Here is a 72089-nt window from a genome sequence, read left to right as displayed (position 1 = left end):
GAAGAAATAATTATCTTACTGATAATTGTAGCTGTCCTTTGTGATATTCTTTCTTGTAGAGAGGGCAAACCCGTCTCCAGTCTAAGAGTTTCAAGCCTGGTCCACATGGGGTCTCCCAGTGCAGCTCTCATAGCATTGTTTTGGGCAACTTCAAGCTTTTTCCGCTGTTGGTGTGATAGATTTGTGATTGCAGGTGCGGCATAATCGATCATTGATCTGACTGCCTGTACATAGTATGTGCGAAGGACTTGCAGATTGGCTCCTCCAGAAAGGGGGGTTAGCGACCTGAGGATTGCCGTCTGGGCCGCAGTTCGCTCTCTCAAGTAAGTGACCTCAGCATTAGTGTGATTCCTAGATGATTCCAGGATGATTCCTAGATACTGATAGGTGTCGACCCATTCTATTGGTTGACCCTGTACTGTCAGTTGGATGTTGGGCTTCGCTATTTTTATGGGCATGGCCTTTGACTTTGAGGGGTTGAGTTTGATCCCAAACTCTTTCGGTTGTTTTGCCTTTTTACTGATGCAGTCTAAGCATTTGGGTGCAAGGCGCGCCGCATCCCTTCCTTTTATGATGATGACAAAGTCGTCCGCGTAGTTTAGCAGCCTGCAGTAATGTGGGAGTTTCAACCTCATTATTCTTTCCATTAAACAGTTGAAGAGAAGAGGGCTGAGAATACCTCCTTGCGGTGTACCATTTTCATGTATTTTGTACTCAGAGACTGTGCCATGAAGTTTTACTCTTGCTTCTCTGTTTATGAGACAGTTTTTGGTCCAGGAGAGCAGGTTGCCTCTGACCTCTTTGTCAATGAGGCAGCAGAGAATAGCTGGGGCGCTAGCCAGTTCAAAGGCTTTTTCGAGGTCCAGGAATATCAGCATTCCTGGTCTGTCATTCAAGTGGGCTAACAGAGTTGTAATACATTCCACTGTGCCAACCCCTCTTCTATAGGCATACATATCATGGTGCAGTTTAGGCATTTTGTCTGCTCTATTCCAAGCACAAGGTCTAGTTTGAGAAGTCCAGGCTAAATTAATTAACCTTTGGTATGCAGCGTCTCCCTCTGGGCCAAGGTTTCTAATAATTTTATAGGTTATTTTGTCGGCTCCAGGGGATGTATCCTTGGAGTTTTTCTTAGCCCGATTGAGCTCATCCAGTGTGAAGGGGGCATTAGTGTCAGAGACTTCTTCACATGCTGTAAGGATTCTGTGCCACCTTTCTTCCTCTAGTCCGGTCTGTACTGCTAATACATCTGGTGGAAGTTGATTGCTGGCTGCTCTCTCTGCAAACCTGGTTGCCAGTACTTCGGCTTCCTGTTGAGGATCCTTGGGGTGTGGAGCTTTAGGTGTTTTATTCCCTTTGGCCCGGTGAATTTGCTGCCACATCTCTCCGAGAGAGGTGTGTTCATTCAGGTGTGAACACCATTCCAGCCACTTTTGTTCTTTTATTTGTCTGGTCTCTCAAGTAACATGTACATCTCTCGATGTACATGTTACTTGACCTCACAAAGTAAGATCCTGTTGCGGTCACTTGGCTGCTTTTTGTATAGCTTTCTTGTTCTATTGAGTCTATGGTTGAGTACTTTGACACGTTCGCAATAGTACCAATGATCTTTATGGTGTCCGGTGGACTGTTTTTTTCAGTGGGATTGAGTGGTTGGCTGCACTTTGAATCGCTTTGACAAATTCTTGTTCTGCCTGATTAATGTCTTCGGGTAGATCATAGTTTCTTTGCCACTCTGAAATGAGGTTTTGAAATCGGTCCCAGTTTGCTAAAGCAAAGTTCCAGGCTTCAGATGGAGGCGGAGGTGAGGTGGGTAGGTCTAACTGAAGATCAATTTGGACCCCATAGTGGTCGCTTGTCAGTGTGGGCTCAACTGACCATGTTGCTGCATCTCTTAGGGAGGCTGAAACGAAGGTTAGGTCTAATCTGCCTCCTTGGATGTGGGTAGGTTCATTCTTGTTTAGGATTTGTATTTCTGGAAGCTGGTCCAGTAGATGTGTAATGTGTATGCCGGCTTCATTTGTTTTGTTCGAGCCCAGTGCCAATCGATGATGGGCATTAAAATCTCCACAAATGATTGTGTTTGTTGTTGTCGCGTGTCCAAATAACACAGAGAGATCCATTTCGGCTTGTGGAGACCTGTACACATTGAACACTTCAAGTTTGTTGTATCTTAGCTCAATGGTGACTCCCATTACCTCTGTCCCTGCTCCACAATTGGGTGGGCTGGTCATGGATTTGGAGATCAGGTCACATTTTACATAGATTGCACATCCCCTGGATTGCCCATTGATCCATGGAAGGAAGAAGCCTCGATAGCCTGAGATTTTAGGTTCTAGTCCGGCTCGAAGCAAGCTCTCCTGTATTATCAGGATGTCTATGCCCTTGGTTGCTGCTATGCATTGCAAGTGTTGCAATTTAGTGCGCAGTCCTTGCGCATTCCATTGCAGGATCTTTAGAATTCTAGGTTCTTGGAATTTGCTGATAATTCCGTGGTATTCATGGAGTCTGATGAACACGCCATGGAAGTTGCAATTGGTGTATAGGTTCTTAGTGGACCTGAAATTGACTCATCAATGTCGCTTTCCGACGAGCTGGACTCGTCGGAAAGCTGGACTCATCTGCTTTTTATGGGGGTGTCTCCTGCCCTGCTTTCTTGACGGTGTGGATATTACATCTTCGAATTTTTTGAGCTTGTGCTCAATTGTCTTCCGAGTCTCTGTGGTTTGCTTGATTCCATGTGAAGACAGCAGACTTTCGATCAACTCAGTGACCAAAGTTTTGAGCATTGGCCAGAGAGCGTCCAGTTCAGTGGGAGCACTATTTAATGTTGTGCAGGTTAGGGGCCTAGTGGCTTTTAGACACTTCTCGGTGGTAACTTTGGCACTGGAATTGCTACTCCTATTGGCCCCAGTGTGCTTGCTGGATGAAATGGGAGGCCGACTGCTTTGAACATGATTCTTGTGTCCTCCATCTTTCTTTTTGTCCTGTACTGTCTTCTCACCCTTCACCATGGCCGATGGTGAAGGGCCATGTGCCCCCTCTTCCTGAATGGGTAGACCCCACGCGGATTTAGTGGGCATGGGAGCTGGTATTCGTTTTGGTGGGGGTTTCGGCTCCGCTGTAGGCGTGGTGGGGTTCGTTTGAAGCCTTTTGAGCATTTCAAGTTCCAGGCATGATGTGCCTTGGAACAATTTGGGCATTTTGCCTGAACAGGGTGGTTTGCCTTGAATTTATCAATACATGTTTTTGTATCATGGGGCTGGCTGCAGACTCCGCACCTCACTGGGTGTTGGCAGCCATCTTTGTGATGCTCAAATCTCTGACATCTAAAGCATCTTAGGGGTTCTGGGGTGTAAGGCCTGTGTTGGAACACACCCCAGATTCCAAGGTCAAGTTTCTCCGGGATCCGTCCTTTTACTGTGAGAAGGACTTGTTCGAGTTTCCTGTTTTGTGGTTCGTACTTGGCATCTCTCGGCTGACACCACATAGTTCAGCTTTTCGAGATGGCCAAGGGCCATATGCAAGGGATAGTGGAGGACAATGATTTTACTTATTTTATCCTCTGGTTTCAGTTCCTCACATTTTGCGTAATTTTTTAGAATCGTAGCGGCCGACTCGTCTTTAGGCCTCAGAATGTATTCTCCTTTGAGATTAGGTTTTGCTCTGACCTGGAGCTGGGGGTACTCTTTTTCCAGGTCCACTACAGTAGCGTAGGAAGACTTACCTTCTGTGTGCTGCACTTTGAAGACTGGAAGCATAGATCTAGTCTGAGGCGCTGGGAGAGCTGGAGAAGCTGGAGAGATTAATGGGCGATGGGTCATCAGATTAATGGGCGATGGAGTGGCTTGTCCTGTTAGCCTTATTCACGTGATGCCACTCGCCGTCACTTTCGGAACTAGTATCTATTATCGATGATCTTTTCCTACACTGAGCAGCATTGCTGGATCGATTATAAGTCAATTGGAATTCCATGATGGAATTCAAATGATCACTTGTGGAGTGATCTGGTGAGTGTCGCCCGGGTCATGGGCGGTTCAGGAGTCGGTGTTGAAGTTGACCACCTGGTCGTCCTGGTGGTAGTCTCCGGAGAGGAGGCAGTGAGATTTAGCTCCAGTGGCTATGATGGGGGCCAGGCCATTGTCTATGTATAATGCGTTTAGTTCACTGACAAAGCGCTGGTTGTCTGGTCCTGCAAGCCTTTCCGCTTGTTTAAGAAGACCAAGAATAATGCCTGCATTATCCTTGCAGGGGGCTGTGAAGGAGTCTGTGGGACCTTGGGTCCACAATGAGAAGGTAATTGGTAAGACCGGAAAGTCTTCTGGTCGACTAGTGAGAGCTAAGGTGGTGGGTTGAAGGCTTGGGGCTCTGGTCGAGGAAGTAGACGAGTTGTTTCTTTTGGCTTCAACCTGGGCCTTGATGATTTCCTGTCTGCGGGGGCAGCGGTAGGAAATTGCGGGGTGATTGCCATCACAGAGCAAGCAGTGATGTCCTATTTGCCTTATTACGGCATTGTATTGCAACATTCATGCATTGATCCTTTTGTTTTAAATTGTAGCGAGTAGATTATCCCAATAATATACTCGCTCCAAATGCATTGTTAATATTCCTGTCAACCTTTGGAGATGAATGAGGTGAGGCGTTGCCCGAGCAATATAAGCAGCAAGAATAGCAAACATTAACTAGTCTACTTTCAAGTGTGGTCTAGAGCAGACACTTGCGAGATACTGTACCGACGCTCAGTGCGCTCAACTCACACCAAAGTATCACCGGTGTACTTCTGTATATTCGACCAAATATATATATAGTATCTTAGTGTCTGTGTTTATTTGTCACCATACTTTACGTAACAATAGAACCGTTACAAAATTCTTACTTATCATAACTCCCAGACTTCGCAATTCGACTTCGCAATCTCAACACCATCTAGCTCGTATCTTGTAACGCATTACCAAGCCTCAAAACTTTACATTTATCAGCATTAAACTGCATCTGCCAATCCTTTGACCATTTCAAAATTTAGATCAACTTGAAGTGATAGTGAGTCTTCTTCCGTGTTAATTTCCCTGCCGATTTTTGTATCATCGGCAAATTTGCAAATGTTGCAACTCAAAGGTGAATATAAATCATTGATATATATTATAAACAACAGAGGTCCTAGAGGGGGCTTAGAGCCCTAAGGCTCTAAGCCATCTCATTATTCCAAGTTCTGTTAAGCCAGTATGATGACGAGACCACACACTAGAAAATGAAGTGATCACAGAATCATTCCCTTGGGTAACAAGTTCTTTACAGTACAGTAAAGACTTGTTGGAGATTGATATGGTATAAAATTGAGGTACACCCAATTCAAAGTTGTAGTGAAAATGCAGTAATAAAAACACATTGATCTATAACTTTTATTTTAGGTAATATGTTTATTGACACATAAGATGATCCCAAAACATTCAATGAACATCCACTCCATTACACTTGTTGCTTCTAGAAAACTCATCAGATTCATTCTCAAACTTCACTAACATATTTTGTGGAACTGATGCCTCTTCTGCTTCGTGTTGCTCGCTGGGGCACCGATTAACTCTATCATCAGAGTGCACCTCTTCCTGCCTCTTCATATTTGTAAGTTGACTTTTCTCACACTTGTGAGACGTATCACCTGTATTCACTTTTACACGTTTCTTCATATTTCCACAAAAACTGTAACTTTTGCCACAATCAGGACACTTATGAGGTTCATCGTTCATATGTAGTAACATGTGCCGTTTCATATTGTGATGGTTTTTGAATTGTCTTGCACACTCAGGACACTGGTGAAGCTTATCAGAATGTACCAACAGGTGTCGTTTCAACGTTCCAGAGGACTTGAACCTTTTCTCACACTCCGGACACTCGTGAGGCCTATCTTCTGAATGTACTAACAGGTGATTTTTCAAAATTCTAGGGTCCTTGAACCTTTTCCCACACTCAGGACACTCGTGAGGGCTATCTTCTGAATGTACTAACATGTGATGTCTCAAAGTTCCATCGTTTTTAAATTTTCTTTCACACTTAGGACACTCGTGAGGCCTATCATCCGAATGTATTAACAGATGGTGTCTCAAACCTATAGGTTTCTTGAATTTCTTCTCGCACTTGGGACACTTGTTTGGATTATTTTTAGAATGTACAAACATGTGCCATGTCAAAGTGCTAAGATCCTTGAATTTTGCTGGGCACCTGGGACACTTGTGGGGCTTATCACCAGTACGAATCATTATTTTAGTTGTCATCTCCAAGTTCATATGAAAGCAGTGTTCCCGTAAGTCCAGGAATTATTTAATCTTGACCAAACTAGAAGATGAGATGGCGAAGTTTCGATCCGTCCAGAACCGTTTTCAAGTCAATTGTCATAAGTGCGTAGAGGGGCAAGCATATATAAGGCAAGAGTGAGATGAGGAGCTGGTAAGAGGGGGTGAAAGTTGTTGTTGTTATAGATTTAGCTACTCAGAACGGAGTGTCAATGTAGCTCAGTACAGGAGGTAAAAGGTAAGAGCAACAAGAAATAAGGAGGTGTGGGTTGGATGAGTGTAAGAAAGATGAGAAAGACAAAAAATGAGAGAGGAAAGATTAGAAGAACATAAGAATGAAAGTAACTGCAGAAAGACTATTGGCCCATACGAGGCAGCTTTTTTTTTTTTTTTTTTTTTTTTTTTTTTTTTTTTTTTTTTTTGAGATATATACAAGAGTTGTTACATTCTTGTACAGCCACTAGTACGCGTAGCGTTTCGGGCAAGTCCCTGGAATACGATCCCCTGCCGCGAAGAATCATAAGAACATAAGAACAAAGGTAACTGCAGAAGGCCTATTGGCCCATACGAGGCAGCTCCTATTCTATAACCACCCAATCCCACTCATATACTTGTCCAACCCGTGCTTGAAACAATCGAGGGACCCCACCTCCACAATGTTACGCGGCAATTGGTTCCACAAATCAACAACCCTGTTACTGAACCAGTATTTACCCAAGTCTTTCCTAAATCTAAACTTATCCAATTTATATCCATTGTTTCGTGTTCTGTCCTGTGTTGATACTTTTAATACCCTATTAATATCCCCCCGGTTATGTCCATTCATCCACTTGTAAACCTCTATCATGTCACCCCTAACTCTTCGCCTTTCCAGTGAATGCAACTTAAGCTTTGTTAATCTTTCTTCATATGAAAGATTTCTAATTTGGGGAATTAACTTAGTCATCCTACGCTGGACACGTTCAAGTGAATTTATATCCATTCTATAATATGGCGACCAAAACTGAACTGCATAATCTAAATGGGGCCTAACTAGAGCAAGATATAGCTTGAGAACCACACCAGGTGTCTTGTTACTAACGCTGCGATTAATAAATCCAAGTGTCCGATTTGCCTTATTACGAACATTTATGCATTGATCCTTTTGTTTTAAATTCTTACTAATCATAACTCCCAGATCCCTTTCGCAATCCGACTTCGCAATCACAACACCATCTAGCTCGTATCTTGTAACTCTATCATCATTACCTAACCTCAGAACTTTACATTTATCAGCATTAAACTGCATCTGCCAATCCTTTGACCATTTCAAAACCCTATCTAGATCAACTTGAAGTGATAGTGAGTCCTCCTCCGAATTAATTTCCCTACCGATTTTCGTATCATCGGCAAATTTGCAAATGTTGCTACTCAAACCTGAATCTAAATCATTTATAAGAACATAAGAACAAAGGTAACTGCAGAAGGCCTATTGGCCCATACGAGGCAGCTCCTATTCTATAACCACCCAATCCCACTCATATACTTGTCCAACCCGTGCTTGAAACAATCGAGGGACCCCACCTCCACAATGTTACGTGGCAATTGGTTCCACAAATCAACAACCCTGTTACTGAACCAGTATTTACCCAAGTCTTTCCTAAATCTAAACTTATCCAATTTATATCCATTGTTTCGTGTTCTGTCCTGTGTTGATACTTTTAATACCCTATTAATATCCCCCCGGTTATGTCCATTCATCCACTTGTAAACCTCTATCATGTCACCCCTAACTCTTCGCCTTTCCAGTGAATGCAACTTAAGCTTTGTTAATCTTTCTTCATATGAAAGATTTCTAATTTGGGGAATTAACTTAGTCATCCTACGCTGGACACGTTCAAGTGAATTTATATCCATTCTATAATATGGCGACCAAAACTGAACTGCATAATCTAAATGGGGCCTAACTAGAGCAAGATATAGCTTGAGAACCACACCAGGTGTCTTGTTACTAACGCTGCGATTAATAAATCCAAGTGTCCGATTTGCCTTATTACGAACATTTATGCATTGATCCTTTTGTTTTAAATTCTTACTAATCATAACTCCCAGATCCCTTTCGCAATCCGACTTCGCAATCACAACACCATCTAGCTCGTATCTTGTAACTCTATCATCATTACCTAACCTCAGAACTTTACATTTATCAGCATTAAACTGCATCTGCCAATCCTTTGACCATTTCAAAACCCTATCTAGATCAACTTGAAGTGATAGTGAGTCCTCCTCCGAATTAATTTCCCTACCGATTTTCGTATCATCGGCAAATTTGCAAATGTTGCTACTCAAACCTGAATCTAAATCATTTATAAGAACATAAGAACAAAGGTAACTGCAGAAGGCCTATTGGCCCATACGAGGCAGCTCCTATTCTATAACCACCCAATCCCACTCATATACTTGTCCAACCCGTGCTTGAAACAATCGAGGGACCCCACCTCCACAATGTTACGTGGCAATTGGTTCCACAAATCAACAACCCTGTTACTGAACCAGTATTTACCCAAGTCTTTCCTAAATCTAAACTTATCCAATTTATATCCATTGTTTCGTGTTCTGTCCTGTGTTGATACTTTTAATACCCTATTAATATCCCCCCGGTTATGTCCATTCATCCACTTGTAAACCTCTATCATGTCACCCCTAACTCTTCGCCTTTCCAGTGAATGCAACTTAAGCTTTGTTAATCTTTCTTCATATGAAAGATTTCTAATTTGGGGAATTAACTTAGTCATCCTACGCTGGACACGTTCAAGTGAATTTATATCCATTCTATAATATGGCGACCAAAACTGAACTGCATAATCTAAATGGGGCCTAACTAGAGCAAGATATAGCTTGAGAACCACACCAGGTGTCTTGTTACTAACGCTGCGATTAATAAATCCAAGTGTCCGATTTGCCTTATTACGAACATTTATGCATTGATCCTTTTGTTTTAAATTCTTACTAATCATAACTCCCAGATCCCTTTCGCAATCCGACTTCGCAATCACAACACCATCTAGCTCGTATCTTGTAACTCTATCATCATTACCTAACCTCAGAACTTTACATTTATCAGCATTAAACTGCATCTGCCAATCCTTTGACCATTTCAAAACCCTATCTAGATCAACTTGAAGTGATAGTGAGTCCTCCTCCGAATTAATTTCCCTACCGATTTTCGTATCATCGGCAAATTTGCAAATGTTGCTACTCAAACCTGAATCTAAATCATTTATATATATTATAAACAACAGAGGTCCCAGGACAGAGCCTTGAGGCACTCCACTTACAACATTTTCCCACTCTGACTTGATTCCATTTATACTAACTCTCTGTTTCCTTTGGTATAGCCATGCCCTAATCCAGCTTAATATAGCACCCCCAATACCATGAGACTCTATTTTTTTAATCAGTCTTTCATGTGGCACTGTATCAAAAGCTTTGCTAAAGTCAAGGTATACAACATCGCAATCCTTACCACTATCAACTGCCTCAACAATGCTAGAATAAAAAGATAACAAATTTGTTAAACATGAACGGCCATTTATAAAACCATGTTGAGACTCAATTATTAATTTATGTTTTTCAAGATGAAGACGAATTTTATTTGCTATTATAGATTCGAGTAACTTTCCCACAATAGACGTTAGGCTAATTGGTCGATAGTTAGACGCAAGTGATCTATCTCCTTTCTTAAAAACTGGTATCACATTAGCAACTTTCCAAAACTCTGGCACTCTGCCTGACTCTATTGATTTATTAAATATGGTTGACAGTGGGTCACAAAGCTCCTCTTTGCATTCTTTAAGCACCCTAGCAAACACTTCATCCGGCCCTGGGGATTTGTTTGGTTTGAGTTTTACTATTTGTTTAAGAACATCCTCCCTGGTAACTGCTAAACTCGTCAACCTGTCCTCGTCCCCACCCACATAGACTTGTTCGGCTGAAGGCATATTGTTAAGTTCCTCTTTAGTAAATACAGATACAAAATATTTATTAAAAATACTACTCATCTCTTCATCACTATCTGTTATTTGACCTGTCTCAGTTTTTAATGGACCTATCCTTTCCCTAGTCTTAGTACGATATAACTGAAAAAACCCTTTAGGATTTGTCTTTGCTTGCCCTGCTATGCGAACTTCATAGTTTCTTTTTGCTTTCCTTATCTCTTTTTTAACATTTCTAACCAGTTGTACGAATTCCTGTTCTAAAGTGACCTCCCCATTTTTAATCCTTTTGTACCAAGCTCTCTTTTTACCTATAAGGTTCTTCAAATTCTTTGTTATCCACTTTGGGTCATTAGTATACGATCTATTCAATTTGTATGGTATACTACGTTCCTGTGCTTTGTTTAGAATATTCTTAAATAAGTTATATATTGAATCCACATCGAAATCCCCATTTAAGTCACCTATCGGTGGGTTCATGTCTCGCTCCAAGACCGGCCCACACCCCATACCCAAGCCTTTCCAATCAATTTGACCCAAAAAATTTCTTAGGCTATTAAAATCAGCTTTTCGAAAATCTGGCACTTTAACAGAATTTTCTCCTACTGGTCTATTCCATTCTATGCTAAATCTGATTTCTTTGAGATCACTGCTCCCTAGCTCACTCCCTATTTCGATGTCATTAATTTGCGTTTCCCTGTTAGTTAACACTAAATCTAAAATATTATTTTCCCGTGTTGGTTCCTTAATGTGTTGCGTAAGAAAGCAATCGTCAATTAATTCTAGAAAATCTTCTGCTTCACTATTCCCTGTTTTGTTCAACCAGTTTATTCCGCTAAAATTAAAGTCACCCATGACATAAATACTGTTAGATCTAGATGCTCTAGATATTTCATCCCATAGATGCTTTGCTTCCATTCTGTCTAAATTTGGTGGCCTATATATTACTCCTATTATAATATTATTAGCTTTTTCGTTTAATTCAATCCAAATAGTTTCTGTGTGTGGCTCTGTTTTGATTCCCTCTTTGAGACTACATTTCAAATTGTCCCTAACATATATGGCTACTCCACCTCCTCGTCTAATATATCTATCTGTGTGAAATAGTTTAAATCCATATATTTGATATTCAGCTAATAGTTCTCTATTTTCTACATTCATCCACGTTTCGGTAAGTGCAATAATATCTATTTTTTCTGTGCAGACAAGAGCATTTAATTCGTTAATTTTATTTCTTAGACTTCTACTGTTAGTGTAATATACCCTAAGTGAATTGTTATTTTGCGGACCTTCTCTTTCCCTGATCGTTTTGCCAATTCCTTTCTCCCACAAACACATACTTTTATTACCTCCTTCCTCCAAATCAATTCCCATACCTCTATCTACTAACAGTTTAAACCCAAACAAACACCTCTAACCACTTCTTCTAGCGAGTTCGCAACAGCAACAACCCCAGCTCTCGATAGATGCACCCCATCACGAGCATACATTTCATTTCTTCCATAGAAGTGTTCCCAGTTGTCTATGAAAGATATTGCATTTGATTTGCAATATCTTTCCAGCCGGCAATTGACACCAAGTGCCCTCGATATCCATTCATTTCCCACTCCCTTTCTTGGAAGAATGCCACATATGATCGGGATTCCTCCCTTGCTCCTAACTAACTCTATGGCTGTTTTATACCTCTGAATCAGTTCCTCACTCCTGACTCGACCAACATCATTTCCTCCCACGCTAATGCAAATAATGGGATTGTTCCCATTACCAGCCATAATATCATTCATGTTGTTTATAATATCACCAATGCCAGCTCCGGGATAGCAAACCCTTAACCTGTTCCCCCTATCTCTAGCACAAAACGTTCTATCCAAATACCTTATCTGGGAATCTCCCACAACTAATGTTTGCTTAGGTACTTCCTTTACTTTCTGTTTCGATTACTTGTAATCGTTTTTTCATCCAAGTACACATTTTACTGTTGCGTTAAACAGAGGCTACAGTTAAGGAATTGCGCCCAGTAAATCCTCCCCGGCCAGGATACGAACCCATGACATAGCGCTCGCGGAACGCCAGGCGAGTGTCTTACCACTACACCACGGAGACTGCAACTATTTATATACACCAGCTTCTATTTATATACACCGAATCTCATTGTTATATATTTATATTTAACCTTCGCTTGAAACAAACATAAGAAAATAAGAACAAGGTAACTGCAGAAGGCCTATTGGCCCATACGAGGCAGCTCCTATTTATAACCACCCAATCCCACTCATATACATGTCCAACCCACGCTTGAAACAATCGAGGGATCCAACCTCCACTACATTTCGCGGTAATTGTTTCCATAAATCAACAACCTAGCTGTTACCGAACCAGTATTTGTATTTATCCATACAAAGGATCCAAGTCTTTCTAAATATAAACTTATACAATTTATACCAAGTTCAAGTTCAAGTATCTTTATTGAGATAAGCAATAAATACATCTCAAAGGGATAGAGTAGCTTAGGCTATTTCTACCCCCCTCTACTTCAAGTCCCTCAAGGGGCGCACAAATTCAGTGAGTACAAATAGACATATAACAGTACAAGAATCCCATTTAACATTGCATACAGCAAGTACAGCATATGATTGTTACATTCTTGGGGCAAAATTCTTGTAGCTCCTAAGTATACTGTCTATTATACCATTATCACACATCCAAACAATTTGATGTGGTACACTATTTATTTCCTTATTTCTATATTTTTCAATAAGGTGACACTCTAATACATAATGTTCTAAGGTGTGGGCGTACGGCATACTACATAATTTACACTCCTTATCTTTTTCACTGACATCAACACCGTATTGCCAGATATATTTATATCCTAATCGTAATCTCATGTAAATTTAATCCTTCCAAGTAGACTTTCCTTTACCATAAGTGAAGGACGAATTTGTATTTATTATTGAATAATTCTTAAGTGTGTTACTACTGTCCACCATTTCCATTCTCTTTATCATTTCTTCACCCTCCTGAATCACCTTGAGTCTTGTTTTATTTGTTTCAAGGTTAACTGACATACAACATCAACAAGAGTTTTTTCAGTGGCTCTCTTCGCTATGTCATCAACTACCTCATTCAACAGTATTCCCACATGTGAAGGGATCCACATGAATCTTACTTTATACCCAGTTTTTTCTAGTCTCTTAACATTCTCTCTACACTCTATCACAATATTCTGATATACTGGGCGTCTGCTATTTAAAGACTCTAACGCTCCTCTGCTGTCAATAAAGAAGCAAGCATTTTTACCACATTTGACTACTTCCTGTAATCCTGCTAATACTCCTTGGAGTTCAGTCTTCGTTGAAGAGACATTGTCAGTTAAGCGGCGTCCAATAACAGTATCTACAGTGCCGATGTCAGTGTACTCCCTGATCAAGACTCCACATCCTGCCTTCCCATCCCTAGCTACTGACCCATCACAATATACATGTAGAGTGTTTTCCGTAGGCAGTTTTCTAATTATACAATCATATGTTGCCCTCAGCTCTCCTATTTCATACATACTTTTTTTCTTATGCAAGGGAGTAATTACTACATCTACATTACAATCCTCCCATGGTGGTGTAAATTTTCTCTTGGGCACAGCAATACACTCTGTAATAACATCATACTTTATAACATTATAACATAATTTATTCATATATACTCTCTTCATCATACACTGTTCACTACTTCCCACCTTTTGAACCGAGAGGATTAATTCATTAGCTCCCCCACCTCTCATTAATCTAATGGCAGAGGCTACATTTATCTCTGAAATTCTATCCCCAATACTCTGCAGATTCAACTCCATCCTCATTATCTCAATCATAGCATTTCTTGGGCATCCTAAGATAATTCGCATTGCTTCATTTTGTACCTTCTCCAACTTGCCCATCCTACCTTTACCAAAACAAGAAATGACCTGTACAGCATAATCAATAAGAGATCTTACAGTACTCAAGTATAACATTCGTAGCACAGGGACTCCCACTCCACGTTCTACTCATCCACGGGAGACATTTCCCGTCACGCAGGGTGCAGTCCCACCTCCACAGATCTCCAGTATCATCTATTGATACTGGAAATGGCTCAAAAGGGCCACCACTTATGGGCTATTCATGCCCAAGCCACCTTTTGGGTGGCTTAATCTTCTCTCTCTCTCTTAATCTTCTCTCTCACCATTTGGTCCGGGAGACATCTCCCGTCATGCAGGGTGCAGTCGCACCTCCACAGATCTCCAGTATCATCTATTGAAAAGGGCCACCACTTACGGGCTATTCATGCCCGTGCCACCTTTTGGATGGCTTAATCGTCATCTTGGACACATTCATGGGAGACATCTCCCGTCACGCAGAGTGCACTTGCACCTCCACAGATCTCCAGTATCAGCTCTTGATACTGGTGATGGCTCAAAAGGGCCACCACTTACGAGCTATTCATGCCCGTGCCACCTTTTGGGTGGCTTCATCTTCATCTTAACACATTCACATTCATCTCCCGTCATGCAGGGTGCATTCGCACCTCCACAGATCTCCAGTATCAGCTCTTGATACTGCGAATGGCTTAAAACCACTTACGGGCTATTCATGCCCGTGCCACCTTTTGGGTGGCTTAATCTTCATCAATCAATCAATCGACTCTTCAGTGTCCATCTGGTCACCACTTGGTCCGGGAGACATCTCCCGTCACGCAGGGTGCAGTCGCGCCTCCACAGATCTCCAGTATCAGCTCTTGATACTGGTAATGGCTCAAAAGGGCCACCACTTACGGGCTATTCATGCCCGTGCCACCTCTTGGGTGGCTTAATCTTCATCAATCAACTCCCACTCCCTTTCCACAGCATGCCAAAGCCTTCAGAGGTTGTAATCTCTTCCGACATTGACCCAACAGTCTGTTCATCTCAGCTTCCAAACTCTCATGGGTATATCCAACATATATGCCTAAATATTTATATATATTAACTCTCTCTATATTTTTATCGTTTATTTTCAAAACAATGGTGCTCCGACTTCTACATTCAAACTTAGTTTTGTTTTCATTAACCACCAATCCCATATGGTGACACAGGTTTCCGAAATTGTCCAACACTGTTTGAACCTTTGAAATATCTTTGCCCTGAAACAAAATATCATCGGCATATATGATCGGAGTTACCCCATTTGAGTATTTCTCAGATGCTATCTTATTCATTAGTACATAAGAACAAAGGTAACTGCAGAAGGTCTATTGGCCCATACGAGGCAGCTCCTATTCTATAACCACCCAATCCCACTGATATACTTGTCCAACCCGCGCTTGAAACAATCGAGGGACACCACCTCCACCACGTTACGCGGCAATTGGTTCCACAAATCAACAACCCTGTTACTGAACCAGTATTTACCCAAGTCTTTCCTAAATCTAAACTTATCCAATTTATACTAATTGTTTTGTGTTCTGTCTTGTGTTGATATTTTTAATACCCTATTAATATCCCCCCTGTTATGTCCATTCATCCACTTGTAAACTTCTATCATGCCACCCCTAACTCTTCGCCTTTCCAGTGAATGCAACTTAAGCTTTGTTAATCTTTCTTCATATGAAAGATTTCTAATTTGGGGAATTAACTTATTCATCTTACGTTGGACACGTTCAAGTGAATTTATATCCATTCTATAATACGGCGACCAAAACTGAACTGCATAATCTAAATGGGGCCTAACCAGAGCAAGATATAGCTTAAGAACCACACCAGGTGTCTTGTTACTAACGCTTCGATTAATAAATCCCAGTGTCCTATTCACCTTATTACGAACATTCATGCACTGATCCTTTTGTTTTAAATTCTTACTAATCATAACTCCCAGATCCCTTTCGCAATCTGACTTCGCAATCTCAACACCATCTAGCTCGTATCTTGTAACTCTATCATCATCACCTAACCTCAGAACTTTACATTTATCAGCATTAAACTGCATCTGCCAATCCTTTGACCATTTCAAAACCCTATCTAGATCAACTTGAAGTGATAGTGAGTCCTCCTCCGAATTAATTTCCCTACCGATTTTCGTATCATCGGCAAATTTGCAAATGTTGCTACTCAAACTTGAATCTAAATCATTTATATATATTATAAACAACAGAGGTCCCAGGACAGAGCCCTGAGGTACTCCACTAACAACATTATCCCACTCTGACTTAACCCCATTTATACTAACTCTCTGTTTCCTTTGGAATAGCCATGCCCTAATCCAAGTTAATATAGCACCCCCAATACCATGAGACTCTATCTTTTTAATTAGTCTTTCATGTGGCACTGTATCAAAAGCTTTGCTAAAGTCAAGGTACACAACATCACAATCCTTACCACTATCAACTGCCTCAACTATGCTGGAATAAAAAGTTTGCAAATTTGTTACATTAAACAGGGTGGGACTCAACACTCCTCCCTAAGGTGTGCCGAGTTCAAAAGACCTCACACCTGACATACAACCTAGATACCACACCTGAGCCTTCCTTTCGTAAAGATAATCCCCTATCCAGCGCAATAATTTCCCTTTAACACCAAGACTAGCTAATTCATATAAAATAACCTCTTTGTTGGCTTTATCAAAAGCTCCTTGTAAATCAATGAAAATTCTATAATAATCATTTTCATTAGCTAGACATTTAATGATACAATCAGAGGTACTTTTTCCTTTGAGGAACCTGAACAAATTACTAGACAGCTGATCACCTATTATATATAAAAGTCTATTTAAAATGATCCTCTCCATCATTTTACAAAAACACGAGGTTAAAGACACAGGTCTATACTCTCCATTGGCTTTAGGGATAGGGATGATCATAGCTTTTTTCCATTTACTGGGAATACTGCCCTCTTTATAACTAATATTAAAGAGGTCTAAAAACGTGTTCAGTCTTGCGTCGATACTTTTAATAACCTATTAATATCTCCTTTGTTATGTCCATTCATCCACTTGTAAACCTCTATCATGTCACCCCTAACTCTTCGCCTTTCCAGTGAATGCAATTTAAGCTTTGTTAATCTTTCTTCATATGAAAGATTTCTAATTTGGTGAATTAACATAGTCATCCTACGCTGGACACGTTCAAGTGAATTTATATCCATTCTATATAGTACGGCGACCAAAACTGAGCTGCGTAATCTAAATAGGGCCTAACCAGAGCTAGATATAGCTGAAGAACCACACCAGGTGTCTTGTTACTCGTTGTTGTTGTTTAAGATTCTTTACTCAGAACAATAATTCCAGAAGCACGAACTATGGTGAGCCCGTAAGTGGAGGCTCTTTGGAGCCCTTATCTTTATCATAAGAACATAAGAACAAAGGCAACTGCAGAAGGCCTATTGGTCCATACGAGGCAGCTCCTATTTATAACCACCCAATCTTACTCATATAAATGTCCAACCCACGCTTGAAACAATCGAGGGACCCCACCTCCACCACGTTACGCGGCAATTGGTTCCACAAATCAACAACCCTGTTACTGAACCAGTATTTACCCAACTCTTTCCTAAATTGATTGATTGATAAAGATTAAGCCACCCAAGAGGTGGCACGGGCATGAATAGCCCGTAAGTGGTACAATTTTTTTTTCTCAGTATTCTGAGGTTGCATTTAAGCATCAAGCTGTTATCGCGGGGGAGGATACTGCTTCACAGTCTTTATGAGGGTGTCCAGCTGCTGGACACCTTTGTTGACCAGGAGAGTGGCTGTGTTGATGGCTTCAGGGTGGCCACTGCATGATTCAGGAACTCTTAAAGCTCTTCACAGTCTTTATGAGGGTGTCCAGCTGCTGGACACCTTTGTTGACCAGGAGAGTGGCTGTGTTGATGGCTTCAGGGTGGCCACTGCATGATTCAGGAACTCTTAAAGCTCTTCTAAGGTCATTGGTTGCTTCACATTCCAGAAGATAGTGAAGTAATGGCTTTTCTGTGACAGTTTGGCAGAAGATGCACTCTCTCTGTTGGGGTTCACCAATCTCCCAGTTGCATCTGTAACCTAGACGTAGTCTATATAGCCTAACTGCTATTTCCCTGTGGATTCCTTTTGGGATATTTAACCTTTCTAATTTGGTTGCCTGAAGATACCATGTTGCAGATGGCGAACCTTCAGCTATTCACTGGTGCAGGTCGGCTTTGTTGAGATGTGAGAGTTTTTTGGTGGTGATGTTTTTTATGTTCTCTAGGCTGGGTTGAATTGTTTTATGTATCACTGGATGACGAGTTGCCAATTTAGCAATTTCATAAGCTTTTTCATTTAATGGGATTCCAATATGGGATGGGATCCAGTTTAAAGTTATGCTGAGTCCTTTGCCTTTAGCGACTGCTCCAAGATACAAAATGGTGGTAATTATTTCCACATTATCTTTCCACTGTTTTTGTCCTAGTATTTGAAGTGCAGCTTTTGAGTCTATGATTGCATTTTGAGTGTTTTGTGCAATCACATATGCGAATGCCTGTTGTATGGCAAACAGCTCAGTTTGGGTTGATACTAGTCCTCCCAGTCTCCAATATGCCTGTACGCTGGCCGTGCAAAGAGCAGCGCCAGCACTCTCATATTCTGTGTCCACCGACCCGTCTGTGAAGATGTGGGTGGCTCCTGCTACTGCTATGCTATACATTTGCTCTTCTATTATGCGCCTTAGGATTGTCGGATCATAGGCAGCCTTTTTCATTGGGAGACTTTCTATTACTATTTTGAAAGTAGGCTCTTCCCACGGCGCGGAAGGAGTGTAATTTGGGTGTGGATAATCACCCTCTCTATCAAGAATCATGTTTTTTAAATGTAGTCTGTTTAGGACTTTTCCTGCTCTTGCAACCCAAGAGTTTCCATAGTTTTGGCCTAGTCCAACCACCAAGGCCTGCCGTACTGGGATTGGATCAGAAGAAATAATTATCTTACTGATAATTGTAGCTGTCCTTTGTGATATTCTTTCTTGTAGAGAGGGCAAACCCGTCTCTAGTCTAAGAGTTTCAAGCCTGGTCCACATGGGGGCTCCCAGTGCAGCTCTCATAGCATTGTTTTGGGCAACTTCAAGCTTTTTCCACTGTTGGTGTGATAGATTTGTGAGTGCAGGTGCGGAATAATCGATCACTGATCTGACTGCCTGTACATAGTATGTGCGAAGGACTTGCAGATTGGCTCCTCCAGAGAGGGAGGTTAGCGACCTGAGGATTGCCGTCCGGGCCGCAGTTCGCTCTCTCAAGTAAGTGACCTCAGCATTAAAATTCATGTGTGTGTCCAGGATGATTCCTAGATACTGATAGGTGTCGACCCATTCAATTGGTTCACCCTGTACTGTTAGTTGGATGTTGGGCTTCGCTATTTTTATGGGCATGGCCTTTGACTTTGAGGGGTTGAGTTTGATCCCAATCTGTTTTGCCTCTTTACTGATGCAGTCTAAGCATTTGGGTGCAAGGCGCGCCGCATCCCTTCCTTTTATGATGATGACAAAGTCGTCCGCGTAGTTTAGCAGCCTGCAGTGATGTGGAAGTTTCAACCTCATTATTCTTTCCATTAAACAGTTGAAGAGAAGAGGGCTGAGAAACCTTTCCTAAATCTAAACTTATCCAATTTATACCCATTGTTTCGTGTTCTGTCTTGTGTTGATACTTTTAATACCCTATTAATATCCCCTTTGTTATGTCCATTCATCCACTTGTAAACCTGTATCATGTCACCCCTAACTCTTCGCCTTTCCAGTGAATGCAACTTAAGCTTTGTTAGTCTTTCTTCATATGAAAGATTTCTAATTTGGGGAATTAACTTAGTCATCCTACGCTAGACACGTTCAAGTGAATTTATATCCATTCTATAGTACAGCGATCAAACTGAACTGCATAATCTAAATGGGGCCTAACCAGAGCTAGATATAGCTGAAGAACCACACCAGGTGTCTTGTTACTAACGCTTCGATTAATAAACCCCAGTGTCCTATTTGCCTTATAACGATACTAAGAACATAAGAACAAAGGCAACTGCAGACGGCCTATTGGCCCATACGAGGCAGCTCCTGTTTATAACCGATTGATTGATTGATGAAGATTAAGCCACCCAAAAGTGGTTTTTAGCCATTCCCAGTATCAAGAGCTGATACTGGAGATCTGTGGAGGTGCGAATGCACCCTGCATGATGGGAGATGTCTCCCTTGTGAATGTGTTAAGATGAAGATGAAGCCACCCAAAAGGTGGCTCGGGCATGAATAGCCCGTAAGAGGTGGCCCTTTTGAGCCATCACCAGTATCAATAGATGATACTGGAGATCTGTGGAGGTGCAAGTGCACTCTGCGTGACGGGAGATGTCTCCCATGAATGTGTCCAAGATGACGATTAAGCCATCCAAAAGGTGGCACGGGCATGAATAGCCCATAAGTGGTGGCCCTTTTGAGCCATCACTGTTTATAACCACCCAATCCCACTCATATACTTGTCCAACCCGCGCTTGAAACAATCGAGGGACCCCACCTCCACAATGTTACGCGGCAATTGGTTCCACAAATCAACAACCCTGTTACTGAACCAGTATTTACCCAAGTCTTTCCTAAATCTAAACTTATCCAATTTATACTTGAGGCACTCCACTTACAACATTTTCCCACACTGACTTGATTCCATTTATACTAACTCTTTGTTTCCTTTGGTATAGCCATGCCATAATCCAGCCTAATATAGCACCCCCAATACCATGAGACTATCTTTTTAATCAGTCTTTCATGTGGCACTGTATCAAAAGCTTTGCTAAAGTCAAGGTACACAACATCACAATCCTTACCACTATCAACTGCCTCAACTATGCTAGAATAAAAAGATAACAAATTTGTTAAAAATGAACGGCCATTTACAAAACCATGCTGCGATTCAAATATTAATTTATGTTTTTCAAGATGAAGACGAATTTTATTTGCTATTATAGATTCGAGTAACTTTCCCACAATAGACGTTAGGCTAATTGGTCTATAGTTAGACGCAAGTGATCTATCTCCTTTCTTAAAAACTGGTATCACATTAGCAACTTTCCAAAACTCACATTGGCACTCTGCCTGACTCTATTGATTTATTAAATATGGTTGACAGTGGGTCACAAAGCTCCTCTTTACATTCTTTAAGCACCCTGGCAAACACTTCATCCGGCCCTGGGGATTTGTTTGGTTTGAGTTTTACTATTTGTTTAAGAACATCCTCCCTGGTAACTACTAAACTCGTCAACCTGTCCTCGTCCCCACCCACATAGACTTGTTCGGCTGAAGGCATATTGATAAGTTCCTCTTTAGTAAATACAGATACAAAATATTTATTAAAAATACTACTCATCTCTTCATCACTATCTGGTATCTGATACTAGATTAATGATACTAGAGATCTGGCGATGGATGGAGTTCTTCATGATGCTATGCCAGTTATGGAGCTGGTGGGATTAGAACATAAGAACAAAGGTAACTGCAGAAGATCTATTGGCCCATACGAGGCAACTCCTATCTATAACCACCCAATCCCACTCATATTCTTGTCCAACCCGCCCTAGAGGGACCCAACCCCCACCACATTACGCGGTAATTGGTTCCACAAATCAACAACCCTTTACCGAACCAGTATTTACCCAAGTCTTTCCTAAATCTATACTTATCCAATTTATACTGGCTACCAAAACTGAACTGCATAATCTAACCTAACTAGAGCAAGATATAGCTGAAGAACCACACCAGGTGTCTTGTTACTAACGCTTCGATTAATAAATCCCAGTGTCCTATTTGCCTTATAACGAACATTCATGCATTGATCCTTTTTTTTTAATTCTTATTTATCATAACTCCCAGATCCCTTTCGCAATTCGACTTCGCAATCTCAACACCATCTAACTCGTATCTTGTAACTCATCATTACCTAGCCTCAAAACTTTACATTTATCAGCATTAAACTGCATCTGCCAATCCTTTGACCATTTCAAAACCCTATTTAGATCAACTTAACATAGGAACATAAGAACATAAGAAGAAAGGCAACTGCAAAAGGCCTATTAGCCCATACGAGGCAGCTCCTATTTATAACCACTCCCACTCATATACATGTTCAGTAACCCTGTTACTGAACCAGTATTTACCCAAGTCTTTCCTAAATCGAAACTTATTCAATTTATATCCATTGTTTCGTGTTCTGTCTTGTGTTGATACTTTTAATACCCTATTAATATCCCCTTTGTTATGTCCATTCATCCACTTGTAAACCTCTATCATGTCACCAATAACTCTTCGCCTTTCCAGTGAATGCAACTTAAGCTTTGTTAATCTTTCTTCATATGAAAGATTTCTAATTTGGGGAATTAACTTAGTCATCCTACGTTGGACACGTTCAAGTGAATTTATATCCATTCTATATAGTACGGCGACCAAAACTGAACTGCATAATCTAAATGGGGCCTAACCAGAGCAAGATATAGCTTAAGAACCTGTTTCCTTTGGAATAGCCATGCCCTAATCCAACTTAATATAGCACCTCCAATACCATGAGCTTTTTTTTTTTAATCAGTCTTTCATGTAGCACCGTATCAAAAGCTTTGCTAAAGTCAAGGTACACGACATCACAATCAACTGCCTCAACTATGCTGGAATAAAAAGATAGCAAATTTGTTAAACAGGTGCAGTTACAGTGAGAGGTTGTGTTAGCTGGAGCTCCGATTCTAATAACATTATTATTGCAATAATGGAAGGATTAGTGAAGAATTTGGTGAGTCTGGTTGGAGATCTGAGAGCAGAGATGGATTCCCTGCGGGAGGAGGTACGACGGCTGAGACTTCGGGAGGAAACGAAGGAGGAGGCCAGTGTTGACGGGACCTCATTAAGAAGGACTGACGGGACCAGTATTAAGAAGTCCTCGTCTTGGCAAGTTGTGAAAGACAGGGGTCTTAAGAAGACCTTGGCAAAACCGACAACTAATAGCCTACACCTAAAAACTTTTAACGCATTTGACGTATTAGAGGACGAGTGCTGTGTTGAACCTGTTGTTCAACGAGGTGGCAAAGACAAAGTAACGAGGAGCATTGAAGCGCAGGTCCCTCAAACTGCTCGAAAGGAAGAGGGAGAATCGAAGCGAATTTTGGTTGTGGGAGATTCCCAGGTAAGGTATTTAGACAACGTTTTGTGCCAGAGATAGGGGGAACAGATTAAGGGTTTGCTATCCGGGAGCTGGAATTGGTGATATTGTCGGAAACATGAATGATATTATGACAGGAAATGGGAACAAACCCATTATTTGTATTAGTGCAGGGGGTAATGATGTTGGACGAGTTACTAGTGAGGAACTAATACAGAGATTCAGGACAGCCATTGAATTAGTTAGGAGCAAGGGAGGAATCCCGATCATATGTGGCATTCTTCCAAGAAAGGGAGTGGGAAATGAATGGATGTCGAGGGAAATTGGTGTCAATCGCCGGCTGGAAAGATATTGCAAATCAAATGCAATATCTTTCATAGACAACTGGGAACACTTCTATGGAAGAAATGAAATGTATGCTCGTGATGGGGTGCATCTATCGAGAGCTGGGGTTGTTGCTGTTGCGAACTCGTTGGAAGAAGTGGTTAGAGGTGTTTGTTTGGGTTTAAACTGTTAGTAGATAGAGGTATGGGAATTGATTTGGAAGAAGGAGGTAATAAAAGTATGTGTTTGTGGGAGAAAGGAATTGGCAAAATGATCAGGGAAAGAGAAGGGCCTCAAAATAACAATTCACTTAGGGTATATTACACTAACAGTAGAAGTCTAAGAAATAAAATTAACGAATTAAATGCTCTTATTTGCACACAAAAAAATAGATATTATTGCAATGTGCGTTCGACAAGTCGAACGCACATTGCGGCGGCAGTCCTGATGTGTGTACTGTCGTCACTCCTGCGCGAGGGTCGGAATAACATCCATTGGGCGAGTAGCTGTTGAGTTTCCATATTCTGCTCTTTGGCAGGCTCAACGATGCGCTTTGGCCTGCTCTGGGGAACGACGCCCGCCACTGCCCCCCGAATGAGAAGGCAGGAGGCAAACTTACCGAAACGTGGATGAATGTAGAAAATAGAGAGCTATTAGCTGAATATCAAATAAATGGATTTGAACTATCAAATCAAATGTTTATTTAGGTAAGGTACATACATACAAGAGATTTTAAAAAGAGTGATATGGCTAGTACATACAATGCCTAAAGCCACTATTACGCAAAGCGTTTCGGGCATGAAAAACTTAAATGACTAAAGCTTAATACTAATTGAGCATAAAGAATAAAATTAGTTGAGAACAAATAAAAAAAGAGATAAAAAAGGGGGTATCATGGCTGAAAAAGCAGCACAAATACAATTCTGTCGACAAACAGCGCCATTTAAAAAAAAACAGACATTGGTTGACAATAGAGGGGTAAGGTAGGTTACAGGGAATTTATTAGGTATAGCTTCGTTTTTATCTTAAACTGATTGAGAGATGTACAGTCTTTAACATGGTTGGGAAGGTCATTCCACATTCTGGGTCCCTTGATTTGTAGAGCATTTCTAGTTTGATTAAGTCGAACGCTAGGAATATAAAAAATGTATTTATTTCTGGTGTGGTACTCATGGGTTCTGTTTCTATGAAGCTTTTGAGGTCAGGATTGGCATTATAGTTCAGTGTTTTATAAATGTATAATACACATGAGAGAATGTGCAGTGACTTAATATCTAACATATTCAGAGATTTGAGTAGGGGTACCAAGTGATGTCTGGGGCCAGGGTTGGATATTGTCCTAATAGCAGCTTTGTGTTGAGTAATTAGAGGACGTAAATAGTACATACAATGCCTAAAGCCACTATTACGCAAAGCGTTTCGGGTTTCAAAAAAAAAAGGCGGGAAACGCTGGCGGGTGGCACCGGCTCCGACACTGCTGCTGAAAATTCGTGTTTATTTCGTCTCCACTCAACGTTGCATGGCCTAACTGCTGCCCAGCGCGAGTTAAGTGCATGGAGACTTAATATGCCATAACTCACAGTGAACCTTAACAGTAATCAACCTAAATTAACCATTTTTCACCTTCCTATCTACGACCCTTCTGCCAAGCGTTCCCCATACGCCCATCCCTACTATAATTCATCAAGTATCTACCTTTAGAAACACTACCAAGAATCTATCGCTGAAAACATGCCCAAATATAAAAACAAGCAAGGTAGGGGTGCCTCTCGCTCTGGATCCATTACTCCTAGAGATCTGAATGGAACACTGGCAACGCTGCAATCCTCGCTGATGTTGGTAAACACAGCATCCGCTCCCCCTCCTCACTCCCCCCCCTTCAACTCACATCGAATCTCTAGCTGTAGAATTCATTCAATCTATGGCTCCCTGTCTAAACTTCAAACCTCTCAGAAGTAACCCATGGCTTCAGAAACTGCACAACCTTGTGCTAATGCAATCTGAAGCTATTTCGGCCCTCCAAGCCACAGTCACCCGACAACAACAAACCATAGACCGCCTCCTTGAATCGTCGACGAACAACAACCAAGAAATTCTCAACTTACAAACTGTTGCAAATGATGCAATGGATCAAATACATAAGATTCAGGCCGAGGAAACCCTCTCAGCTCAAAGTGACCTCCTTCAAAAGCTGGAAAAACAGATCAATCTTCTTCAGATTCACCAGGCGGCTTCCGAAGATGACCAAGAGCAACAACAACTTCATGACTCCCTGATAATTAGCTCTACTGATCTACCTGATGAACAACAAGGTGAGAATTGTTGTAACATAGTCCACACCCTAATTAATTCAAAGATCAGAGTCAATGTTGAAATCAAATCAGCTATCAGGATAGATAAAAACAGTCCCCGTAGCAGTAGGAGAATGCTCATCAAACTTGCAAATCCCTCTGCGAAGTTTGACCTCATACAATCAGCTGCTAAGTATAAAACCAACCTCTATATAAATGAGTGTCTTACAAAGCAGCGTGGATCCCTCCTCTACAGGCTGCGTCAAATTCGCAAACAAAACCCTGGTCTTATCAAGCAGTGCTACACTAGGAATGGAACGATTTTTGCGAAGAAGGAAAGTACAGGAAAAAGATATGAAATAAAATGTGACCAACAACTACTGGCCTTCTTTAGTGACTGTGGTATATCTGAAAACCTGAACCCGACCAATGCCAGTACTTAAAATAACTCTTTCAGTGCCTGAGCCTAACCTAACTTAATCTAACTTTGTCTAAGGTGCTGTCTCTGCCTTACCATTTACCTAATGTTCTCTCATTCATATAATTTCCTAAATAATCCATCAAGTCTCCATGCACTTATGCAAGCATCTACCTCAGTTTCATTGTAAAATTTTACTCTTATATCTAATCTTACCCTATTCCATATAAATTGTAAATTTAATTGTATTGATCTATGTCATTTATTGAAATCAATTATTGATCTCATTTTGTTGTTTTAATTAAGTTCATTCTAATTATAGGTTAAAACTAAGCTAAATAAAATTTATTATCTTTAAGATTATTTTACTTTACAATTATCATGTCAATTTTTTTTTATATATTCATCTTGACAGTCTCTACTGATTTTTTTGTTCTCTCCACCAAACTTGTGTATCCTCCATGGCTATCTAGTGACTTTTATTCTACCTCTAATTGTTTCGATTCTTTTGTTTATTTGCATTTATTGTTGTGTTTTGCCATAATTATTCTCTAATTTTAGCAGACTCAATACTTTGTAAGTTCTTATTGTATTGTTATATTATTATATTGCTGTGTTTTGCTATAATTACTTTCTATTTTACAGCAGATTTAGTTTTCATCTGTTCCTGAAATTGCTTATCTTATTGTATCGTGACATTATCTTATCTATATGCTTACTGATATTGATCCAGATCGAAATCTTCTGTCCCATATCCACACAAATCAGCACATTGATCATCATTATTGAAGGTATTACACAGCAAATCTTGCAAAAAACAAACTCCTAAATAGCACCTGCTTATCAGTTTACAACCAAAATGTTAGGTCACTTGGTAAACATTCATTTTGATGATATAAATGCACTTCTTATAGCACTAGGTACTAAATTATCTTTCATCATTTTAATAGAAACTTGGCTAAGTAATGACTATACCCAACTCTACAATTTAGCTGGTTATAAAGCCATTCATAACTGCAGGCCTAATAAAAAAGGTGGCGGTACAGCAATATATTACAAAGATACCTTCACTTGCAATAGTGTCATTAGTGATAGAGACGACTATTGTGAATATACCTTTGCCAAGTTCTCCAGTAAATCCCTTAAATCCTCCCTGATAATCGGCGCCATCTATAGATTTCCTAATACCAACATAGCTTTATTCTCTGACAACGTAAGGAATCTTATCATAAATAACAATCTCAACAAAAATCACATCATTCTGGGAGGTGATTTCAATATTGACCTGGGTCTTCAAAACAACCCTCAAGTTGACTATTTCCGTAACAGCATGCACTCCTGTATGCTAATCCCCACAATCACCAAGCCCACCCGAGTCACTCAAACATCTGCCACTACCCTGGATCACCTATGGACTAATATAACAGCTCCCCTTACATCTGGGGTAATTTATGACAGAACAACTGACCACTATCCTACTTTCCTCATAGCAAACATTGACACATCACCACCAGAAACCAAAAAACTTTCATTCAGGTTACATAGTGAATCAGCTTTAGGCAATCTCTCTAATGCACTCCACAATATTAACTGGGAATCTGAATTGAATAATTCACAGGATATAAACTCATTAACTAACCTCTTTCTCTCCAAAACTCTAAGCCTCTACAACACTCACTGTCCCCTCCTTACCAAACAAGTAATTGATGAAAGAAAAAATAACCCGTGGCTCACAAGTGGCATAATTAAATCAATCAACAAAAAACATGAATACGAAAAGAAATTTAGGAGTGGCCTAGTTTCAATGGAAGTAGTTAAAAGGTACTCATCAGTGCTTACCAGTATCATAAGAAAAGCAAAACTTTCATATTATGAGACTAGATTCAAAGAAGCAAAAGGCAACATGAAAAGCACATGGAATACCATCTCTAACATCCTGGGAACTAAACAACACTCCCACAACCAAATAACACTCTCTAAGGATGGCCTTACACTGTCATCTGACTTAGAAATGGCGAATGAATTTAATAGCTTCTTTTCATCGATTGGTGCTAACCTTGCAAGTAAAATCCCACAGACTCAGACACATATCAACACATATCTCTCAGGCAGCTATCCAAACTCTCTTCTCCTCTCACCAGTCAACCCGTCAGATGTTGTGTCCATCATACACTCACTAAAAACCAAAGCTGGGAACATCAGTGAAATCCCATCCATTGTATACAAGAGCGCCTCCCATGCCCTTGCGCCACCTATAGCTCTGCTGTTCAACAAATCCCTTGAGTGTCATACCTTCCCTGATATCCTTAAAAAAACAAGAGTAACGCCAGTTCATAAAGGAGGTAATCCGTCAGACATAAACAACTATAGACCAATATCGAACCTACCCATACTATCAAAAATATTTGAAAATTTTTCTACAAACAGCTCTACTCCTATCTCGTAAAATTCGACATTCTTAGCCCCTGTCAGTTTGGATTCCGCTCTCAAAAGAGTACCAACGATGCAATTATTAGTCTCCTTGATATAATTTACTCAGCTCTAGACAAAAATGAGTTTCCAATTGGACTCTTCATTGACCTGAGAAAGGCCTTTGATACTATTAATCACGATTACCTCTTAAGTAAACTCCATCATTATGGAATCCGAGGCCATGCACTGGACTATATCCAATCCTATCTTAGTGATAGACACCAATGTGTAGCCATCAATAATATAATCTCTCCCATTCTACCAATAACTGTTGGAGTGCCACAGGGCAGCATCTTGGGACCTCTTCTTTTTCTTATATACATTAATGATCTGCCTAATGTCTCTAACATTCTGAAACCTATTTTGTTTGCTGATGATACTACCCTCATCTACTCCAACCCCAACCCACATACACTAAATGGTGTTGTTAATAATGAACTAAAAATAGTCCACTTATGGATGTCAACCAACAAACTAACACTTAACATAGAAAAGACCTACTACATCCTATTCGGAAGCAAATCTACAAATGCAATTCAGCTTCAGATTGACAATGTAAACATTAGCAATAAAAATGATGGAAAGTTTCTTGGCATATTCCTAGACAAGAGACTCAACTTCAGTACCCACATACAACACATAACTAAGAAAGTCTCTAAAACAGTTGGTATACTCTCCAAAATCAGATATTATGTACCTAACTCTGCTCTCATCTCTCTATATTATGCACTAATCTATCCCTATCTCAACTATGGTATCTGTGCATGGGGTTCAACCACTGCAAACCACCTCAAGTCCATCATCACCCAGCAAAAATCTGCTATCAGAATAATATCAAATTCTGCTTTCAGACAACACACAGCCCCCTTGTTTAACTCCCTAAACATACTAAACATAATCTCACTCCACAAATTCTCTTGTGTCAACTACATTTACAAAACCCTGTTCTTAAATGCAAATCCTTGTCTGAAACTCTTCTTGGACAGATGTAATAGGACCCATTATCACCACACCAGAAATAAATATCTCTTTGATATCCCCAGAGTTAAACTTAATCTGTGTAAACACTCTATGCAAATAAAGGGACCCAGTTTATATAACTCACTCCCTACTGAATTGAAAAGCTGTCCAACTTTTACATCATTCAAAATCAATACTAAAAAGTACCTAATTTCATCTTCATAGTTTTTCACTTTTTGCCTTAAAATTGCACTGTATCAATTGCTACCCAATCTCCCAACCTTTATGTTCCCAATTTGAACATCTTTACCATTGTGATCATTGCTGTTTTCTTATATGTGCTGCCAATCTGTTGTATGGTGTTTATAAATCTTGTTTATCTGTATCTTTTGCTACCCAGTCTCCCAATCTTTATGTACCCAATCTGAACATCTTTACCATTATGATCATTGCTGTCTTATATGTGCTGTCAATCTGCTGTATGGTGTCTATTAACCTTGTTTAAATTACTAATCAAGCTGTCAATGTAATCAATCAGAGCTTTAATATAACAATGTGCTTTAATATACCTACTTATCTCTCTAATCTCATTTTTCCCTTGTAATGTATCTTTATCATTTATCAATTCTGATTGAAATTACCTACTTAAAATTATCTGCTAGATTAAGGACCTGCCCGAAACGCTGTGCGTACTAGTGGCTTTACAAGAATGTAAATACTGTACTATCCAATGTATTCTCACAAACCCAATGTACCTTCTTGTATATATATAAATAAATAAAATAAATAAATAAATAAATAAATGATTTTGGGTAGTAGAACCATAAGCACAAATACCATAGTTGAGATATGGATAGATGAGGGAGTAATAGAGAGTCACCAGGGCAGAGCGGGGTACATAATATCTGATCTTAGAAAGAATGCCAACAGTTTTTGAAACTTTTTTTGATATATTTAGAATGTGTCCCTGGAAATTCAGCTTGTGGTCAATGAGAATGCCAAGGAATTTGCCATCTAATTTGTTACAAATTTGGGTATTGTTTATTTTGAGATTTTTTTGATTAGAGGATTTATTGCCAAACAGAATATAGAAAGTTTTGTCAATGTTAAGGGTGAGTTTGTTGGCAGTTAGCCAAAGATGGACTTTATTTAGCTCAGTATTTACTGTGGCATTTAGAGCAAGGGGGTCAGGACTGGAGTAAATGAAGGTTGTGTCGTCAGTAAATAGAATTGGTTTGAGGTGTTGGGAGGCATTTGGAAGGTCATTAGATGTAGAAATGTAGATGAGAAAGAGGAGGGAGCCAGGTATGCTGCCCTGAGGAACACCAATGTTGATGGGTAAGGTGGGAGAAATTGAATTATTCACAGAAACATACTGAAGCCTGTCAGTAAGGTAGGATTTGAGGTATTACAGGGAGTGTCCTCTGACTCCATAATGATGTAATTTAAGAAGAAGGTTTTGGTGGATGACAGTGTCAAAAGCCTTACGCAGGTCCACAAATAACCCAACAGGGAACTCATTTTTATCAAGAGCTGTATAAATCAAGTTAAGCATACTAATAAGTGCATCGTTAGTGCTTTTTTCGGTCTGAAGCCATATTGGCAAGAGCTAAGTATATTGTGTTTGGCTAGATAAGAGTAAAGCTGCTTGTAGATTAATTTTTAAAAAAAATTTGACAAGTTAGGCAGGATTGATATAGGTCTGTAGTTGTTAACATCTGTGAGATCACCACATATATGTACAGGGGTAACTCTCACATTTTTTTTTGATATCAGGAAAGGTTTGGAGTTCAAGTGACTTGTTGAAGAGCAATGCAATAGCAGGGGCTATTTCACACCTATAGATATATTAGACGAGGAGGGGGGAGTAGCCATATATGTTAGGGACAATTTGAAATGTAGTCTCAAAGAGGGAATCAAAACTGAGCCACATACTGAAACTATTTGGATAGAATTAAACGAAATAGCAAATACATTATAATAGGAGTTATATATAGGCCACCAAATTTAGTCAGAATGGAAGCAAAGCATATATGGGATGAAATATCTAGGGTATCTAGATCTAACTGTATTTATGTCATGGGTGACTTTAATTTTAGTGGAATAAACTGGTTGAACAAAACAGGGAATAATGAAGCAGAAGATTTTCTAGAATTATTTGACGATTGCTTTCTTACACAACACATTAAGGAACCAACGCGGGTAAATAATATTTTAGATTTAGTGTTAACTAACAGGGAAACACAAATTAAGGACATCGAAATAGGGAGTGAGCTAGAGAACAGTGATCATAAAGAAATCAGATTTAGCATTCAATAAAATAGATCTGTAGGAGAGATCTGTAGGAATTCTGTTAAAGTGCCTGATTTTAGAAAAGCTGATTTTAATAGCCTAAGAAATTTTTTGGGTCAAATAGATTGGAAAGTCTTGGGTATGGGTTGTGGGCCGGTATTGGAGCTAGACGTGAACCCAGCGATAGGTGACGTAAAAGGGTTTTTCGGTGTGGATTCAAAAAATAACCTATTTAAAAATATTCTGACCAAAGCCCAGGAATGTACTATACCATATAAATTGAATAGATCGAATAATAAGAACATAAGAACATAAGAACAAAGGTAACTGCAGAAGGCCTATTGGCCCATACGAGGCAGCTCCTATTCTATAACCACCCAATCCCACTCATATACTTGTCCAACCCGCGCTTGAAACAATCGAGGGACCCCACCTCCACCACGTTACGCGGCAATTGGTTCCACAAATCTACAACCCTGTTACTGAACCAGTATTTACCCAAGTCTTTCCTAAATCTAAACTTATCCAATTTATACCCATTGTTTCGTGTTCTGTCCTGTGTTGATACTTTTAATACCCTATTAATATCCCCCTTGTTATGTCCATTCACCCACTTGTAAACCTCTATCATGTCGCCCCTAACTCTTCGCCTTTCCAGTGAATGCAACTTAAGCTTTGTTAATCTTTCTTCATATGAAAGATTTCTAATTTGGGGAATTAACTTAGTCATCCCACGCTGGACACGCTCAAGCGAATTTATATCCATTCTATAATATGGCGACCAAAACTGAACTGCATAATCTAAATGGGGCCTAACTAGAGCAAGATATAGCTTGAGAACCACACCAGGTGTCTTGTTACTAACGCTGCGATTAATAAATCCAAGTGTCCGATTTGCCTTATTACGAACATTTATGCATTGATCCTTTTGTTTTAAATTCTTACTAATCATAACTCCCAGATCCCTTTCGCAATCCGACTTCGCAATCACAACACCATCTAGCTCGTATCTTGTAACTCTATCATCATTACCTAACCTCAGAACTTTACATTTATCAGCATTAAACTGCATCTGCCAATCCTTTGACCATTTCAAAACCCTATCTAGATCAACTTGAAGTGATAGTGAGTCCTCCTCCGAATTAATTTCCCTACCGATTTTCGTATCATCGGCAAATTTGCAAATGTTGCTACTCAAACCTGAATCTAAATCATTTATATATATTATAAACAACAGAGGTCCCAGGACAGAGCCTTGAGGCACTCCACTTACAACATTTTCCCACTCTGACTTGATTCCATTTATACTAACTCTCTGTTTCCTTTGGTATAGCCATGCCCTAATCCAGCTTAATATAGCACCCCCAATACCATGAGACTCTATTTTTTTAATCAGTCTTTCATGTGGCACTGTATCAAAAGCTTTGCTAAAGTCAAGGTATACAACATCGCAATCCTTACCACTATCAACTGCCTCAACAATGCTAGAATAAAAAGATAACAAATTTGTTAAACATGAACGGCCATTTATAAAACCATGTTGCGACTCAATTATTAATTTATGTTTTTCAAGTGGATAATAATGATCCACAGTGGATAACAAAGGATCTGAAGAACCTTATAGGTAAAAAGAGAGTGTAGTACAAAAGGATTAAGAATGGGGAAGTCTGGATAGAACAGGAATTCGTACAATTAGTTACATAAGAACATAAGTCGGTCAGTCGGTCAGGTGAAGTCACAGTGAGAGGTTGTGTTAACCGGAGCTCCTGAGTGTTGTTATATTATCATAGCAATATGGAAGTTGTAGTGAAGGACCTGGTGACTCTAGTGGGAGCCCTGAGGACAGAGTTGGACTCTCTGCGGGAGGAGGTGCGTCAGCTTAAAAAACAACGAGAAGTAACGAAGGAGGAGACCAGCAGTAAAGGGACCTCGTCTTGGAGAGTTGCGAAAGACAGGGGCCTTAAGAAGACTTTGATAAAGCCGCCTTCAAACGCCATAGCAACTTCAAATTCATTTGACGTTTTGGAGGACGAGTGCTGTGGAGAGACTGTGGATCGCGCAAAAGGGAAAGCAACGAAGAGAAAGGAAGCGCAGGCCCCTCAGAAAGTAAAGGAAGTACCTAAGCAAACATTAGTTGTGGGAGATTCCCAGATAAGGTATTTGGATAGAACGTTTTGTGCTAGAGATAGGGGGAACAGGTTAAGGGTTTGCTATCCCGGAGCTGGCATTGGTGATATTATAAACAACATGAATGATATTATGGCTGGTAATGGGAACAATCCCATTATTTGCATTAGCGTGGGAGGAAATGATGTTGGTCGAGTCAGGAGTGAGGAACTGATTCAGAGGTATAAAACAGCCATAGAGTTAGTTAGGAGCAAGGGAGGAATCCCGATCATATGTGGCATTCTTCCAAGAAAGGGAGTGGGAAATGAATGGATATCGAGGGCACTTGGTGTCAATTGCCGGCTGGAAAGATATTGCAAATCAAATGCAATATCTTTCATAGACAACTGGGAACACTTCTATGGAAGAAATGAAATGTATGCTCGTGATGGGGTGCATCTATCGAGAGCTGGGGTTGTTGCTGTTGCGAACTCGCTAGAAGAAGTGGTTAGAGGTGTTTGTTTGGGTTTAAACTGTTAGTAGATAGAGGTATGGGAATTGATTTGGAGGAAGGAGGTAATAAAAGTATGTGTTTGTGGGAGAAAGGAATTGGCAAAACGATCAGGGAAAGAGAAGGTCTGCAAAATAACAATTCACTTAGGGTATATTACACTAACAGTAGAAGTCTAAGAAATAAAATTAACGAATTAAATGCTCTTGTCTGCACAGAAAAAATAGATATTATTGCACTTACCGAAACGTGGATGAATGTAGAAAATAGAGAACTATTAGCTGAATATCAAATATATGGATTTAAACTATTTCACACAGATAGATATATTAGACGAGGAGGTGGAGTAGCCATATATGTTAGGGACAATTTGAAATGTAGTCTCAAAGAGGGAATCAAAACAGAGCCACACACAGAAACTATTTGGATTGAATTAAACGAAAAAGCTAATAATATTATAATAGGAGTAATATATAGGCCACCAAATTTAGACAGAATGGAAGCAAAGCATCTATGGGATGAAATATCTAGAGCATCTAGATCTAACAGTATTTATGTCATGGGTGACTTTAATTTTAGCGGAATAAACTGGTTGAACAAAACAGGGAATAGTGAAGCAGAAGATTTTCTAGAATTAATTGACGATTGCTTTCTTACGCAACACATTAAGGAACCAACACGGGAAAATAATATTTTAGATTTAGTGTTAACTAACAGGGAAACGCAAATTAATGACATCGAAATAGGGAGTGAGCTAGGGAGCAGTGATCACAAAGAAATCAGATTTAGCATAGAATGGAATAGACCAGTAGGAGAAAATTCTGTTAAAGTGCCAGATTTTCGAAAAGCTGATTTTAATAGCCTAAGAAATTTTTTGGGTCAAATTGATTGGAAAGGCTTGGGTATGGGGTGTGGGCCGGTCTTGGAGCGAGACATGAACCCAGCGATAGGTGACTTAAATGGGGATTTCGATGTGGATTCAATATATAACTTATTTAAGAATATTCTAAACAAAGCACAGGAACGTAGTATACCATACAAATTGAATAGATCGTATACTAATGACCCAAAGTGGATAACAAAGAATTTGAAGAACCTTATAGGTAAAAAGAGAGCTTGGTACAAAAGGATTAAAAATGGGGAGGTCACTTTAGAACAGGAATTCGTACAACTGGTTAGAAATGTTAAAAAAGAGATAAGGAAAGCAAAAAGAAACTATGAAGTTCGCATAGCAGGGCAAGCAAAGACAAATCCTAAAGGGTTTTTTCAGTTATATCGTACTAAGACTAGGGAAAGGATAGGTCCATTAAAAACTGAGACATGTCAAATAACAGATAGTGATGAAGAGATGAGTAGTATTTTTAATAAATATTTTGTATCTGTATTTACTAAAGAGGAACTTAACAATATGCCTTCAGCCGAACAAGTCTATGTGGGTGGGGACGAGGACAGGTTGACGAGTTTAGCAGTTACCAGGGAGGATGTTCTTAAACAAATAGTAAAACTCAAACCAAACAAATCCCCAGGGCCGGATGAAGTGTTTGCTAGGGTGCTTAAAGAATGCAAAGAGGAGCTTTGTGACCCACTGTCAACCATATTTAATAAATCAATAGAGTCAGGCAGAGTGCCAGAGTTTTGGAAAGTTGCTAATGTGATACCAGTTTTTAAGAAAGGAGATAGATCACTTGCGTCTAACTATCGACCAATTAGCCTAACGTCTATTGTGGGAAAGTTACTCGAATCTATAATAGCAAATAAAATTCGTCTTCATCTTGAAAAACATAAATTAATAATTGAGTCTCAACATGGTTTTATAAATGGCCGTTCATGTTTAACAAATTTGTTATCTTTTTATTCTAGCATTGTTGAGGCAGTTGATAGTGGTAAGGATTGCGATGTTGTATACCTTGACTTTAGCAAAGCTTTTGATACAGTGCCACATGAAAGACTGATTAAAAAAATAGAGTCTCATGGTATTGGGGGTGCTATATTAAGCTGGATTAGGGCATGGCTATACCAAAGGAAACAGAGAGTTAGTATAAATGGAATCAAGTCAGAGTGGGAAAATGTTGTAAGTGGAGTGCCTCAAGGCTCTGTCCTGGGACCTCTGTTGTTTATAATATATATAAATGATTTAGATTCAGGTTTGAGTAGCAACATTTGCAAATTTGCCGATGATACGAAAATCGGTAGGGAAATTAATTCGGAGGAGGACTCACTATCACTTCAAGTTGATCTAGATAGGGTTTTGAAATGGTCAAAGGATTGGCAGATGCAGTTTAATGCTGATAAATGTAAAGTTCTGAGGTTAGGTAATGATGATAGAGTTACAAGATACGAGCTAGATGGTGTTGTGATTGCGAAGTCGGATTGCGAAAGGGATCTGGGAGTTATGATTAGTAAGAATTTAAAACAAAAGGATCAATGCATAAATGTTCGTAATAAGGCAAATCGGACACTTGGATTTATTAATCGCAGCGTTAGTAACAAGACACCTGGTGTGGTTCTCAAGCTATATCTTGCTCTAGTTAGGCCCCATTTAGATTATGCAGTTCAGTTTTGGTCGCCATATTATAGAATGGATATAAATTCACTTGAACGTGTCCAGCGTAGGATGACTAAGTTAATTCCCCAAATTAGAAATCTTTCATATGAAGAAAGATTAACAAAGCTTAAGTTGCATTCACTGGAAAGGCGAAGAGTTAGGGGTGACATGATAGAGGTTTACAAGTGGATGAATGGACATAACCGGGGGGATATTAATGGGGTGTTGAAGGTGTCAACACGGGACAGAACACGAAACAATGGATATAAATTGGATAAGTTTAGATTTAGGAAAGACTTGGGTAAATACTGGTTCAGTAACAGGGTTGTTGATTTGTGGAACCAATTGCCGCGTAACATTGTGGAGGTGGGGTCCCTCGATTGTTTCAAGCACGGGTTGGACAAGTATATGAGTGGGATTGGGTGGTTATAGAATAGGAGCTGCCACGTATGGGCCAATAGGCCTTCTGCAGTTACCTTTGTTCTTATGTTCTTATAAGAACAAATGTAACAGCAGAAGGCCTATTGGCCCATACGAGGCAGCGCCTATCTATAACCACCCAATCCCACTCATATACTTGTCCAACCCGCGCTTGAAACAATCGAGGGACCCCACCTCCACCACATTACGCGGCAATTGGTTCCACAAATCAACAACCCTGTTACTGAACCAGTATTTACCCAAGTCTTTCCTAAATCTAAACTTATCCAATTTATACCCATTGTTTCGTGTTCTGTCTTGTGTTGATATTTTTAATACCTTATTAATATCCCCCCTGTTATGTCCTTCATCCACTTGTAAACCTCTATCATGTCACCCCTAACTCTTCGCCTTTCCAGTGAATGCAACTTAAGCTTTGTTAATCTTTCTTCATATGAAAGATTTCTAATTTGGGGAATTAACTTAGTCATCCTACGCTGGACACGTTCAAGTGAATTTATATCCATTCTATAATACGGGTTACAGGCTCACCATAGCCCGTGCTACATGGACACTCCGTCCTGAATAGCTAAATCTTTAACAAACAACAACATATAATACAGCGACCAAAACTGAACTGCATAATCTAAATGGGGCCTAACCAGAGCAAGATATAGCTTAAGAACCACACCAGGTGTCTTGTTACTAACGCTTCGATTAATAAATCCAGTGTCCTATTCGCCTTATTACGAACATTCATGCATTGATCCTTTTGTTTTAAATTCTTACTAATCATAACTCCCAGATCCCTTTCGCAATCTCAACACCATCTAGCTCGTATCTTGTAACTCTATCATCATTACCTAGCCTCAGAACTTTACATTTATCAGCATTAAACTGCATTTGCCAATCCTTTGACCATTTCAAAACCCTATCCAGATCAACTTGAAGTGATAGTGAGTCCTCCTCCGAATTAATTTCCCTACCGATTTTCGTATCATCGGCAAATTTGCAAATGTTGCTACTCAAACCTGAATCTAAATCATTTATATATATTATAAACAACAGAGTTCCCAGGACAGAGCCCTGAGGTACTCCACTTACAACATTATCCCACTCTTACTTAACCCCATTTATACTAACTCTGTTTCCTTTGGAATAGCCATGCCCTAATCCATCTATATCTATAGATGGATAATCCATGGGGGTGCTTAATATAGCACCCCCAATACCATGAGCTTCTATTTTTTTAATTAATCTTTCATGTGGCACTGTATCAAAAGCTTTGCTAAAGTCAAGGTACACAACATCACAATCCTTACCACTATCAACTGCCTCAACTATGCTGGTGTAACAAACTAGGCTGGTTGTAAGAATTATCCAGAGTGGTTTATCGACAAAAGAGAATGGGAAGCTGGGCCCGCGTGGTGACCCGGGACCTGACCCCAGGGAATTCGCGGTGAAAATAATCGACGCCTTGTTCATAGCTTCGTATAATGAACCATTCTATAGTATTCAGCAATTTAGAGAAATTAGCCTTTATTCATTTTGTATCAAAATTGTATAGTATAATAGTACTGGGTACAATATCAAGAGTATTCTATTTATTGAGTTTTGTTTGCGACAGAGGATGACCAGATTGGTCTCCTTGATAAGATCGAGCACACCATTCCAACTGGTGATCATTTGCCTGTGTACACAAGACAGTGGAGGTTGCCGGAACAAGCGAAGAACGCTATCAGGGAGGAGTGGCAGAAAATGTTGAGACAGGGCGTGATAGAGCCTAGTACGTCACCATGGCTCTCTCCTGTTGTGCTAGTTCGGAAACCGGACGGTAGTTATCGTTTCTGTGTTGACTACCGGAAGGTGAACGAATTAACTAAGGGTGATGTGTATCCGTTGCCCCGAATACAGGAGATAATAGATCAATTTGGTGCGGCTAAGTATTTCTCAACTCTTGACGCAAAATCGGCGTATTGGACGATTCCGGTGGCAGAACAAGATAGGGAAAAAAACAGCATTCTCGGATGGTAGGCACACTTATCAATTCCGTAGGATGCCGTTTGGTTTAAAGACAGCGCCTTCGTCGTTTCAGAGGGCCATCAACTTTATCCTTAGTCCGGTACTGGGTAGGCATTCTTTAGCGTACCTGGATGATGTTGTGATATATTCCAGGACGTTTGAGGAACACCTACGGGACTTGACTGAGACGTTGAAGTTGTTAGATCAGGCAGGTTTCAGGCTGAATGTTCAGAAGTGCACCCTGGCGGCTCAGAAATTCAAATTTCTGGGGTTCCAGGTGTGCCCAGACGGTATCCGACCTGACCCAGATTCTTGCCGCGCCATTGCTGACATGCCTACTCCAAGGACAGCAAAGGACGTGCGTAGGTTTTTGGGGGCGGCCGGATATTTTCGTCGTCATATTGAAGGTTTCGCTGGCATTTCAGCACCCCTGACTGATCTGACAAAGAAAAATGCGAAGTTTGTGTGGAAATCTGAACATGACGAGGCCTATCGCAAACTGAAAGACCAACTAATCACGACACCGGTATTGGTTATTCCTGATTTTGAGAAAGAGTGGGAAGTGCACACTGACGCCAGCGGTATTGCTATTGGCGGGTGCTTAATTCAGCGAGATGCGGATAATTTACCCCATCCGGTAGCCGATTTCAGTAGGAAGGTCAAGGGACCTGAAGTTCGTTATTCAGCTACGGATCGGGAGGCACTGGCAGTAGTAGAATCAGTTAGGTATTTCGAGCCTTACCTATTTCAGCGGCATTTTGTAATCTACACAGACCATAGAGCATTAACACACATATTTAAAAAGCGAACGAAATGTCCACGAATGTCATGCTGGTCTCACGAACTTTCGGCCCACTCATTCCAGATTTTGTACTAGCCTGGTCCAGCCCATGTTGTGCCAGATACGCTAAGTAGAAATATAGCGGCAGTTCAAGTTAAGGAAAATATTGAAACCATTCCATCAGATAAAATGAGAGAATACCAGATGAGCGAGCCTAGATGGAAAGAGATTATTGAGTATTTAGAGGGAGGAAAATACCCGAAGAAGAAAAAGAAGTTGCCTATTCATGATTTTGAAATGAAACAGGGCGTCCTGTATTATGTTAATAGCCAGAATGATAGGGCAGTATTTCAACTAGTTATTCCGGACGCGTTGCGGTCATCAGCATTAAAGCTTGCGCATGCTTCAAAAATTGCAGGGCATCCGGGGATCTTTAAAACGCACTTAAAAGCAAAGTCTCTATTTTATTTTCCAGGATTACTTTCTGAGGTAATCAATTTCGTGAAGTCGTGCCCTCGTTGCCAGAGGAGGAAAGGCACCATTAAGGTACAAGCCCCACTTCAGGAATTTCCTGAAATTCCTGAGCCGTTAGATCGTGTGGGGGCCGATTTGATTGATTTACACCACAGTCATTCAGGTAACAGATACGTGTTGGTGCTAGTTGACCATCTGTCTAGATACACTACACTAGTTGCATTACCTCAGAAGGATTCTCGTACGGTTGCAGATGCGTTCTTGCGTAGGTTCGTTACTGTATTCGGACCTCCTAAAGTTTTAGTCTCTGACCGGGGTCAAGAATTCAATGGGAATATATTTAGAGAAGTTTGTAAGATTTTAGAGACAACTTCGGCTTTTACAACAGCCTACCACCCACAAGCAAACGGAATGACGGAATGGACTAATCGTTCAGTCAAGGATATGCTTGCAATCCTTGCTGAACATGACGCAAACACCTGGGATGAACACCTACCCTATGTTCAGTTCGCCTTGAATACTGCCATCCACCAATCAATTAACACCCAACCACTTCATTTGTTTACTGATAATTCATGCAATTTCCCCTCAGGTCTGCTTAACAGACATAATGTTGCATACGGGGAGGACTATCCTTCAGAGGTCCTTGGAAAAATGAGAAATGCATGGAATATTGCAGCTGAAGCGTCCAAGAAGGCACGGACTCGGTATGCTCATTTTTATGACAAGAAAGTGCGACCTCTTGAGTTGACGGAAGGAAGCCTCGTATTGAGAGTGAATGAGGCTGCGCCCGCCAATCAGAGCAGGAAACTAGCTCCGAGGTGGCGAGGACCATATAGAGTAATTAAAAGGGCGGGGCCGGTTAATCTTGTTATAAAAGGAGTGTTCGAGGACCAGGTGGAAAGGACAATTCATGTAAATAAATTGAAACAATATCATGCTAGAGAGGAATTAGAACTGCCTTCAGCGGGTCTAGTTCCTGACTCAGCAGTGCTGACTCATGGCTTCACCGACGAGTCAGAAGATGAGGATGACCCTCTGTCATCGCTTATCAGTAGTCAGGTGCAGTCTCGCCACCCTATGGTGACGAGATCTCGCGCTATACAGTAAAGTAACTTCCTTGGTTAGTATAATTTAGTATTCATTAGATTTTCCTGTAAAGGCAATGAGGTGTACTATCTCTATACTTAACTCGGGTAGCAACTTTTACCGTGCTCTGGGGTTCCACTTCCACCAAACCAAGAGTATATCTATGCTTCCGCTGTGTTGTGTCTGTCTGTTCCCAGGTCTGATTGGTACACCGACCCAGTTGTTCCAGCCACACGTGAACCCTTGTCTGTAAAGACCGAGGGGGGAGGCACGTTACACAAAGACCTCCCCCCACCAGACCCAGTAACTCATACATCAGTTACTTTGGGGATGAGTGACTGTCCAAGAGTCACCAGGCCGACGCCTCACGTCACTAACGAGGTTGTCAGGGCCAGCGAGTTGTCCACATTATAGCAGTCACCGGAGGTGCCATACAACGCCGGGGTAGCTGTCTCGAGATCACCACTACCCACCTGCTGCGTCATCAAGACTGCAGCCATTCCAGCAGTGTTGGAGGAGAGGTCAAGAAATGGAAAGCACGTAGCAGTACTCAAGAATTTCGCCGGAAGATTAATGATTACGTCACCTGAAGCAACAAGAAAGCAGAACTAAGGCGGTCACAGGTGGAAGGCACGGTTTCCCTACAGAGTACCGGGACTCGCCAATAGAAGGTCGCAAAATTGTCTCCTTTGGCCTAAAGTCGGCGGTACGAGGCGGTACACAGTTGGTGTTTACGGCCTAGTAACCTGGTGACATCAAGAAACGCCTGAGATGACGTGAGCAATGATGGAAGACGAGATTCACCTGTTCTGCAAACAAGCAACCCGCCTCTACGACCTTCTGACACCACTCCTGTTAAGAGACACCGTTGGTACATCCAGTCCTGCTCTGCTGTGGTCATCTGCGACGTCAAGTTTAACATCAAGACTGCCGTGTGAACTGTGATTGATACGAAGGCGTGTGGACTGTCGAGAGCAAGATTAATGGCCGAAGTAACAGTATTCTACAGCTGTCACTTGGCACTCCGCTCTACTACACTCTGTCGTCATTCAAGAGTACCGGATGGGAGTACAAGAGGACCAGGTATTGATGTCTACACATGGGAAGAAGCAAGGTCGACACCGTCATCGTCAGCGACTACATTCAGCATCCAGCAGCATCGATTTTTTTTTTCGATTACTCAATATGAACAATTGATACAAACGATAAAGTTGGCTCTAACCATCTGTGTAAAGAATATCTGGACACTTCTGTTTAAATGTTGAAAAACAGATTTAGAATCAATACTTTATAAATGTTGAAAAACAGATTTAAAATAATTCTGGCATAATATATGAAAATTTTACTCTATAAATTGGTCAGTAATAAAAATCGAAGCCCCTGTGTAATTGTCTCAGCCCAGAACAAACGGTTATGGAAAATTATGTTGTGTGCTATTTTTTTCAGAATATTTGAACACAGGAGAGGCGGACCAATATAAACATTGACACTTCTAGTGAGTGAGGACACTTGGCTGTACAGTCAGCTGAAATCTGTGATATAGTATAGGATTTTTTTTTTTATTTTTAGATACATGTAATAAACGTTAGGTGTGTTCCTTAGCATGTCAAGGTTGACATTGAGTGGGGAGTGGTTAGTACACGGATGTGAACTTGATAGTTCAGTAGTACGCTCCCGGATGACTGAAAGTTCAGTCTGAAGATATAACTTTAATGTTTATGTTTGAGCACGGTGTGGCCGGCTCTAGAGGACACATGAACTTGGCTAGTGAAGAGCCAAGAGAGTTTAATAGCTAGTCTTTGATGGTAGAGTAGGGACATGTTATTTAGCTATGTCAGTAGGGATAGGATGTATGTTTCCTGATGTTGGAGGATTGCTGTCAGTTGACAGCTGGGAAATTTATGAATTTAAACATGTTGATGTTGGACACTCAAATATTTGTCAAATTTTATTAGTTAGGTTAGCTTTTGTTTGTGGCATGAGTTGAATTGTGGGTTTGGATACTAAACCTCGTGATTTTTAACAAATTTACAAGGTTTACTAAGTGCTTGTGCAGGGGGGGGGGGTTGTAACAAACTAGGCTGGTTGTAAGAATTATCCAGAGTGGTTTATCGACAAAAGAGAATGGGAAGCTGGGCCCGCGTGGTGACCCGGGACCTGACCCCAGGGAATTCGCGGTGAAAATAATCGACACCTTGTTCATAGCTTCGTATAATGAACCATTCTATAGTATTCAGTAATTTAGAGAAATTAGCCTTTATTCATTTTGTATTAAAATTGTATTGTATAATAGTACTGGGTACAATATCAAGAGTATTCTATTTATTGAGTTAAGTCACCATCAGTGACGTCACGAATCAGATCTAAGTTGTAAGGCGCGAGTGACTGGCGGTCATAGGTCATCAGAGTTGACATGTCCACTATTTCTCAAAGTTCAAATAACCATTTTGGGGAACGGGAACAGCTCTGCCGTTAGATGCTTGTGTAATTTAACTTCAGTAAAATAATTCAACCAGTCTGGATCAATTAAGTACAACAGAGGTTAATTGTTATAACTTAAACCTGGCTAAGTAACTTGGTAAGCGATGCGGAACAATACAATGCTCTAGTCTGGGGAAGACGAGACGAGGAGAGATCAGTGTAGACGCCAGATCAACTGGGAGAGGTCAACCATCTTACCTCTCTCCCAAGACCAGCCCCCAACATCTAGAGCTGGTCGCCCAAGGTAGAGTTGCTTTATGAGTTTTTATAGGGATAGTCAACTCATTGCCGTTCAGGTCAAGTAGGGAGTGAACATCTTTAGATTTTGGTTTTAGTTTTTCTTTTAATAAATTAATTAGTTAATAAATTGCATTTGTATTATTTCCATGTGTATGTTCAAGTTATGTGAACTTGTCCTGGTCACGTGGTCCACACGAGGCAGAGTTGGATTGGGCGCCGATTCTAACACCAAATTGGAAGTCATCTTTACCGTGTAATTAATTCCACACTCTAAGTTTCCAAGGTCATCGGTTACTAGTGGGGATCAAGCCCCAAGGTTGATTAATTAGCATGATCGATCCAGACCTCGATCATTGCTCTGTGTTACTGGTCTGGTGGTGGCGGCGGAGGCGACTCTAGGGTATTGCTCATAGCCTAGGTCACGTCATACGGGTTGTAGAATCCTAAGTCGGTCAATCGTCTTAGGACCACGTGGCGTGGAGTCGGCTTTAGTAAAAGTTTTGGAGTCCCTTGTAGAGAAATAAAAAGTAAGAATACGGGTAGAGGGGGAGAAGGAGGAAAGATAAGTCAAGAAACCCTCCCCATGTTACACTGGAATAAAAAGTTAGCAAATTTGTTAAACATGAACGGCCATTTGTAAAACCATGTTGAGACTCATTTATTAATTTATGTTTTTCAAGATGGAGACGAATTGTATTTGCAATTATTGATTCAAGTAACTTTCCCACAATAGACGTTAGGCTAATTTACAGGGTCCGTGGTGTAGTGGTAAGACACTCGCCTGGCGTTCCGCGAGCGCTATGTCATGGGTTCGTATCCTGGCTGGGGAGGATTTACTGGGTGCAATTCCTTAACTGTAGCCTCTGTTTAACGCAACAGTAAAATGTGTACTTGGATGAAAAAACGATTCTTCGCGGCAGGGGATCGTATTCCAGGGACCTGCCCAAAACGCTACGCGTACTAGTGGCTGTACAAGAATGTAACAACTCTTGTATATATCTCAAAAAAAAAAAATTGGCCGATAGTTTGACGCAAGTGATCTATCTCCTTTCTTAAAAATTGGTACCACATTAGCTACCTCCATGACTCTGGCACTCTGCCTGACTCTATTGATTTATTAAATATGGTAGACAGTGGCTCGGAAAGCTCCTCTTTGCATTCTTTAAGCACCCTGGCAAACACTTCATCCGGCCCTGGGGATTTGTTTGGTTTGAGTTTTTCTAATTGTTTAATTACATCCTCCCTGGTAACTGCTAAACTAGTCAACCTGTCCTCATCCCCCCCCCCACATAGACTTGTTCGGCTGAAGGCATATTGTTAAGTTCTTCTTTAGTAAATACAGATATAAAATATTTGTTAAAAATACTACTCATCTCCTTGTCATTATCCGTTATTTGACCTGTCTCAGATTTTAATGAACCTATGATTTCCCTAGTCTTAGTTCGATGTAACTGAAAAAAACCTTTAGGATTTGACTTTGCTTGCTCTGCTATGCGAAGTTCATAGTTTCTTTTTGCTTTCCTAATCTCTTTTTCAACATTTCTAACCAGTTGTATGAATTCCTGTTCTAAACTGACTTCCCCATTCTTAATCCTTTTTTACCAAGCTCTCTTTTTACCTATAAGGTTCTTTAAATTATTTGTTATCCACTTTGGGTCATTAGCATTCGATCAATTCAACTTGTATGGTAGATTACGTTCCTGTGCTTTGTTTAGAATATTCTTAAATAAGTTATATATTAAATCCACATCGAAACCCCCTTTTACGTCACCTGTCGCTGGTTCATGTCTCGCTCCAAGACCGGCCCACACCCCATACCCAAGACTTTCCAATCTATTTGACCCAAAAAATTTCTTAGGCTATTAAAATCAGCTTTTCGAAAATCTGGCACTTTAACAGAATTTTCTCCTACAGGTCTATTCCATTATATGCTAATTCTGATTACTTTGTGATCACTGTTCATTAGCTCACTCCCTATTTCGATGTCATTACTTTGTGTTTCCCTGTCAGTTAACACTAAATCTAAAATATTATTTTCCCGCGTTGGTTCCTTAATGTGTTGCGTAAGAAAGCAATCGTCAATTAATTCTAGAAAATCTTCGGCTTCACTATTCCCTGTTTTGTTCACCCAGTTTATTCCACTAAAATTAAAGTCACCCATGACATAAAGGTACTGTTAGGTAGACTGTTAGGTAGACTGTTAGATCTAGATGCTCTAGATATTTCATCCCATAGATGCTTTGCTTACATTGTCTAAATTTGGTGGCCTATATATAACTCCTATTATAATATTATTTGCTTTTTCGTTTAATTCTATCCAAATAGTTTCTGTGTGTGGCTCAGTTTTGATTCCCTCTTTGAGACTACATTTCAAATTGTCCCTAACATATATGGCTACTCCCCCTCCTCGTCTAATATATCTATCTGTGTGAAGTAGTTTAAATCCATTTATTTGATATTCAGCTAATAGTTCTCTATTTTCTACATTCATCCATGTTTCGGTAAGTGCAATAATATCTATTTTTTCTGTGCAGACAAGAGCATTTAATTCGTTAATTTTATTTCTTAGACTTCTACTGTTAGTGTAATATACCCTAAGTGAATGGTTATTTTGTGGCCCTTTTCTTTCCCTGATCATTTTGCCAATTCTTTTCTTCCACGAACACATACTTTTATTACCTCCTTCCTCCAAATCAATTCCCATACTACTATCTACTAACAGTTTAAACCCAAACAAACACCTCTAACCACTGGTTCCAACGAATTCGCAACAGCAACTATTTTCTAACTATTTAGTTAGAAATACTAAAAATGAGATAAGGAAAGCAAAAAGAAACTATGAAGTTCGCATAGCAGGGCAAGCAAAAAACAAATCCTAAAGGGTTTTTCCAATTATACCGGACAAAAATTAGGGAAAGGATAGGTCCATTAAAAACTGAGACAGGTCAAATATCAGATAGAGATGAAGAGATGAGTAGTATTTTTAATAAATATTTTATATCTGTATATACTAAAGAGGAACTTAACAATATGCCTTCAGCTGAAAAAGTCTATGTGGGTGGGGACGAGGACAGGTTGACTAGTTTAGCAGTTGCCAGGGAGGATGTAATTAAACAAATAGTTAAACTCAAACCAAACAAATCCCCAGGGCCGGATGAAGTGCCAGGGTGCTTAAAGAATGCAAAGAGGAGCTTTCCGACCCAGACATATTATAAATATGTCTACCATATGTATCTATATATAAATATTTAATAAATATGGTAGACATATTATAAATATGTCTACCATATTTATTAAATATGGTAGACAGTGGGTCGGAAAGCTCCTCTTTGCATTCTTTAAGCACCCTGGCACTTCATCGGGCCCTGGGGATTTGTTTGGTTTGAGTTTAACTATTTGTTTAATTACATCCTCCCTGGTAACTGCTAAACTAGTCAACCTGTCCTCGTCCCCACCCACATATACTTGTTCGGCTGAAGGCATATTGTTAAGTTCCTCTTTAGTAAATACAGATATAAAATATTTATTAAAAATACTCATCTCTTCATCATTATCTCTCCACTTGTTATTTGACCTGTCTCAGTTTTTAATGGACCTATCCTCTCCCTAATCTTTGTCCGGTATAACTGGAAAAACCCTTTAGGATTTGTCTTTGCTTGCTCTGCTATGCGAACTTTGCTTTCCTTATCTCTTTTTTAGTATTTCTAACCAGTTGTACGAATTCCTGTTCTAAACTGGAATTCCCCATTCTTAATTCTTTTGTACCACGCTCTCTTTTTACCAATAAGGTTCTTCAGATCCTTATTGGTAAAATTAGATTATTGGTAAAATCCGATTAGTCTAGAGAACCTCTAGGTTTTCCATTTTTTCTTTGCCTGCGACTTTGGCTGAGCAGTGCTGTCGTTGGAGTTTGGTGACGTGGCCTCAATGAGGATGTCTTGAACCGTGTAGGTGTCGTATTTGTGATGCGGCGGTGGAGCTCCTACTATGATTTCCTCGTCTGAGTAGTCCGTAACCTCCGTAGTGGGCGTTTTTGTCTTTCGCCTCACAGCCTTAGGTAGGTTTAGGTGTCGTTGATTGGTGGTTGTAGCTATTTCAGGAGCGTTGGTGGTGCTGTTATCGTTTGTAGAAAGCACGTTTGCTAGCGCGGCTGCTGAGATAGTGATGGTAGGAGTGTTGGGAGCTGGGGAAGGAAGTACCTCTGTTTTATCCTCTGGTTTCAGTTCCTCACATTTTGCGTAATTTTTTAGAATCGTAGCGGCCGACTCGTCTTTAGGCCTCAGAATGTATTCTCCTTTGAGATTAGGTTTTGCTCTGACCTGGAGCTGGGGGTACTCTTTTTCCAGGTCCACTACAGTAGCGTAGGAAGACTTACCTTCCGTGTGCTGCACTTTGAAGACTGGAAGCATAGATCTAGTCTGAGGCGCTGGGAGAGCTGGAGAAGCTGGAGAGATTAATGGGCGATGGGTCGTCATGGAGTGGCTTGTCCTGTTAGCCTTATTCACGTGATGCCACTCGCCGTCACTTTCGGAACTGGTATCCATTATCGATGATCTTTTCCTACTCTGAGCAGCATTGCTGGATCGATTATAAGTCAATTGGAATTCCATGATGAAATTCCAATGATCACTTGTGGAGTGGTCTGGTGAGTGAAGGATGACTTAAGTTAATTCCCCAAATTAGAAATCTTTCAAAGATTAACAAAGTTTAAGTTGCATTCACTGGAAAGGCGAAGTTAGGGGTGACATGATAGAGGTTTACAAGTGGATGAATTGACATAACAAAGAGGATATTAATAGGGTATTATTAAAAGTATCAACACATGAAAGAACACGAAACAATGGGTATAAATTGTATAAATTTATATTTAGGAAAGACTTCGGTAAATACTGGTTCGGTAACAGGGTTGTTGATTTAGGGAACCAATTACCGCGAAACGTAGTGAAGGTGGAATCGCTCGATTGTTTCAAGCGTGGGTTGGACATGTATATGAGTGGGATTGGGTGAATATAAATAGAAGCTGCCTCGTATGGGCCAATAGGCCTTCTGCAGTTACCTTCATTCTTATCTTCTTATAATTTTACCCCTCTCTTATTTTTTGTCTTTCTCATCTTTCTTGCACTCATCCAACCCACACCTTATTTCTTGTTGCTCTTGCCTTTCACCTCCTGTACTCACGGGAGACATCTCCCGTCACGCAGGGTGCAGTCGCACCTCCACAGATCTCCAGTATCATCTATTGATACTAAAAATGGCTCAAAAGGGCCTCCACTTATGGGCTATTCATGCCCAAGCCACCTTTTGGGTGGCTTAATCTTCTCTCTCTCTCTCTCTCACCTCCTGTACTGAGCTACATTGACACTCCGTTCTGAGTAGCTAAATCTATAACAACAACAACTTTCACCCCCTCTTACCAGCTCCTCATCTCACTCTTGCCTTATATATGCTTGCCCCTCTACGCACTTATGACAATTGACTTGAAAACGGTTCTGGACGGATCGAAACTTCGCCATCTCATCTTCTAGTTTGGTCAAGATTAAATAATTCCTGGACTTACGGGAACACTGCTTTCATATGAACTTGGAGATGACAACTAAAATAATGATTCGTACTGGTGATAAGCCCCACAAGTGTCCCGAGTGCCCAGCAAAATTCAAGGATTTTAGCACTTTGACATGGCACATGTTTGTACATTCTAAAAATAATCCAAACAAGTGTCCCAAGTGCGAGAAGAAATTCAAGAAACCTATAGGTTTGAGACACCATCTGTTAATACATTCGGATGATAGGCCTCACGAGTGTCCTAAGTGTGAAAGAAAATTTAAAAACGATGGAACTTTGAGACATCACATGTTAGTACATTCAGAAGATAGGCATCACGAGTGTCCTGAGTGTGGGAAAAGGTTCAAGGACCCTAGAATTTTGAAAAATCACCTGTTAGTACATTCAGAAGATAGGCCTCACGAGTGTCCGGAGTGTGAGAAAAGGTTCAAGTCCTCTGGAACGTTGAAACGACACCTGTTGGTACATTCTGATAAGCTTCACCAGTGTCCTGAGTGTGCAAGACAATTAAAAAACCATCACAATATGAAACGGCACATGTTACTACATATGAACGATGAACCTCATAAGTGTCCTGATTGTGGCAAAAGTTACAGTTTTTGTGGAAATATGAAGAAACGTGTAAAAGTGAATACAGGTGATACGTCTCACAAGTGTGAGAAAAGTCAACTTACAAATATGAAGAGGCAGGAAAAGGTGCACTCTGATGATAGAGTTAATCGGTGCCCCAGCGAGCAACACGAAGCAGAAGAGGCATCAGTTCCACAAAATATGTTAGTGAAGTTTGAGAATGAATCTGATGAGTTTTCTAGAAGCAACAAGTGTAATGGAGTGGATGTTCATTGAATGTTTTGGGATCATCTTATGTGTCAATAAACATATTACCTAAAATAAAAGTTATAGATCAATGTGTTTTTATTACTGCATTTTCACTACAACTTTGAATTGGGTGTACCTCAATTTTATACCATATCAATCTCCAACAAGTCTTTACTGTACTGTAAAGAACTTGTTACCCAAGGGAATGATTCTGTGATCACTTCATTTTCTAGTGTGTGGTCTCGTCATCATACTGGCTTAACAGAACTGGGAATAATGAGATGGCTTAGAGCCTTAGGGCTCTAAGCCCCCTCTGGGACCTCTGTTGTTTATAATATATATCAATGATTTATATTCACGTTTGAGTAGCAACATTTGCAAATTTGCCGATGATACAAAAATCGGCAGGGAAATTAACACGGAAGAAGACTCACTATCACTTCAAGTTGATCTAAATAGGGTTTTGAAATGGTCAAAGGATTGGCAGATGCAGTTTAATGCTGATAAGTGTAAAGTTTTGAGGCTTGGTAATGCGTTACAAGATACGAGCTAGATGGTGTTGAGATTGCGAAGTCGAATTGCGAAGTCTGGGAGTTATGATAAGTAAGAATTTAAAACAAAAGGATCAATGCATGAATGTTGCAATACAATGCCGTAATAAGGCAAATAGGACATCACTGCTTGCTCTGTGATGGCAATCACCCCGCAATTTCCTACCGCTGCCCCCGCAGACAGGAAATCATCAAGGCCCAGGTTGAAGCCAAAAGAAACAACTCGTCTACTTCCTCGACCAGAGCCCCAAGCCTTCAACCCACCACCTTAGCTCTCACTAGTCGACCAGAAGACTTTCCGGTCTTACCAATTACCTTCTCATTGTGGACCCAAGGTCCCACAGACTCCTTCACAGCCCCCTGCAAGGGTAATGCAGGCATTATCCTTGGTCTTCTTAAACAAGCGGAAAGGCTTGCAGGACCAGACAACCAGCGCTTTGTCAATGAACTAAACGCATTATACATAGACAATGGCCTGGCCCCCATCATAGTCACTAGCGCAAATCTCACTGCCTCCTCTCCGGAGACTACCACCAGGACGACCAGGTGGTCAACTTCAACACCGACTCCTGAACCGCCCATGACCCGGGCGACACTCACCAGACCACTCCACAAGTGATCATTTGAATTCCATCATGGAATTCCAATTGACTTATAATCGATCCAGCAATGCTGCTCAGTGTAGGAAAAGATCATCGATAATAGATACTAGTTCCGAAAGTGACGGCGAGTGGCATCACGTGAATAAGGCTAACAGGACAAGCCACTCCATGATGACCCATCGCCCATTAATCTCTCCAGCTTCTCCAGCTCTCCCAGCGCCTCAGACTAGATCTGAACTGGACGCTCTCTGGCCAATGCTCAAAACTTTGGTCACTGAGTTGATCGAAAGTCTGCTGTCTTCACATGGAATCAAGCAAACCACAGAGACTCGGAAGACAATTGAGCACAAGCTCAAAAAATTCGAAGATGTAATATCCACACCGTCAAGAAAGCAGGGCAGGAGACACCCCCATAAAAAGCAGATGAGTCCAGCTTTCCGACGAGTCCAGCTCGTCGGAAAGCGACATTGATGAGTCAATTTCAGGTCCACTAAGAACCTATACACCAATTGCAACTTCCATGGCGTGTTCATCAGACTCCATGAATACCACGGAATTATCAGCAAATTCCAAGAACCTAGAATTCTAAAGATCCTGCAATGGAATGCGCAAGGACTGCGCACTAAATTGCAACACTTGCAATGCATAGCAGCAACCAAGGGCATAGACATCCTGATAATACAGGAGAGCTTGCTTCGAGCCGGACTAGAACCTAAAATCTCAGGCTATCGAGGCTTCTTCCTTCCATGGATCAATGGGCAATCCAGGGGATGTGCAATCTATGTAAAATGTGACCTGATCTCCAAATCCATGACCAGCCCACCCAATTGTGGAGCAGGGACAGAGGTAATGGGAGTCACCATTGAGCTAAGATACAACAAACTTGAAGTGTTCAATGTGTACAGGTCTCCACAAGCCGAAATGGATCTCTCTGTGTTATTTGGACACGCGACAACAACAAACACAATCATTTGTGGAGATTTTAATGCCCATCATCGATTGGCACTGGGCTCGAACAAAACAAATGAAGCCGGCATACACATTACACATCTACTGGACCAGCTTCCAGAAATACAAATCCTAAACAAGAATGAACCTACCCACATCCAAGGAGGCAGATTAGACCTAACCTTCGTTTCAGCCTCCCTAAGAGATGCAGCAACATGGTCAGTTGAGCCCACACTGACAAGCGACCACTATGGGGTCCAAATTGATCTTCAGTTAGACCTACCCACCTCACCTCCGCCTCCATCTGAAGCCTGGAACTTTGCTTTAGCAAACTGGGACCGATTTCAAAACCTCATTTCAGAGTGGCAAAGAAACTATGATCTACCCGAAGACATTAATCAGGCAGAACAAGAATTTGTCAAAGCGATTCAAAGTGCAGCCAACCACTCAATCCCACTGAAAAAAACAGTCCACCGGACACCATAAAGATCATTGGTACTATTGCGAACGTGTCAAAGAACTCAACCATAGACTCAATAGAACAAGAAAGCTATACAAAAAGCAGCCAAGTGACCGCAACAGGATCTTACTTTGTGAGGTCAAGTAACATGTACATCGAGAGACCAGACAAATAAAAGAACAAAAGTGACTGGAATGGTGTTCACACCTGAATGAACACACCTCTCTCGGAGAGATGTGGCAGCAAATTCACCGGGCCAAAGGGAATAAAACACCTAAAGCTCCACACCCCAAGGATCCTCAACAGGAAGCCGAAGTACTGGCAACCAGGTTTGCAGAGAGAGCAGCCAGCAATCAACTTCCACCAGATGTATTAGCAGTACAGACCGGACTAGAGGAAGAAAGGTGGCACAGAATCCTTACAGCATGTGAAGAAGTCTCTGACACTAATGCCCCCTTCACACTGGATGAGCTCAATCGGGCTAAGAAAAACTCCAAGGATACATCCCCTGGAGCCGACAAAATAAACTATAAAATGATTAGAAACCTTGGCCCAGAGGGAGACGCTGCATACCTAAGGATAATTAATTTAGCCTGGACTTCTCAAACTAGACCTTGTGCTTGGAATAGAGCAGACAAAATGCCTAAACTGCACCATGATATGTATGCCTATAGAAGAGGGGTTGGCACAGTGGAATGTATTACAACTCTGTTAGCCCACTTGAATGACAGACCAGGAATGCTGATATTCCTGGACCTCGAAAAAGCCTTTGAACTGGCTAGCGCCCCAGCTAATCTCTGCTGCCTCATTGACAAAGAGGTCAGAGGCAACCTGCTCTCCTGGACCAAAAACTGTCTCATAAACAGAGAAGCAAGAGTAAAACTTCATGGCACAGTTTTTGAGTACAAAATACATGAAAATGGTACACCGCAAGGAGGTATTCTCAGCCCTCTTCTCTTCAACTGTTTAATGGAAAGAATAATGAGGTTGAAACTCCCACATTACTGCAGGCTGCTAAACTACGCGGACGACTTTGTCATCATCATAAAAGGAAGGGATGCGGCGCGCCTTGCACCCAAATGCTTAGACTGCATCAGTAAAAAAGCAAAACAACCGAAAGAGTTTGGGATCAAACTCAACCCCTCAAAGTCAAAGGCCATGCCCATAAAAATAGCGAAGCCCAACATCCAACTGACAGTACAGGGTCAACCAATAGAATGGGTCGACACCTATCAGTATCTAGGAATCATCCTGGAATCATCTAGGAATCACACACATGAATTCTAATGCTGAGGTCACTTACTTGAGAGAGCGAACTGCGGCCCAGACGGCAATCCTCAGGTCGCTAACCCCCCTTTCTGGAGGAGCCAATCTGCAAGTCCTTCGCACATACTATGTACAGGCAGTCAGATCAATGATCGATTATGCCGCACCTGCAATCACAAATCTATCACACCAACAGCGGAAAAAGCTTGAAGTTGCCCAAAACAATGCTATGAGAGCTGCACTGGGAGACCCCTTGTGGACCAGGCTTGAAACTCTTAGACTGGAGACGGGTTTGCCCTCTCTACAAGAAAGAATATCACAAAGGACAGCTACAATTATCAGTAAGATAATTATTTCTTCTGATCCAATCCCAGTACGGCAGGCTTTGGTGGTTGGACTAGGCCAAAACAATGGAAACTCTTGGGTTGCAAGAGCAGGAAAAATCCTAAACAGACTACATTTAAAAAACATGATTCTTGATAGAGAGGGTGATCATCCACACCCAAATTACACTCCTTCCGCGCCGTGGGAAGAGCCTACTTTCAAAATAGTAATAGAAAGTCTCCCAATGAAAAAGGCTGCCTATGATCTGACAATCCTAAGGCGCATAATAGAAGAGCAAATGTATAGCATAGCAGTAGCAGGAGCCACCCACATCTTCACAGACGGATCGGTGGACACAGAATATGAGAGTGCTGGCGCTGCTCTTTGCACGACCAGCGTACAGGCATATTGGAGACTGGGAGGACTAGTATCATCAACCCAAACTGAGCTGTTTGCCATACAATAGGCATTTGCATATGTGATTGCACAAAACACTCAAAATGCAATCATACACACAGACTCAAAAGCTGCACTTCAAATACTAGGACAAAAACAGTGGAAAGATAATGTGGAAATAATTACCACCATTTTGTATCTTGGAGCAGTCGCTAAAGGCAAAGGACTCAACATAACTTTAAACTGGATCCCATCCCATATTGGAATCCCATTAAATAAAAAAGCTGATGAAATTGCTAAATTGGCAACTCGTCATCCAGTGATACATAAAACAATTCAACCCAGCCTAGAAAACATAAAAAACATCATCACCAAAAAACTCTCACATCTCAACAAAGCCTACCTGCACCAGAGAATAGCTGAAGGTTCGCCATCTGCAACATGGTATCTTCAGGCAACCAAATTAGAAAGGTTAAATATCCCAAAAGGAATCCACAGGGAAATAGCAGTTAGGTTATATAGACTACATCTAGGTTACAGATGCAACTGGGAGATTGGTGAACCCCGACAGAGAGAGTGCATCTTCTGCCAAACTGTCACAGAAAAGCCATTACTTCACTATCTTCTGGAATGTGAAGCAACCAATGACCTTAGAAGAGCTTTAAGAGTTCCTGAATCATGCAGTGGCCATCCTGAAGCCATCAACACAGCCACTCTCCTGGTCAACAAAGGTGTCCAGCAGCTGGACACCCTCATAAAGACTGTGAAGCAGTATCCTCCCCCACGATAACAGCTTGATGGTTAAATGCAACCTCAGAATACTGAGAAAAAAAAAATTGTACCACTTACAGGCTATTCATGCCCGTGCCACCTCTTGGGTGGCTTAATCTTTATCAATCATCAATTAGTCATCCTACGCTGGACTACGTTCAAGTGTCTTTATGTCCATTCTATATAGTACGGTGACCAAAACTGAACTGCATAATCTAAATAGGGCCTAACCAGAGCTAGATATAGCTGAAGAACCACACCAGGTGTCTTGTTACTTCTTGTTGTTTAAGATTCGCTAACTCAGAACAATGAGTTCCAGTAGCACGGGCTATGGTGAGCCCGTAAGTGGAGGCTCTTTGGAGCCATTATCTGTATCAGTGGCTGATACTAGAGATCTGGCGATGGATGGGGGTCTTCATGATGGTTTTCAGCCTGGAGGGCTGGCTATACCTGTTATGGAGCTGGTTTGATTAGAACATAAGAACAAAGGTAACTGCAGAAGACCTATTGGCCCATACCAGGCAGCTCCTATCTATAACCACCCAATCCCACTCATATTCTTGTCCAACCCGCGCTTGAGGGACCCCACCTCCACCCCGTTATGCGGTAATTGGTTCCACAAATCAACAACCCTGTTACCGAACCAGTATTTACCCAAGTCTTTCCTAAATCTAAAATTATCCAATTTATACTGGCGACCAAAACTGAACTGCATATTTCTGATAATGGAGGAATAAGACACCAACAGTATGGGGACCTATTTATTTAACAAATAATTAATTTAACTAATAAATAATTTTTTGCAGACCATGTTAATGAAGCAGGTAACTTGTATAATTTACAACAGCATATATACATGTATAACTTGACTACACTACAACAACTTAATAACATTAATACATATGACTAAATAAAACATGGTCTGCAGAACGCCGAATCCTTATTAACTATGTGTACAAGTAAGGCAAACGTTTAACATAATTTTCAAGTAGAATTAGGGCTTATAGAGTATCATATAGTGGCCTAACACATGACAGAAATAATGCGCCAATCCTAGACATAATGTGAAATCGTAAATTACCAGTAGCTGTAGAATACACCTAGAGGGCAAATTTAACATTACTCTTACAAGTGAGAGTAAGTAGCTGCGGACAGCGTAATACTTAGGGGCCGGCGCTGCACCCCCACTCGCAGAGCCAGCTGGCCGGACCCCCCCCCCCCCCAAGGGCGAGTGCCTGCTGGCCATAGTTATTACCATAGAAAGAGCGGAGATTGCACGGTTAGCTCAGTGGTAGTAGCGGAGTGCGCGGCCGAGATAGATACAAGGCGAGATATTACAATGTGGGTTATTACAGACTGCAACGCCCAGGCGGGCAAGCCGAATTGATCTTGATCAGATATTGGGGAAAAGAACACTCTAGGGGTAATTTAAGTGATGACAGACGGGTAACACTCCCCAGTCTAGGAGACAGCGGGTAAGGCAGATTGCGACTAACGCAAGCTGTGGGTAAATGCCTAGTATTACATATTAATGGTAAGCCCGATGTTAGTCAGGGTACCTAAGCAGGAACCTAGGGAAATAAAAAAAACAAATTCGTAGGATTAATGGGCAGCGGGCCGCTGAATCAGATTGCGTCAGGTGGGAGCAGGCCGTTCCACGCCGTTCTCCTCGTCCCGAGGGGTGTGTGTTTCCCCCTCCGAGACGTTTCTGTGAACTGAGGGAACATATGATTGTATAATTAGAAAACTGCCTACGGAAAACACTCTACATGTATATTGTGATGGGTCAGTAGCTAGGGATGGGAAGGCAGGATGTGGAGTCTTGATCAGGGAGTACACTGACATCGGCACTGTAGATACTGTTATAGGACGCCGCTTAACTGACAATATCTCTTCAACGCAGGCTGAACTCCAAGGAGTATTAGCAGGATTACAGGAAGTAGTCAAATGTGGTAAAAATGCCTGCTTCTTTATTGACAGCAGAGGAGCGTTAGAGTCTTTAAATAGCAGACGCCCAGTATATCAGAATAGTGTGATAGAGTGTAGAGAGAATGTTAAGAGATTAGAAAAAAAACTGGGTATAAAGTAAGATTCATGTGGATCCCATCACATGTGGGAATACTGTTGAATGAGGTAGTTGATGACATAGCGAAGAGAGCCACTGAAAAACACTTGTTGATTTTGTATGTCAGTTAACCTTGAAACAAATAAAACAAGACTCAAGGTGATTCAGGAGGGTGAAGAAATGATAAAGAGAATGGCAATGGTGGACAGTAGTAACACACTTAAGAATTATTCAATAATAAATACAAATTCGTCCATCACTTATGGTAAAGGAAAATCTACTTGGAAGGATTCAATTTACATGAGATTACGATTAGGATATAAATATATCTGGCAATACGGTGTTGATGTCAGTGAAAAAAGATAAGGAGTGTAAATTATGTAGTATGCCGTACGCCCACACCTTAGAACATTATGTATTAGAGTGTCACCTTATTGAAAAATATAGAAATAAGGAAATAAATAGTGTACCACATCAAATTGTTTGGATGTGTGATAATGGTATAATAGACAGTATACTTCAGAGCTACAAGAATTTTGCCCCAAGAATGTAACAAATATATGCTGTACTTGCTGTATGCAATGTTAAATGGGATTCTTGTACTGTTATATGTCTCTTTGTACTCACTGAATTTGTGCGCCCCTTGAGGGACTTGAAGTAGAGGGGGGGGGGGTAGAAATAGCCTAAGCTACTCTATCCCTTTGAGATGTATTTATTGCTTATCTCAATGAACATACTTGAACTTGAGGGAATTCAGCGAAGAGAGGGAACTGGGAATTGCAGTTAGTAAAATGGTTAACCAAAGGAGCAATGCATGCTCGTTCGTAATTGATGCGAATAGGACACTGGGCAATATTAATAAAGCATTAGTAACAAGACGCCTGGAGGTGTTCTTCCATTAATCTTGCAATGAATTTGTGCCTTAGGTAGAATAAGCAAATCTGTATTTTTGCGTCATACCATAGACGTAAATAATTTCCCTTGAACGTGTACAGCGTAGGAAATTAAAAAGACTTGGGTAAATACTGGTTCGATAACATGGTTGTTAAAATTGTAGACCAATTACCACGAAACGTAGTGGAGTATGGGACCTTCCAATGTTCCAAGCATGGGAAGACATGTACTATAGTCCGTCGTTAAATTCACAGGAACGTGTAATATACTGCAATTAATGCATGAATATGTGAGAACAACCCATACCCCCGAAATGCAAAGGGGGGCCACCGCATCAACTTGATATTAGTCAATGCGGCCTGTCAACCGCATATTGTAACTGGTCGTTTAGTCAGAATAAAATGAGCTGTATAATGTCATACGATTTTTCCGGCGAAGCATGCCCGTGCCGCCCCTTGAGTGGCTTAATCCTGAACGACCAACCAACAACCGTACCACTAATGTAACCGCAAATGGGCTGTATAAGAATACCATAAAGACTATCTCCAACAGTCTGTGGATAATAAAACAAATTAATAATTGATAGAATAAAGCGTCTCGGACTGTTACAAGTAAGCGGATTAATGAATATTAAAAATCAAATAACATAACTACGTACTTTTCATCTAGGGGCTCACCATAGCCCGGAACCCCCCCGTTCCAGGCAGCGAATCTTTAACAACAATTAAATACATTTATAATGTCAGTAATAGTAAGTCCCAATATCTATTGTATAGATATAAGTATAAAAGTAACAAGTATAAACTTAGAAAACCTTCATAATTATAGTTTTTTAAATATGTTCCGGAATCCCAGTGACCGATTAATTAAGAGGAAGGCACAATTGTGAACAGTATGTAATTACGGTAGGGTAGGCCAAGGTGTGACGACGCCGTAATGACTACAAAGGAAGGCATCAATGTTTAAGGTTTGTCGTTAATCGGTAATAACAAATCCAATAAGAACACATCTCAAACTGAAAGAAATAAGCAGCGTAATTAATTAATATGTGGTATACAAGGTTCTGAAGGATTACTTACACAGGTTTCTGAATGCACTTCTGATGTTAGCCAGCCTCGCATAGGCCGCTGATGTTATTCTTTTGATGTGGGCTTCGGGAGACAGGTTTTGCGTGATATCAACTACCAAATCTTTCTCTATGTCCGTTTCGTGAAAAACTTCATCTCCCATTCGGTATCCAGTGACTGGCCTCCTAGTTCCTCTTCCTAGTTTCATTTCCTTACATTTACTTGGGTTGAACTTTAGTAGTAACTTGTCTGACCATTCCTTCAGTTTGTCTAGGTCATCTTGTAGCCTCATACTATCCTCATTAATTTTGCATCATGAGCAAACATCGAGAGGAACGAGTCAATTCCTTCTCGGAGATCATTTACGGATATCAGAAACAGTATAGGTCCAAGGACTGATCCCTGTGGGACTCCACAGGTGACTCCCCGCCACTCCGAGACCTCACCCCTCACGGTGACTCGCTGTGTCCTGTTGCTTAGGTACTCTCTTATCCAGTGGAGTACCTTCCCTTTCACTCCTGCCTGCATCTCCAGTTTGTGCACTAGTCTCTTATGTGGTACTGTGTCAAAAGTTTTCTGGCAGTCAAGAAATATGCAGTCTGCCAGCCCTCTCTCTCTTTCCTGATTTTTGTTGCCTGGTCATAGAACTCAATTAATCCTGTTAGGCATGATTTGCCATTTCTGAACCCATGCTGATGTTGTGTTACAAAGTTCCTTTGCTCCAGATGTTCCACTAGCTTTTTTCGCACAATCTTTTCCATCGTCTTACATGAAATGCAAGTTAGGGACACTGGCCTGTAGTTCAGTGCCTCCTGCCTATCACCCTTCTAGTATATTGGGACTACATTGCCGTCTTCCAAATTTTTGGCAGTTCACCTGTTACCAGTGACTTGTTGTACACCATAAAGAGTGATAGGCACAGAGCTTCTGCTCCTTCCTTTAGAATACATGGTGAGATTCCATCCGGGCCTATAGCCTTTGTCACATGCAAATCTATCAAATGCTTCCTGACCTCCCCACTGGTAATCACAAACTCCTCTAGTGGTGTCTGGGTTGATGTTCCCTCCATTATCTCTGGAACTTCTCCTTACTCAGGTGTGAAGACTTCATGGAATTTCTTACTGAGTTCCTCGCACACTTCCTTGTCGTTTGTAGTGAATCTTTCTGCCCCTATCCTCAGTTTCATTACCTGTTCCTTCACTGTTGTTTTCCTCCTGATGTGGCTATAGAGCAGTTTGGGTTGAGTTTTTGCCTTGCTCGCTATGTCATTTTCATATTGCCTCTCTACCTCTCTTCTCACCCTGACGTATTCATTCCTGGCGCTCTGGTATCTTTCTCTGCTGTCTAGTGTTCTGTTGTTTCTATAGTTTCTCCACGCCTTTTACTTAGTTGCTTTGTTAGCTTGCAACTCTGATTAAACCATGGGTTTCTCATCTGCATTTCATTTTTTTTCCTTTTGGACTGGGACGAACTTGTCTGCTGCCTCTTTACACTTCTGTGTGATGTAGTTCATCATGTCTTGAACCGACTTTCCTCTGAGCTCTGTTTCCCAAGCTATTTCAGTTAGGAATTTTCTCATCACCTTATAGTTTCCCATCCGGAATGCCGGCCTCTTGCTTTCTGGTCCCTTCCTTGAGTACATTAACCCTTCTACGACCAGATATTCAAACAACAGTACACTGTGATCACTCATACCACGGGGGCTTCAAGACCGATGTCCCTTATGTCTGAATCGTTCAGAGTGAATACTAGGTCGAGTCTTGTTGGTTCATCATTGCCTCTCATTCTCGTGGGACCCTTGACATGCTGACTTAAAAAGTTTCTAGTCGTCACCTCTAGCAGTTTTGTTCTCCATGTTTCCTCACCTCCATGTGGTTCTCTGTTTTCCCAGTCTATCCTTCTATGATTAAAGTCCCACATGATGAGCAGATGGGATCGAGTTCTACAGGCATCAGCGGCTGCTCTCTCAATGATAATGTTAACTGCCATGTTGTTACTGTCATACTCTTGCCTGGGTCTCATTTCATTTGGTGATGGATTATATATCACTGATACTACTACTCTTGGTCCTCCCATCGTCATAGTGCCTGTTATGAAGTCTCTGACCCCTTTGCAGCCTGGAATAACATCTCGAAACTCCATTCCTTTCTCATCAGTAGAGCCACTCCGCCTCCTCCCCTACCTTTCCTCTCTTTCCTTATTACAGTGTAGTCCTGGGGAAACACCGCACTCGTTATGATTCCTGAGAGTTTTGTTTCTGTGAGTCCAATTACATCTGGGTTTACGTCGCGTGTTCTTTCCCTAAGTTCACTAGCCTTGTTTGTAATCCCATCTATGTTCGAGTACATGACCTTGAAGCTGACTCTCTTCTGTCCATTCTCTGTTTATGTTGATTCCACTGGAGTTGGGGGGCAAGGAATGTCTGGGATGTGTGAGCCTAGGAAGGTGGACCTGGGGGGTCTGGGGTGTGCGGGGCCTGGGAGGATCTGGAACAAGGGGGCTAGGGAGGTCTGACATGATGAGGCTGAGGGGGGTCTGTGGTTGGGGGTGAGTTGGGGCATGGGATGGGGGACCTGGAGGGGCCTGTGGTGGGAGGTCATGGGTTGGGTTATGCAGGGTAGACTGGGGTGGGTTGACAGGGAGGTAAGGGGTTGGGGAGGGGTTCCTGGGGAGGGGGGTCGGGTGGGGAGGGGTTCCTGGGGAGGGGGGTCGGGTGGGAAGGGGGTGGGGGTAGGGAGGAGAGCTTGGGGTGGGGAAACTGGGAAGGGCACAGGCTGGAGAAACAGGGAAGGGCATGGGGTGCAGGAACAGTGAGGGGTCTGGGTAGGGGTTGGGGCAGAAAAAGGGCATGGGGGGAATGAGGAATGTCGCACATTGAAATATATAAATGTGATTATTATAGTTTATATCTGTGAAAAAAAATCTAACTATTTGTCAGTCCATCCTCTCTCTGCCTGCCTGCTGAAATCTGTCCACTAAATTTGCTGTTGAATATCTATCTCCAGGGGTCATTTACCGTTAATTCATACATTATTAAACATTTAACGTCATTTACAAATTTCTACACATTTTAAGCACCTACCTCCTTTATAACATGAAACACAGTAACCAATATGCTCACATCAGTCACAAATACTTCTTATTCCTTCCTAAACACCTTTCCATATATAACCTATCTCCACAAATTAATATCTTAATGACTAAACTGGCAACCCCTTCCCCACCCCGCTGGCCCCATCTAGAGACCCCTCGGCCCCCCATTACCAACACCCCCGCCCCACCCACTATCAAGGCCCCAATGTCCCTACCCCCCATCCTACCACTACCAGCCACACTCCCCCCTGCCCCCCCCCCCACACAGAAAATGGCGGCCACAACGCCATATTTACCCAACCAAACCATTCGTTCACGTGGCCCTTCACGCGGCTGGTGAAAGGCTACTTATAGCCTGCGGGGTAGAAGGAGAGTCAAACAAGGTATTCAAATCCAATGGTACCTGAGATTGAGCCTGGGATCTCATTTCCACGGCTACTACTGGGCTCACCTCTTCATATGCTGGATCTTCCATTACCAGGGGATAGTTATGCTCCAAACCTAGGGCCAAGTCGTCGGCCAAGATAACCTCAATCTCCTCTATAGGAAGATTGTCCATTACACCTAATGTACACTTGCCGCTGAAGTACTGTGACTTTAGATGGACTTGTACTTAAGGGGCAACATACAATGTTGAGGGAAACCCACCTAAGATAATCTTTTGTCTCCCATCATCGTTACCCATCCCTCGGGTAACGATGTTTCCAAAATCAGAGACTGGGTAGCTCCGCTGTCTCTGAGTACTACCACGGGCTTACCTGAATGGTCACTTGACACATACCCTTGGGAGGTGTACGGGGCGAATAACTCTGGTTTCTTTTTCTCTACTGACAGGTCGGCGAATGGTGGCGCCATGCAACTCACCAGCATAACTTCCCTACGTGGGTCGTTACCTGTTCTACCACGACACTTAGCAGCTATGTGCCCTCTTTTCCCACAGGTCCAACACACTATGTCCCCTCTTAGGACTGATCCTTTTAGGACTACCTAGGGTTGATTTAGCTGCACCTCGTGGAACGGTTTTATCATCTGGCTTAGGTTTCGTTGAGTATTTCATGTAGCTCTTCGGGACATACCTAGCAGAAGGCCTATGTGTCAGGATGCATTCTTTGGCCGTAGTGGCTGCTGCACTCAAGGTCTCTACCTGCTGTTCCTCTAGGTATGTCTTGAGATCTCCAGATAGGCAATCCTTGACGTCCTCCAGTAGTACGAGTTGCTCGAGTTGCTCCTTCGTCTCCACCTTATGAGACGCGCACCATTCGTGGAACAGCCGTTCCTTGATACTTACAAACTCTGTGAAGGTTTGCTCTGAGGTTTTCTTCAGGTTCCGGAACTTCTGCCTGTAAGCTTCCGGTACCAACTGGTAGGCCATCAGCACCACCACCTTCACAGCATCGTAATCACTGCAATCATCCATCGACAATGTGGAGTATGCAATTTGGGCCTTTCCAGTCAGGACGGACTGGATCATGATGGCCCAATTCTCCTTTGGCCAATCTAATGAAGCGGCTACCTTCTCGAAGGCAGCGAAGAACTTGGAGACTTCTTTTTCATTGAATTTGGGAACCATCTGAATGTTCCTTACTGGATCGAAACTACTTGTTTCCCTCCGACCACCTAATCGTAGCACTTCTAACAAGTGCAGACTTTCCTTCTCTTGTTCTTGTCTCTCTCGCTCTTCTCTTTCCCTTTCTCGCTCTTCTCTTTCCCTTTTTTCTTATCTTTCTCGCTCTTCTCTTTCCCTTTTTTCTTATCTTTCTCGCTCTTCTCTTTCCCTTTTTTCTTATCTTTCTCGCTCTTCTCTTTCCCTTTTTTCTTATCTTTCTCGCTCTTCTCTTTCCCTTTTTTCTTATCTTTCTCGCTCTTCTCTTTCCCTTTTTTCTTATCTTTCTCGCTCTTCTCTTTCCTTTTTTTCTTATCTTTCTCGCTCTTCTCTTTCCCTTTTTTCTTATCTTTCTCGCTCTTCTCTTTCCTTTTTTTCTTATCTTTCTCGCTCTTCTCTTTCCCTTTTTTCTTATCTTTCTCGCTCTTCTCTTTCCCTTTTTTCTTATCTTTCTCGCTCTTCTCTTTCCCTTTTTTCTTATCTTTCTCGCTCTTCTCTTTCCCTTTTTTCTTTTTCTCGCTCTTCTCTTTCCCTTTTTTCTTCTCTTTCTCGCCCTTATCTTTCCCTTTCTCGCTCTAGTTCCAAACGTTTCATTTCCATTTCCTTTTCTTTCAAAACCTTTTCCTTCTCCATTTCCTTTTCTTTCATTTCTCGTTCTATTTTATTTTTTTCCACTATCTCACTATTGCCTTCCAACGCACGCATTTTCACAGTGAGAAGGCTGATCTTCAATTAACTAGTATCACTCTCACCATTACTGCCTTTGTCTTTCTTTTCAGTGGAAGCCATTACATTTTCCTTTGTGCCCGGTGCCTCGCTTTCCTGCTTCTCCTCTTGTTATACTCAAAATTCTGTCAGTTGAAATGTAACCAATCACAGGCAAGTAGGCCTCTGACGTCATGCCAGACAGAGGAGCATCAAGCATGCTCCCAGCAGCCTCAGTTATCCTCACAGGCTCAGAGTAGAAGGACCTCGGCTAGGCAGATATATACCTTGCAATCTCAGTCAATAAATATATACAGAAGCGACTACTGTGTCTACCTTCTACCCGAACAAGGCAAACGAATACTGGTAGCAGCAGTGGGACCCAGAAATTTTTTTCTGGAAACAAAAGTTCAAGGACCCAGCATCGCCTCGTGTTCCAGCCGCCACCGCCACCGCCATAAGCCGCCATCCTGCCACCCACGCATCAAATATTGTGCCAGACCGGGGTCCTGCCATCAACCACTACTCCAGGCCAACGTTTCAGAAGTAAGGGTCAATATTTTCCTGTGAGAACGCTCATTCATCAGTGAGGAGGAAGGAAGCTTCCCGCGCCAGCCATTTTTTTGAACCTCGCGCCACCATGTGGGAACCACCTAGTGCACCCACCACCACCACCGCCACCCAAGCTGACAGTATCTAAGCTTTGTGAGTGTTCAAGCTACTGAAATCGTGGTCAGCCATCGTCGCAAGTATCAACTGATTATTGTGGGTGTTGTACAGTTATTCAAGAGGAATTGGTGAAAAAAAAGACTACAATTGTTTGACTAGTGTCGCCACCCTGCCTCCCTCCCAAGCTCACACACCTCGCCACCAGCCCCTGCTACATCGTTTTGTGTGAACTTCTCCTAGAAAATTGTATTCTCCACCGCCATCGTCGCAATATCGTCGTCTCCGAGTTTATCTTCGCGCTCCCAACATCAATTCCCAGCTTGGGGGTCTCTACGGAGCTTCGCGCCACCGCCGCCAGGAGCGCTGCCATCGCACCAGTTTGTAAACAAGCCCTCACATGGTCCTCTTCACACGTCTGGTCACCGTTTTTCGTTTTGGCCACTGTTATATTGCAAATCCTGCAGCCCTGAGTTAAGTAAATATGAGCTAAGATATCGTGTGCTATGATTTAATGAGGTTTAACGTAAATATATCCAAAATATCTTATGAATTAGTCTTTCAGTGACTTGTTAAATATTGGAGCCGGTTTAGTACTCCAGAGGCCCACAGTTTCTCTGAGACATTTCAATATTCCCTGCATATGATTCCATTATTCATTAATTGTTACTAGTGTCATTACTGAATTCAAAGGCGAGAGAAGTAAGAAATAATTGTTTCTAGCAGTTATATACATTCCTGTGTCCAGTTTATGTGCTACATCCATATTTCTTGCATTGCCACTTGTTGTGTTGAATCTTTTTAATGAAATTTTGCAATTGCACTTCCAGTTTTTATATTCTCAATTGCTGTGCTTAGTCTGGTTTAATTAATTTACATACATCTAATTCCAGTCATTTTTTTAATGAAAGATTGCTAAATTTAGTTTACAATTGCTTGTTCTTAATTATTTTCTTGCCTAGCCCAATTTAATAATTTTATTTCTGCCATTTTTACTTTAGCCAAGTTGATATTTTTTTGTGTTTATTTTTGTGTATACTATTTCTGATGCCAGGTGCACTTAATTATAATCTGCGTTCAAATATTACTTCCACGGCTGTGACAATGCCTACCACTGTTGAAACCCCTTCAGAATCAATGGGAACAGTTGCTCGTCCCAATGGCCAGAGATCAGCTCAGGAAATGGCTATTCCTCTTTTTGCTGGGGAATCGCGTTTATTAGAATCATGGTTTAGTAAGGTTGAAGCGAAAACAGTTGCACGTTTTTCTAAGCCTACTGATGCCGAATATTTAGCAATTGCACGGTCAGCCGTGGACACAACCAAAGGTGATGCACGTTTTGTTGTTGATGAGAAAGCCATTGTTAGCCTCCAGTCTTGGCCTGAATTTAAGGATTTCTTTCGCCGTCGCTTTGTTAATAAAGGAGACCTTGACCCATATAGGTTAGTCAAGAAAATTGCCAATGCCACCATGCAGCCTGGTGAATCGTTTAATGCGTTTACTAGCCGTCTCGATCAGTATCTGTATGCCTTAGTTTCTGCTATGAATAATTCGACTTGGTTAGATAAAGACAATAATCTGTCCCCTGAGGCTATGGCCAAAATGATAGCATTTGGTACTTTAATGCATTTTGCCCCCGAGCATACAAAACCAATCGTTGAGCAACAAAATTTTGGTGTTAAACATGAAATTGGTGAAGTATTTGAGGCTATTAACAATGCCGCAGATAAACTAGCTCCCCGAAGTGCTCAACTGTTGCCACCCTCTGATGCTGTAAATGTAGTCACAAGCTCTCAGCATCCTCCCACAAATTCTCAAAACTCTTGGTCGCAGAAGCGTACCCATGCTCGTAGCCCCCAGTCAAATTCGCCGCCTCATAAAATGCCGAAACGCCATAGTCCACAACCATCCACTCCCTCATGTTGGCATTGTGGTAAGAGTAACCACCTTGCAAGGGACTGTTGGTCCGCCCCTAGATCATCACCTCCTAGACAATTCTCTCGGCCCCCTCATCAATCTAATCATTCTAGGCTTCCATATTGCACGTACCATAAACAAGTTGGTCACCACACTGCGGATTGTAGAGCTAGGCAAAGGACATCTCCACCTCGTAACTCCCATGGTCAGTCTTGGCGAGGCTCACAGCGTCCAAGACATTATCAGAACTCTCGTAATTACAACTCCCAGCCCAGCTATAATGCAACTTCAAATTATAATGCTCAGTCACAGAATGCTGGAGCTCAGAATGTTCACTCCATGTCGTCGGGAAACCCCCAAGGCCATCCGCTAACCAATTCAAGCTAGCCAATCCTAGTGCCCTCCCTGTGTATTCAGTAGCTACCCAAAATAGATTTGGACACTTGACAGAGGAGGACACTGACTCTAGACCAGTTGTAGATGTTGACGGATCCACAGTAAATTTGACACAAACAAGACGCAGATATCCCAGACAACATAAGTCAAAAGTAGTAACTTGTCAAGTCTCAAGTGATGGTCCCCTTGTATCAGCCATTGTACATGGTAGAGTTTTAAAAGTTTTTCTTGACTCAGGTGCAAAAAATAATATTGTCAAGCCCTCAGCTCTTAGAGACATTGAAAGTATGCACCCTACTATTTTAAAACAGTCACACATACCTTTTCTAAGTGGTATTTCAGGAAATAAAGTAAAAGTTCAGGGTGAAATTGACCTCCCACTCAAGTTCAATGATGTCACATTGTCTATAACATGTTTAGTTGTTGACATTATTCATTTTCCTGGAGACATTCTCTTAGGTCTGTACACCATGATTGATGAAAATATTGCATTGTTTCCCCATCGTTGGAACATAAGTATCAAAGACCATGTCATACCCTTGTGTAGCATGTATCGACAGGGCCACGAGTTCAACCTTCAATCAGATTATGTTAATTTTGTTGACACCCGCCTTGCAAGCGTAGGTTTGTCAGATCATTGTCGTGGTAGCATACCCGAGAAAACAGGCACTCGATTGAAGCATAGTAGTTGTGCAGTTGTTAAGGAGAATGAGTATCGGGACTTTCTGGAAGGGGACGCCCTAACGGATTCTCGTTGTCTCGCTCGCCTGGCAGCTTCCATCTCTGAAGTCAGTGGTTCCACGGCTACTGACACTGTGTTACACCCTCATTCTCTCACCAGAATAAGAGTTAAGGTTCAGGGAGTGCCTGAGTTGTCGGATGTGATTGCGGAAAGTGAAACATGTAAAGTGAATGGTACATTTGTTGAACCCTCCTGGCACACAGTGCAGGATGGTACTGTTACATTATTTATCGCAAACACTAGTAATGCCGATATCCATCTCCAGTCGGGTACCCATGTTGTAGATTTTGCCCATTACTCGTTACCGGTGCGAGTTGTGGATGATGTCTCCATGGATCATACTGTTTGTACACTCACACCAGGAGAACAGGGATCTCAGCCAGAGGTGCAAGCGCAACACCTCAGTCCTACTGATTTTCCTGACTCTGTGGCTCAGCTTTTGAAAATTTTGAACAAGAATAGAGCTGTTGTTGCTCTACCAGGAGAAAAATTAGGTCTCACTCCTCTTATTACACATAAAATTCCCCTTGAACAAGGAACTACGCCTATTTATGTACCAGCTTACCGACTTCCCCATTCTCAGAGAGCAGAAGCAGATAGACTTGTAGAAGAAATGTTACAGAGTGATGTAATTGAATCGAGTAATTCGCCATGGAACGCTCCATTGATTCTTGTACCAAAGCGAGATGGGACTTGGAGACCTGTAATCGATTATCGCAAGCTTAACAGAGTAACAATACCTGATCGTTTCCCACTTCCAGTTCTAAATGATTTGCTTGCAAAGTATTGGTCGAAACAAAGTATTCTCAACGTTAGATTTGTTGCAGGGATTCTGGCAAATCCCCCTTGATGAGGAAAGTAAACAATTGACAGCCTTTAGTACTCCCAGTGGTCATTTTCATTTCAAAAGAATGCCGTTTGGTTTGCGTAGTAGTCCAATAACCTTTTCACGGCTCATGACAAATCTATTTCGTAGATTGATAGGAAGTACACTTCTAGTTTACCTTGATGATCTCATAATCATGTCGCAAGATGTTCAGACTCATTTCCAGAACCTTGAAAAGGTACTTGCAAAGCTCGCTGAAGCTAATTTAAAAATAAAGCTTGCAAAATGTTCATTTTTAAAGCAAAAGATTAATTTCCTAGGTCACACAGTTACACCTTCAGGTATTACATTGAATGAATCAAAAATTATTGCTGCCCGTGATTTTCCAACACCTCGTACCGCAGAAGCCGTAAGACAGTTCACAGGTCTTGTAGGATTTTATCGTTCATTTATTGCTGGATTCTCTATTATAGCCGCTCCGCTTTACAAGTTGCAAAGAAAAGATGAACCCTTTGTTTGGGGAGAGGCCCAGGATCAATCATTCAAAAAACTCAAAGCAGCCTTGATTTCGTCACCTGTCCTTAGGTACCCAGATTTTTCTAAACCTTTTACGTTGGTTACAGATGCTAGTGACATAGGTCTAGGTGCTGCATTACTTCAAACAGAAGGTCACAGAGATCACGCAATAGCTTATGCTAGCCGTACTTTATCTAAAGAAGAGAAAAATTATAGTGCAACAGAACGAGAAGCCTTGGCAGTTGTTTGGGCACTTAAACATTTCAAGGATACAATTTATAATTACCCAGTTCATGTTCTTACAGATCACCAACCATTAATTCCCTTGTTCAAAAATAAGAATCCAGTTGGAAAGTTTGCTAGATATTTGCTCACAATTCAAGAATTCAATCCCACATTTGGATATATTCCAGGAAAGCAAAATGTTGTAGCCGATGCGTTTTCTCGACACGTAGCTGCGATTCAGTTAAATTACCCAGCATTAGATGCTACAGTAGTAGAAACGGAACAAAGACAAGACCCCATATGGGCACCCGTCATTAAATTTTTGACTAAGCAAGACACTCGCCCGATTCATAAACCGCCAGTACCATTGAAAGAACTAGTTATGTTGGACAATTTACTGTGTAGAGTAGTAAAGCTAGGGACAGCCCCGAGGAAATGTTGTCAGTTAGTTGTTCCAGCTGTCTTGGTACCAACTGTGTTAAAAATTATCCATGATGCTCCTGCAAGTGCACATCCAGGAAAGGATCGTACACTCCAACAAGGTCGATTGAAATATTTTTGGCCAAAAATGGCTAAGGAGATTGCTCATTATGTTGACAGATGTTTAACTTGTTTACAGCACAAGGGACATGTTTCAGGACCTAATCCAATTCAGGTGTACCCAGCAACTAAAGCTCCTTGGGAACGAATATCGATGGATTTATTGACAAATTTTGCGGAAACAGAGAAAGGAAACAAACATTTGCTTGTAATGGTCGATAATTTTTCACGGTTTTGCGAACTAGTTCCTATCCCGAACAAAACAGCAGAAACCATAGCCAGCGCATTCCATGACCAAATAATTTGTAGATATAGTATGCCT

At 41.3% G+C, this 72089-nt stretch overlaps 2 protein-coding genes across 2 annotated transcripts; one reads left to right on the top strand and one right to left on the bottom strand.

The window, feature by feature from the left end:
- Positions 1 to 5447: 5447 nt before the first annotated feature.
- LOC123753187 (zinc finger protein 626-like) lies at positions 5448 to 6269 on the bottom strand. Its single transcript, XM_045735175.1, has one exon. The coding sequence runs from the start codon at positions 6267 to 6269 to the stop codon at positions 5448 to 5450; it is 822 nt and encodes a 273-aa protein (XP_045591131.1).
- Positions 6270 to 50399: 44130 nt separating this feature from the next.
- On the top strand, positions 50400 to 51221 carry LOC138365627 (zinc finger protein 626-like). The gene has a single exon (XM_069326111.1). It carries the CDS (start codon positions 50400 to 50402, stop codon positions 51219 to 51221), a length of 822 nt encoding a protein of 273 aa, XP_069182212.1.
- Positions 51222 to 72089: the final 20868 nt, after the last annotated feature.

Source organism: Procambarus clarkii, chromosome 2 (assembly GCF_040958095.1).
Source record: "Procambarus clarkii isolate CNS0578487 chromosome 2, FALCON_Pclarkii_2.0, whole genome shotgun sequence".
Taxonomy (NCBI): Eukaryota; Metazoa; Arthropoda; class Malacostraca; order Decapoda; family Cambaridae; genus Procambarus; species Procambarus clarkii.
Note: the sequence above shows the minus strand (reverse complement) of the source record. Positions and strands in the feature narration are given on the sequence as shown.

Bases quoted from the DNA above. Each gene is read 5' to 3' on its own strand.
- LOC123753187 (XM_045735175.1), bottom strand. From the start codon at position 6,269: ATGACAACTAAAATAATGATTCGTACTGGTGATAAGCCCCACAAGTGT.
- LOC138365627 (XM_069326111.1), top strand. From the start codon at position 50,400: ATGACAACTAAAATAATGATTCGTACTGGTGATAAGCCCCACAAGTGT.